General features: G+C 41.5%; 1 protein-coding gene and 2 long non-coding RNA genes across 5 annotated transcripts in view; all 3 read right to left on the reverse strand.

Moving 5' to 3' along the window:
• Nucleotides 1-369: 369 nt before the first annotated feature.
• Nucleotides 370-1,999, reverse strand: LOC311446309. Of its 2 annotated transcripts, none has more exons than XR_014698835.1 (2): nt 1,795-1,999; nt 370-635 (listed from the first exon to the last, which is right to left on the reverse strand). It is a non-coding gene; the product is annotated as an uncharacterized lncRNA (long non-coding RNA). The 2 variants fall into 2 exon arrangements; XR_014698836.1 differs by lacking the exon at nt 1,795-1,999 and adding an exon at nt 723-810.
• Nucleotides 2,000-8,035: 6,036 nt separating this feature from the next.
• On the reverse strand, nt 8,036-40,748 carry LOC311420570 (uncharacterized protein). Of its 2 annotated transcripts, XM_084491617.1 has the most exons (6): nt 40,661-40,748; nt 15,521-15,661; nt 12,670-12,863; nt 10,383-10,612; nt 9,046-9,278; nt 8,036-8,560 (listed from the first exon to the last, which is right to left on the reverse strand). In XM_084491617.1, the coding sequence occupies exons 1-4, from the start codon at nt 40,719-40,721 to the stop codon at nt 10,493-10,495; spliced, it is 516 nt and encodes a 171-aa protein (XP_084347743.1). In that variant the 5' UTR covers nt 40,722-40,748; the 3' UTR covers nt 8,036-8,560; nt 9,046-9,278; nt 10,383-10,492. The 2 variants fall into 2 exon arrangements, 1 of the variants encoding a protein (XP_084347743.1); XR_014684371.1 differs by lacking the exons at nt 15,521-15,661; nt 40,661-40,748 and adding an exon at nt 21,955-22,110.
• Nucleotides 40,749-68,403: 27,655 nt separating this feature from the next.
• Nucleotides 68,404-72,089, reverse strand: part of LOC311420571 — a 13,021-nt gene continuing 9,335 nt past the window's right edge. The window contains exons 3-4 of the long non-coding RNA XR_014684372.1: nt 69,715-69,819; nt 68,404-69,233 (exon numbers count right to left, since the gene is read on the reverse strand). This is a non-coding gene — a long non-coding RNA (uncharacterized lncRNA). The remainder of the gene's footprint in view (nt 69,234-69,714; nt 69,820-72,089) is intronic.

The following is a 72,089-nucleotide window of genomic DNA, read 5'->3' on the forward strand; positions in this document are numbered from 1 at the left end:
CCCCAAAAAAAAAAAACAACAACAAAAAACAAAAAAAAAAAAAAAAAAAAAAAAAAAACAAAAAAACCCACAACCAAACAATAAATAAAAAAACAAATAAAAACAAACCTCAAAACGAAGTGAGAGGTTTGGCCAGATATGAAGGCATTAAAACACTCAGTCCAGATGAAAGGTTGAACACAAGTTTACAAAAATTTCAAGGGCATTTTTTTAGATGCTGTTGCTTCGTATGATATTTTTTGGTCAGATCTGGAAACTTTGATCAAAAATATACTGTAAAAGGAAAACTTTTGAATGGTATTTCATCCACCACCAAAAAAAAAAAAAAAAAAAGAAAAACATACATAACACAAGCTTCATAAAATAACCTGGTTTTATGTCAACACATTTATTTTTTTTTCCTCAAAGGCTGTATTTCCATGTGCTAGGTAAAAGCATTCCATTGCTGAGATTTTCTCTGAACCCTTGACTTTTGTTACCAGTATCTGAATCTCCAGGTCTATTTCCAGCTCAGTGCAGCTGAAGGATTCTCCAGCCGCACGTCAGTGGCCCCCTTTCAGCAGAGGCCATTGTAGCGTACACCAGTCAGTTCCTCAGCAGACTCTCCATTCACAAAGGTGTTGTCACAAAACCCACTGAAACACGAAATACAGTGAGATCACTACCTCATTGCTAGAGACCTTATGTTTGGTATTTAACGTGCTTTTAGCCTTATAACGCACTTCTTTGGCTAAGCTGTGTGCAATCAAGTTTAAAATACCACTGCAGCAGCATGGTGAGCGATACCGAAGCGACTGATCAAGCTGCTAAAACCAGACGTGTTCTGCTGCTGCTTAACTACAAAATTCAGCTAGGAGGAGGTTGGTTTTTTTTCCTTCCCTCTTCCCAGATTTTAAGCATGTTGATTGCAAAGACTGTGTAAGGAACATGCACTTCTAGAAACCTGACTTCGACTTTATGTTTTCTGAACATCCATGGCCTGTCGCAGCCCCAGTCTGTTATGTGCCAAAAGCTCTGGTGATGACACAGTCACTGGTATAGCTAATTTGGCTCCTAAATGTTTTCTTTGTAGATTGAAACAACATCTTTGAGCAGTTTCTTAAATGTCATTCCTTGCATTATACAGAGCAGGCAATAAACAATAAAATTATTCACCTTGAAGAAACCATCTGCTGTCATTAAGGACATCATCAGGTCTTTTTTGTTGCTTTGAATGGTCCTCTGGGATGCTGTAAGTGTCATTAAAATGCTATGTTCCCCATTGTCTGTGTGCCAGACTCATTTTGCTTTAGAAACAAAAACGATGATGGGTAAAATAAGCACAATTTTCATTCTCTATTAGTTTCTATATTTCATTTATTTTGTAAATGTCTTTTAAAATGCTTGGTATTTGGAATTATTATTCGGAAGCTGTGTCAGAACCATTTATCCCTTGGTTGCGTGATGCTCCGAGCACGCTGCTCTGTCCCATTTGCAGGCTCTGCAGAGCCTCGATGCTTGCTCTCTGCCAGCTCAGCGCCTCCCCACGCATGCAATTTCTCAGCGCCAAGAGAACTGACCCATGTGACGCACTGCGCAGAACAGCCTGTGATGCTGAACTGCAGCAAGGCATGGTTAAAGCTAACCCCAGGACCATCTGTCTCCATTTTTTCTCCTCTACTCAATCATGGACAGAGTGGACGTTGCCATTTGCAATGAAAGTTCAACTCCCTTCCTCCTCCCTTCTCCTCCCAAGCCTGCAATATATATTCTCCCTTCTTTTCTTGGGTCTGTTCCTTTATAACAATGATATACCTGACAATGGTAGCATGTCCCTGTGCACCGGGAGATCCATCATGGCCTAAAGAAGACTTGTCTCTTGTTCCCTGGGAGAGCAGTGCAGCCCGAGTGCTGTGAGCCTTAGGCAAAGGCAGGCAGAGGTGGTCCCACTCCCCTTTGCTACAGCTGGGTGATTGCTGGCCTCTTCTGCCTGCTCACCCCTCACTCTTCTCCCAGCCTTTGTGGTTTCTTTCACTGAGTTTAAAATAAAAAGCTCCGCACCCCCCCCCCCCCGCGCCCCCCAAACACCATCCCCACTTCATAGAAATAACTTGAGGCTCCAGACAGAAATATAGAAAATAGTTCAGGAACATCCATCTCAAAACTGGCTCTTGCTGTACAGGTCAACAGTTTAGGGGGCAATGAAAGTACTGCTCATCAACCTGAAGGACTTGGCTGCAGCAGAAAGCTCGCCTGGCACAGGGCTTGGCACATGCAGGCTCAGAAGGTGCAGGTACTGCTGGCCTGGGGGAAGGATCCAAATAAAGATCAGTCTGAAAAAAAGGTCAGATAAAATGCTGTTTTATCAAGAGAACAAAGGTTGAGAGCTGCATTGAGAACAGGCTGGGAAAAGTAATAGGTTTTAAAAATAAAGCTCTCTTGTTTTAAACAGTACATTGTCTGGGACACGTTAGTTCCTTCCTAATGAAAGCCTGGAAGAGAAGATCATTGGGCAATAGTCTGTGCCTTGAAGGATTCAACCTTAGTTTCAAGTCTGCGAGGTTTATTTCTGGAAGCTAAATTTACTATAAAAAACTTCCCTAAACCCAGCTAATACAATGAAAATGTGATCAAATATTAAGAAAGAGCAATCACATTAGAGACAACCCACCATTATTAATCTAGTTAAAACAAAGGTAAGGTCTGTCAGTCTTAAAAAAAAAAATAATCTTTTTTATCTCTACTGCCTTTAATTGTTCTTTTCACCAAATGATGAGTCACAAAAATACAAAGAAAAATTTCAAGCCAAACCAAAGCTCCTCTTAGCGTGACAATATGCAGTATTGTTATGTTATGCAATAAAAACACAATCAGAGCAGCTCAGGGTTCTAGTGACATCATTTGTGCTGTTGCAGTTTCTGATGTCACGGCATCTTTTGATGGGATTATTTCCACGTGTTTCATGACCCATTCATTATTGTACCCATATTGCAGACTTCACGTTACAGTCAACAATAAAAAATACCTTTGGCAACCCACATTACATTCTGCAGTTAATTTGTGTTCTTGCAAAGTGCTTATATTTACTATGAGTGATAATCATACATATGCATGAGACCTTAAGTGAGGGAGAATGGGCTTAGGAGTTAGCACAGCGGGAGTTTTGCCTAGAAGAGATGTCAAAATCAGTTCACTTTTGTTATATATGAGTAATTTAATTTCCTCTACAGTGTTATTAGGGCAAGAATGAAGTAACATTCTTTGGCGTAATTGAAGCAAATCCCAGCAAGACAAGAGGATAACAAAGCCTTCCCATCTTGTCATGTCAAATTCTTACCTACTATACAGTGCACACAGACACATGCTTTGTGTTGAATTAAATTATCCAGTTGAGTTTATTATCTTGTTATGTCCCATGACCTTCAGTATATTTACTGTTGGATCTTTAAACTTCCCTTTTTCTTTAATTTACTCCCTCACAATTGACCTCATTTTTGTGTCAGATGAGAAATACCGGTGGCATTCAATCCTTTTTTGGGTCTCATTTTTCATCAGAAGCTTCTCTTGTTAAATCCTGAAATCCGTTCTCCACTTCCGACACACTCTAACAGATTATAAAACAGACAACCGAGGAGTTCCTCCACAGAAAGAGCTGTGGGAGGCTGGCTCTCTCCTTTTCCCTACAGCCCCAGTGGTAGCAGAAGGTGATGCTCAAAGGCATCAGAGGCTGCAGCCATGCCAGCCCCATGGGACACAAACCCAGCAGCCAGGGAGCCTGGAGCAACGGAGGCCAGCCCCTGCGAGCTGCAGGACAAACCTGCTGCTGCTGCCTCTCGGGGTGGGCTACGAAAGTCAAATGGAATCAACATAAACCTGTACTGTCCTCTGAAGGGGAAACTGGAACTTTTTTCATGTAACATCCAATTCAGAGGAAAAATAGTTACTTGGAGGTTAGCCAGGCTATAATGGCTAAGTCACGCAAAACTTTGTTGTTGTTTCTGACACTGCAGTATTTGTAATGCAACTCAGAGCAAAACTTTTGTTGAGTCAGTAGCTTTTTGTGTCTTGTAATAGAGTCTGTTTCGCAGCCTTGTAATGAAAGTACTGCCAGATGGCCATCAGGCAGTTTCTTAGTGAGCAAGCCCTTGTAAACCTTGCAGGTCCGAGTTCACTTGGATGCACCTCATCATTTACAACTCTGGACTTACTGTCTTTGGCTCCAGTGGGAACTGGAGTTGACCAATGACCATCTCCTATTTGAACCCAAGAAAGGTAAATTTTGTCTATGGAGAGTGATTCATTTTAGGCATGACGGACAGATGAATGCTCATAATTATCCCTCCTGTGTGCTTTATAAGCAAATCCCTCGGTAGCAGAGAGTGTAGGTTAGCATACTGGGTAGCTTTGTGCTACCCAGTGTGCTGTATTTAAACACAGGAAGAAAGGAGGGAAAAACACATGGGAACACAGCACTGAGGGAAATTATTAACTTGAGGAAAAATCATCTCCTGATGCCCTTCTTCAGTGCCAAAGAAACCACTGTAGAAGATACTTAACTCAGGGTCTTTAACACCTTGTGACATTCTACGACTAACAGGAGATGACTGACATATTTAAGCTCTCAGCTTTTTTGTGTCTATATATGGGGAAGTGGAGAGGCTGCAGAGGCAGGGAGTGTTTCTTTCTTGCACAGTGAATATAGCTGTTCTCCACCTGCCTCCGGGTCCTTCAAAGGGACAGATATACAGGTCCATACATACAGCCTGATGCAAGAATTGGCTTTGGTATATGTTTGATACTTACCAAACTCTAAGAAAATACTGCTTGGAATGCTCCAGCATGACAAACGCACATTTAAATGCTTAGACTCTCACTACCCTTACTTGAGACTCAGCTGTGCTCTTCTGGTACTGCCATCCCTCTTAGCTCATCTGCAAAACAGGAACAAACACTATGCACCTGTGGAAAGCACTCGAGAGCATCATAGGAGAGATACCATGCATGTGGATATATCATTGGCTCTATTTATATGAAGAAAAGTAAAATGACAACACATAAGCAATTTGCAACAACTCATTTTTTTTTACTGCTTAGCCTGGGGAGGTCATTATGCACAGTTGCTCCAGAGAGAGAAAGCTTCAGTGCTCTGAGCAGAGCATGCCCGAAGGAAGAATCCTCCAAACACCAGGCTCAGGGAAGCCTCAGCTTACAAATCAGCTTATCTTGGCCATGCACAAGTTAGCCTTTTAAACATGGTATTTAAACAGTCTTCAACTTGTGAATTCCTGAATCTGTGAGATAAGAACAAGCCATTGTAGGGGGAACTTCAGCTCCCTAGAACTGCCTAACTGGAATGGAAATGAAAGAAGCAAAAAAGGGGATGTTTCCCAGGTATACCAGGTGGATCCACAGATTTCTTCCAGATGCTGTATGTTTCCGTTATCATATTCTTCCATTTTTGAGTTGTTTTTAATTGTTCTCTTGAAATGTTACTCCTACATATCTGAATTGTGTGGCTGCTTAATTAAGAAAAGTGGGAAATAGCAGTCATTTCTAAAGGAAAGCAGTACATAAAGTTGAGAAAAAAAAATCAATTCTCAGCAATTGAAGTAAATTTTGTTGAAATTTCCTGAGGTGGTAAATCAAAGTCCTCCATTCCCAAAGAAGGGCAAGGTATGGAAATTAGTACTACCTTTTCTTGGAGTTAACAGATGATCCACCTTTAGGGATTAGATATTATGCAGGTGTTCAGGATCCCTCAGTCCTTTAGCCTTTCTGCAGAGAGCCTGCTGGCCTGTCTCTCCCAAGCACAGAGATGGGTACCACCATTTACCTACAGGATACTGAACTGAGCCAGGGAGCTCACTCTGCAGCTACCAAAGGACAGCCATGAGCTGGTTGGAGCCTCTACACCTGGGTCCATCAAGAACATCTCAGTTTGAAATATACCTGGCAAATTTAAATAAATAAATTAATTAAATGCAGAGACATTCTACCCACTTTGCTGTGCCCTTGATCAATGCCAGCACTGCTGTGTCCTTATTGTACTCCTCACACTAAAGCCAAAACACTGCTCCATCAAAATGAAGGCCTATACATGTACTTAAAGCACAGCCAGGTCTTTTAGGATTTAGCTGAGATGGAAAACACTGCACTGTGCTTTTATGACTTGCATATAAGTTGATGCAGAAATTCTGGGATTTTTAAGGCCCAAAGAAAATATAATCACCTAATCTGATCTTCTGAATCACACAAGAACACCCACAGGTAATGACCAGTGTTATCTGATGCTGGAGGAATGCAGCAAAGACATAATCGGTGATTTTACCCTGTGGTAGATCACAGTTGGCGAAGCAGAAATGGGAACTCTTGAACTCTTTCTCTGCCAGATATGGGACAGAAAAATTGCCTGCTGGCTGGTCTAGGCGAAGCTGCATTAAGCTAAGCTGTAGATGAAATTATTGTTATATTCATTGCAAGGGCTGCTATGACAACAGATGAATGCTGCAGGTAATTTAATTACATTTCTGTCAGCCCCTCTGCCTTTCAGGAGACAATGCAGAAGCCAATAGCATTTTCTTTTAATCTTGCAGGTGGCACGGAAAATGTCAAATTCTCCTCCAGAGGGCCTAACAAGAGCATTTCACTTGAGTCATGAAACATTATTTAAGTATCTTGAAGGATTGCTTGTGTTTCCTCCCAGCATCTCCAAGTCAGCATGCATTCACCCCACAGTTTCAGGAGCTGCACCACACGGGGACGCTTTCAGTGTCTCTACTTGCTCACAGGCTGTACAACACTCCTGTGGGCTGAACCCTGGCAGAAGCATCCCAGTTTGCACACTGAAAACATAAACGCTTTCACTGAAATCAAACAAACAAAGCACAGCTCCGCCCAAAGCCAACAAAATCCCATTTCTCCTGAGCTCCTCGTGGCTTCCCCAGGAGCTGAACGCTGCCACGTTCCCTGAGAGTGGAGGCACCTTCACGTCCCATTACCTCCGTGCCAGAGGACACCTGGATGCAGAAGTGGGTGGGTGCCAGCCTCCTTCTTCACAGCACAGGTGACAGTGTGGGATAAATGGGAGTTTTTACTATGCTATGGCATTTTTAATTAATTATGTTAGCTCTTGGAGGCATTCCTCCAGCAGCAGCAGGAGAGGAAGGACAGTTAATGCTCTGTGCTGAGCCTCGAACCATGCTCCAACAAAACACTCTCTTGCCTTGCTCACTCCTAGGCATCATGAGGAGGTTACAAATTTGTGAAAATCATTGTTGTTCATCTCACAGAAGAGAGTGCTGAGAGAGCTGCATGGCTGGAAGTCTGTCTCTTTCCTGCACTTGTCTTCCATGTCTCAGGTGTGGTTTGGAAATCAACACCACTTGACCATATTAATGGGGAAAAGCATTGGGGAAAGGAGGTGAGGAAAGGTCCTTTTTCCCTGCAATCATGAACTGTGCAGCTGAGAGAGGAAAACAACAGCGTTAAGTTCAAAGTATTGACTGACAGAACAGTGAGAAGGTGATGGGAATTGGCTCTCACTTGCTGTAAGTAGGTCACGCAGTGCAGGAGCATGTTGCACATTCTTCTCTGAGGCACGGGGACAGGCAATGAGTACCGCAATAAGCAAGTATTTAAATGTTATGTACATGTCATTCCCCACTACCGAGGGACTATTTTCAGGAGTAAAATCGCTGATGTTTGCAGCTGGATGAAACCCATCTCTGCTGGACAGCACTGACTCCAAGGGGCACGGTAGGAGCACAGCACGGCTGGAGCAGTGATCTGCACCTCACCAAGCATGGACACAAGACCATTCAAATAGTGCTATAATTTACATTAATTAAAGCAGGAACATGGTAATTATCTATTGTTTATCTGAGGAAACTGTCTGAGGAGCAATCCTTCCGTACCAGGGTATAAATTCAGTTGCCATGTAATTAAGTCATAGTTACATAAGCACAGAACAAATGTGCAACAAGATTCAGCTAATACATAAAGGTGATAAGAAGGACCCAGGCAGCTCACTGGTGTTGAGGAAATTAGCCACACCAAATTAGATATGAATGAACTCAATTTACTACCATGTCAGTTATTATTCTAAGTATAAATTGGAAATTAATTATTTTTACAGAGTTCTAACATAAAGTCATATTAGGAATTAAAAAAATAAATCCCATTATTTTCTAATGCCATGTCTGCTGTGCATTTTGTGACACTGAAGAAGATACAGCATCACTGCCCTCTCCCCAGTACTCTTCAACTGAAGAGGGCAAGGAAGAATAACAGCAAAGACACAGGTTCGGGGCAGCAGTGAAGACAGTTGACGAAGCACTGAAGCGAGGTTCTGTGAGACCTGGATGCTTTTTTGATCTCCTGAGCAGCTTTGTGCCTTGATTTCTCCTCTGGCATACAGAGATAATGATAATTCCATTGTGAGGGGCTTTCAAATGACTCCGATGAAAAGCTCTATAAAATGACAAGTTATTACTCATACTCATCCATCAGGCTTGCTGGAGTCCTGTGCAGCTAGCAGGGGGACATCAGCCTAGCTGCAAAAGAAACATCTCTGAATATTCTTCTGGAAAAAAAAAAAGAATAAAATTCTGATCACTAGCTCAAGATTAAAATGCAGAAAATAGTTAAATGTGTGAGCACCTAGAATATTCAGTGAGCATGGGAGATGCTGATAGTTCATAAATTCAGATTCATGCTGGATTCTTCTCAAAGGAATAACAAAATAGATGGTGATCTGATGAACAGACAAATAAAGGTGGAATGTAATTTATGAATTCAATAAAGGAGACACATCTGAACTACTATCTGACAGAATTCATAAGATGAGAAGAAAAGCATGAAGAACAAAGAGTTATTGCACCTTCTGCACATCCCATCCCCAGAGTTCCAGGAAGGAATAAAAATTGGGATGGTGTAGTCCACAGTTTGGGAGGCAAAGGAATGATGTCATTTTATGTAAGGGAGAATTAACCAAGAAAAAAATAATGAGTACAGAAATGTATATATATATATATGTATGTGTATATATATATATATAAATACATATACCTGGAAAGAGAAGGTACATGATAAAGCTGTCAGAATAACACAAGTTTTGTACGGAGGCACTGCAAGTTATTCAGGTCTTTCCAAGAGAATTCCAATAAAACTTGCACGTCCATCACACCGTCCCTCTACTCTGAGTACTTGAGAAGTAAATTGCGGTTCATTAGCACTATTTTTCATACCTTCCCACCAATACTGCCAAGTTCCCTTGGCAACGTAAGTCAAAATGCACAGACCTAGCAAAAGAATAAAATATAATTAATGTATTTTAGAACCACTAAAATTGACCTAAAATAGCTTTATTTTTAAGTTTTAACATCATGGGACTTTCAGAAGCTGCAGCCAGTTCTCTGCTTCTCACTGTGATATCACTTCTCAGTGATATTCAACTCCTGGTCCAGATCCTCCAATGAAATAAAGTGGTTTTGCTTTATTGCCAGGGGATCTATGACCAGCACAAGACCTCCCCATTGCTATGGACACAAGACCGACTGTTTCTGACTCCAGCTATGTCTAAGTCTCCATTTTCCACTATCTACCTTGCCTGCCTGGCTCTGGCCTTGAGCTGCCAGCTCTCTTTGTGGGGAAGCACCAAATTCTGCCCCTTGCAGCTATGCACAGGCTGGAAGTCCTTGCAGATCAGCTACAGGTACCTCAGGGTCTGACCAGCCTCTTGTCATTTCCCCTCCACCTCAAGAAACAGCAATGGTACTTGCCAGAAAGCCAAGTGCCAGGCATTAGAACAAAAACAACTCGGGGACTGCTGTTCCTGGCCGTAGGAAGTCTCAGCAGTCTCAGATTCACGTGCTAAACGTCTGGCTATCCTGCCACAAGAGCTGCTCATACCAGAGCCTCTTCTCCCAGAGCTTTTTCCCTTCTTCAGAATTATTAAAGATCTTTACAGTAGTCGATATGGCAAAGCAGGGCTGGTAAATTGTTTTAAAAATGCTGTGTGGGCCTTTAAGTTAACAGGTCATCCTGTCATATTTCAGGGATGCACCCAGAGGTGTTTACCTAGGTCTTGCCATGTTACCTTTGTCCCAGCACACTTAATCAAGGAAGAATTTTCTGGAACCTCTAGTAGTGACCCTTGTTGCCCAGTGTCTCTCTCCCTCCCAAGGCAAGGAGAGGACTCTCCTAAAGGCTTTACTTTGGTATTGGTAAATTATTTTCCATGTCTGTTTCAGTCCTTTACAATTACAGACAAGCATCCAAAAAATAGATTCTCCACATGCATTCTTCCCCAAACGCAGTGTACTCCATTGCCATATGAATTCTCTTAGCATCCTTCAAAGATCAGGACCCCTTTCTGACAAATTTCTCAAAAATGCAAAAATTACCTATTAATGTCTTACTGCTAGCTGCCTTTCCATGAGCTGTGTGGAGGAAGGTGCAGCCTCTCCCTCTGCCATCCCTCCTATTACTTCTTACACGATTATTCAGAGTGCTTTTATTTGTCCTCAGAGCGAGGTGTCTGGCATCCTCCAACTGCCAATTTCTTTAAGGATTTGTCTTTTTCTCCGATGAGGTGGAGACATTTTGCTGTGTGCACCCAGCCTCGCTGTTTGGACTGTTTAATGAAAACATCAATAAGGCACAGACTGGAGAAGGAGAGGGAAGTACACAATCATTAAGATGTTATTAGCATTTTGCACAATACCACAAGCTTCTGTACATGTGCAATTAATACAGCAATGAATACCACAATGAGCTGGGGAAAGCTCATTGAAACTGGGAAGTATAAACACTGCCCTCCACTTAAAGTAATTGTCAGAAGCAGTTCAGCAGCTTCACAGAAAGAAAAAGCTGAAGCTTTTCACAAATGTCTGTCCTCAGCCATGATAGAGAAACCTTCAACCATCTTAAAAATATCATGGTCATGAGAACTACTGCTGGCTCAATCATCCATCCAGATCTGAACGCTCCCAGCACACCTAGCTGTAAATACTAGGATTAAAGACAGGTAAGCGTGGCACTTACTCTTGCTGATAGAGCCAGCGTGCAGGAAATAGAACTCAGATCAGCTTCACACTGGCTGCACAAAGGAGGACAGACAATACCAGATCTACTGGCACTCTATTTGTTTGTCAAACATTCTTGAGCATGCTTGAGTGATGGGTTGAGTTTATAGAAGGGTAACAATTCTCTTTGCATTTTTGACAGGCATTTCAAACCCTAGTGCTGGATTTACTGTAAGGTAAGACCACAGCTGGGGATAAGGGCTGGTAGAAACATGGGAATGTGCTGTATGGCCAGAGATAGAGCCTGACTCCTCAGGACCCCAGCTGTAACCATGCGGGACTGGATTCCTTGCACCTGCTTTAAACCTTTACCCCCAGATACAATTCTTCATCTACTCATTTAAAACTTTTCACAAAGTTGTGTTTCCCCAAGAAAAGCACAGCTTGCACGATTTCTCCTACTATTTGCTTGTACATGGCAGTTACCGGCAACTTTGCTAATAACTCATTGCTCATGCAAATTAATTCAGCTTAGAGAAACAAGAGAAACAAGTCTTGATGATTATAAAACGCTGCAATCACAGTATTGCTTCCGGCCAGCTGAGAGTAAATTCATCAAGCATTTGATATTTAAAGCTGCTGTGGTGATGAATGTGTGCCTTCATTTCTGACTGTACACCAAGACAGAGAGAAGACAGAATACAGAAAAATGACTGCATGATGGGAATCCCAACAGAAACCACCAGAGACAAAGGCAGAGATATGAAATCTCTTTCACACTCAGCTGAACCTATCTGATATGCGGCAGCTTGTCCTCTCTTATTTAACAAGGACCTATTAAAACAAAAGCAACAGCAAATACTGGTTTTACTCATGCAGAAGCACTGCGTGGCATTCCTGTTGACTGTATCTGATAAGTTTTATTATGCCAAGGTCAAGGACAGCTGTACAGTAGTAGGCGTCTCTTCTGCCCCAAAATACACGTGCAGCCAACTGTTATGATTACGGATGCTCACTCCATGTGTGCAGAGCATGCAGAGGGGAGGATAAACTCCTCTGAGGTTTTGGTAACAGCCTTGCTGTTGCTGTGTATCTTTGTTCTGTATGTGACATTACAGTAAAAACAAAACACAAATGAATTGAACGCTAAATACCCATGATTATACTGTACTAAGTGCATTCACCATTTCCCATGGAGTCAAAGTTACAGGCAATGCTGAACAATGTGGAGGAAATCACTGATTCCGTTGGTATGTTCCATTATCAGTGGCATTAATCACAATGAACTCTTCTAGTAACAAACATAGTGAGAGTATTGCAAGTTGGTGAGAGGCAAGTTACACAGGGCTCGCATCTCTTCCAGAGCATCTGAGCTTCTCTGCTGAAAGTGGGGGCATTTCAAGCACCCCAAGGAGATGTTCAGAGCCATATGGTTGTGCCTACTTCAAAGGCGTTGTACGGACTGTCACTAGTCTGAGCTGCTTTTTTTTAAGAAAATGTGAAATTAACAGAATTTTCCTTACAGCCCTGTTTCTAAATCTTGAAGAGAGAACATAAGGAACTAGGGAAAATCCAAACAGAAACTTTTCATTCCATCCCAAAGAGAGAAGCAGGATATTGGGCAGATCAGAGAGGCTTTTTCTCAGAATTGCTCTTTACAACTTACTTGTTCCTTGCTGCAGTCACAGGATATCTTACCGCATGCCCCTGAGAGCAGCAGCACTGACCTGTGGCTGTTTTGCTCTGGGAGAGTCTTTCTCAATGGATGAGACAGCAGACGTGTCCTTCTGCAAAGTGTGGCTGTAAAGCACCCCGTAACAGATCCCCTGCACAATGGTTTATAAATAGCATCTGCACCACCTGTGGACAGAGCGAAAATATTAGCCTGGCATATCAAAAAGATCTAGTCCCAGACGGAGTGAAAAGGAAGGTCTAGGGACAAGAGGAAGCAGAAGATCCTTGGACTTAAACCTCTTGGCAATCTGTGTTTGGCAGACCTCAATTGTCATTTATCCTAGGAAAACATCTTAGAAAAAGGAGCCAAATTCCCATCTACTGCTCTGTAAGGAAATTATAAAGCAGCTATCTATTTTTTCATTAAAATTAAATAATTGAATCTGTCCGGATTCATGTACTTTTTCCCCATGAGATATCCAGGAGAATTAAGTTTCAATTGACTTTCCAGACCTTGGTTATCATAGGAAGCTTTTCAAAAATTGGGACATTTGGCAATTTGAAATTCAAATAGGTTTCAGTCAATATGTTTACTATTGCCAGACAGGAGTCTTTGTCCCCTGGGTGTTTAATGCTTCAATAAGTAATTGGTCCTTTCATCTTTTATATGCACAGAGTGAAGAGTTTATGTCTCATACAGTGAATTGTCAATACAAAGGATCTTTGTGCAAGTCTTAAATAACCCAGCTCCATTAAATCCTGTTAGAAATCTCCCCTCCCTCCACACGCCCACAACTAGCCTTTGAAGATTCTTTCCCCTCCCCTGATTTTCAATGGCATCTTTAAAAGGTAGCTCTGCTTGACTCACCAAGCCTAGATACAGACAAAAACACAGAGGTAAATGCAAGGAACAAAAATAACCCCCCAACAAACTGAAAAATCCATGAATTTCAAGGAAAACTCATTATGCATTTATCTATTAAGTCAGAAATTCAAAGTATTCAATGCACCTGCATCCAGACCTGCAGATTGTTAAAGACAAGAATGCAACATCACTATTGCAAGAGTATTTCTCATACGAAACCATCACCCTAAGCTATATATAAATGGGCAGTGTTGTCTGTAAAGCTGAGCAGAAAACAGATTTTATGTTTTACATAAAACTGCCATTTTTTCTCTCTTCCTCTACTCTAAGGTTTTTAAAGAAACATATTTTCCACAAGGTTTTTTTTTTTTTTTTTTTAATGCTAAGCTTCTGGTGAAGTTAGATTCAAAAAGGTTTGGAAAGCCTGATTTCTTGATAACTCCAAAACGAAGGGCTACACCATGGCTGTTCTTGTTGACACCAAGTCTTTTCACAATGGATCTACAGTGTTACTCTGATCCCAGCACTGCATCCCTCCAGCATTATTTAGCACTCACCCCATGACCTGCAGTGTGGGGCGTGCTGGAACCCTGGGTAGCTGCTAGTGACTGGTTGTACAGATTATCAAATTTCCTGTAAGTGTTCATTATACTTGCACTGCAACCTTTTATATTTAGTAGGTGTGTTCTCCATGTGACACACAGCATTTTGTCAGTATCTGAAGGTGAATCGGTACGCTAGACATTTACGCTGAGGTCTATAGACAGGGGAGAAAGCAGCGTATAATCAAGGACAAACACCAGTAAACAGAATTTACCCACTTGCAATAGCGCAATATGGAGCTTTCTCTTTCTATACATGTCAGAGTTGAGATTACACACTCTTTTTATTTCTCACTGTACAAATAGGGATGAAGAAAGTATTCACAGATTCAGATCAGAACTCTTCACTGCTGCTAATTGTTCATTTTTATTGCATATGTCTTTATTGAATTTAATTAAACTTGGCTCACAAGCTTTGCATATGTAATCATGAATAACAGTTAATAGTCCATTCCTCATTATGGTACTTTTCAGTCAAAGGATGCCCTAATGCTCTACAAAACAGACTACATATGTTTCAGATTTTTTACCCAGCAATAACACAGTGTTCTCTCATGATGCCTTGTAGCAATTCTTCAGCAGTGCACAGAACCCCTTCCCCCCCCTCAGATTAGACTAGAGTAGACTAGACAAATACCAAGTGCAAACAAAATGGCCCTTGACTGGGGATAAGTAAAGAGGTTAAATTGATTTATATCAGAATCTGGCAAACAGCTTGCAAAAATTGGATTTGTGTTCTGTGAATGAAGAAATAACTTGGCATAACTTTTCCTTATCAGAATGGCAGCACGTCATTGCCTTTTGGCAATGTTATACCAGTTTGCAGTTATACCAGCATGGTGTCCAGGTACTCATGGCCAACAGCCCACAGCAGAGGAAGAACTGCAAGGTTTTTGTATAAAAGAGGCTTCTAATAGTGAGTTAATTCTGACCTTCCCAAAGCACATTGTGTGTCAGTTCAAGTTGCAAGATACAGGCAGAGGAAGAATGTTAAATCTCCCTCGCTGAGGATGAATCCCCTGCTTATGGAAAGAAGACGAACTAACATGTTATCACTCTGAGAGACAGTCTTAGGTTTTGACAGCCTTGGACGATGCTGGGCAACTCACTGCTGTCAGGACTGAACTAGGTAATTCACACAGAGAAAAAAGGGCCATGGTGAATTCAAGCCCTGGCAGAGCAGACCAGAGGTGTATCTTAAGCACGTGCCATCTGCTGTGATCTCATGATTTGTGAAGGCCAAATGTTCTTCTTCTGCAAAAGTCAGTCCTGGGGAAGAGATAAAGCTACTCCTCTCACAAGATTTAACAGAATGGGGAGTAAGAGTAAACTCAGCTGAAAATAAGCTGCTTACTCAAGACACGTAAAGAAATCACCTGGAAATGTGCTGGTGCTGTGGCCTGAGCTGGTCACAAAGAGCCCATTTGCCTCCATCTTATGACTGCACCCCAGTAACATCTGCTGTTCTTGCATTTCAGCATCAACTTCCTGTAGCTCAGTGTGTGAAATATCTTCTCCTAGGATAAGGAAAGGAAAAAGTAATTAATAGATAAGGGCCTTCCCAGTGGAGGCTGATTTGCTTTCTGATCCACAAAGCACTACAGATTAAAAACTGGAACTAAACAATTCATAGAAAACTGAAACTGCTGGAGAAGCGGGTGCTTTTTGCTTCACAGATTAGGGAGACTGGTACCCTCATCTGCAATCAGGTCTGCAAAACTCCCCCGTCCAGCATGCCGACTAATAGCTCCATTTGCTTCATTAAAAGAAGGGTGAAATGAAATTTCCTGCACTGATTAGAAATGTGGAGAAGGCAATCACTGTCATTTGCATTCAATCAGATGTTTGTTCCCCCTGATAGGAGAGCATCAGGATTATTTGAAAAGCACCAAACAAGTGCTATGCCATTTCACTAATTAAACCCACCCTCCTGCTCTAAAATTGATGAATAATGGGTGAACTTGACTCACAATCCCTTTGTCTTCTATTATTTACTCTTTTTAACAGTGATTTATGGCAAGGTAGTGCTTTCATTATTCTTGTTAATTACCTCTGTTCTCTACATCAGCTTGTAAAATGTAATTGCCTGAAACATAAATCTAGTCTTGCCACCTATGTTCACACGTCATTAATATTATTCAGACCATTCTTATAAAATCTTTATAAAACATAATTACATATGTGCCATTGAGTGCTACGTTGTGCTGCAGATGCACTAAGCCTTTTCTAAGGACTAGTTAGTCTGGAGATTAATCCTTCCGGGTCGTGTCAAGATGTTTGTGCTCCCCTAGGAAAGAAACCACTAACTGGTCAATGAATGTTGTAGATCTGGCTAACACACTTCCTTGAGCCTGCAGGCCCTGCTAAGTGGCTACTAACACTTCTGCCACAGGGGAGCAGAAACACTTTAGCTCTCCTTCCTTTCCCCACCCTTGGAAAGAATAATTTCACTGAGCGGAGTCAAGAGCACCAGGAAAAAGTGCAGCAAACAAAAGCCGCAGCTACTCACTCGAGTGATTATCGAGTTTCTTTCTGTGTGCAGATAATCCCCAAACAAATTATATCCATCCTCGCTGTCCCTGATATTTCAAATCAAAAGAACTGCATATCAGAGAACACTCTTCCACTGCCTTTTTTTTTTTCTATTGTAATTTTTAGTATTGCTTATGATTATACGTAAGAAGAAAATCTATTAGAAGGAGAGGAAATGCATTATCCCCAGCTGATTGTTGACATGATATTAGCTCAGCGTTTGTCAGGTTGCTGGTAATGAACAAGTTTATACGCAGTACTTCATCTCCCCGACAAAACACTTGGCTATATGAACAGCGGTAATATCCCATCTGAGCCTAGTGAGAGAGAAACATGTTTATTATTTCTCAAAAAAAAAATCTCATTCCTCCCCTGATTCATCTATGGCATTATTACCTAAGTGCGCATTTGGAGGTACTAGACCAGCTAATGTAAGCCCTTCAGCCAGCAAGTATCATCAAGTGTATTTCCATTAACTTCCATTCTCCACAGCCGTAGGAAGGAGAGCCCATAACATATTGTGACTGCATTTACAGTTGTTAATTACTGTAAATTCGGTGCATGAGATAAAAGCATTTGCTCTCTGCAGGTCTGGCACCTGATGTATCATGACTATTACTGCTTTTAGCTGGTGAGGTCCCATCTGGGGGGTTTCTCCTGCCTTGCACCAGGGCGTGAGACCTGAATCTGCTCCTCCTGGCTTCCATTGCTCAAAAAGGAGGAGAAATCAAGATTCTTTTGCCAACTTTTCCTAGGGATATGGTTTAGTGGAGGGCTGTTAGCGTTAGGTTGGAGGTTGGACTCGATGACCTTGAGGTCTCTTCCAACCTAGAAAATTCTGTGATTCTGTGATTCTGTGACTGCAAGGAAAAATTCCTCCTGCCTGACCTGACATGTGGTTTATTCTGTAATCGCATTCTCCATAATGCATTTTGCCTGAGGAAAGTGTTGTAACTTGGTTATGCTGGGGGAGAGTATGGAAATGGGATGAGAAAGCTGAGTCTTCAAACCAGTTTTGTAAATCTGTGCCAGACTGGAGTAGGCAGGATGAAAGACACAGGTCAGAGGGCACGTTCACCATCAAGTGCAGTTCCCAGAATTAGACAGATTCATTCTTTTCTTTTCAGGGCAAAGTTATTTCTCAAAATCAAATCTATCCAATATAAGCCATAAAGCAACCCCAAGTTCTGGAACCTGGCTTCCTTCCTTCTCAATGCAGACCTGCTGCAGAAGTTTACACGCCTTCTGGAGATTTGTCTCAAGAAAAGTGGAAAAATCCCCCTCCTATCCTAATTTAAACAGCTGGCAGTAACTCCCCAGCCCAAAGTAGTCATTCCATAGGCTCCCCCTAGGCACGAGGCAGTTGATGGATTTAGTTTTGCCTTCCTCACAACCAGGAAAGCTGTTGTGTGAATGGCTTCCTGAGGGGCCTGCACACTGCCATAGGGTGGCCACCAGTGATGTGGATAGAAATGCTCACAGTGGCCCGGTGTGCATCTCACTGGGAAGACAGCACGAAAAAGGGTGGTGACTTCATATGAACCACCAGCAGACAAACCTCCCAGCCATGAGCTGCTGTGGGATTAAACAGCTGCGGTGTCATTAGGAACACAAACCAGCTGACAGAACAAAGCCATTTTTAGCATCAGCATGAAGGAGGGATTGAGCTGGGGACAGAGGTTTATGTCCCTCCCACAAGCATGCCCTCACTCATTTTTCTGCCTTGGGGAACAGCAGTGCATTCTGCTGAAAATTCAAATTTCACACCTATGTGTCGCTCGCCCCTTTGTCTCCCCTCTGGGAGATGCAGGTCTGGGTGCAGGGAGCGCTGCCCTGTGCACAACCATCCTGGAGTCCCCTGCTTCCCACTGCCTTGCCAGGGCCAGCTGGGAATACAGACAGCCAAAGAAATGCTCAGCACAGATGGCTGTGCCACTGTGTGCTTCTTGTAAGCAGGCATTAAGAGAAAGTAGTTTTGTGTTAAGTGGCCTTTAAAACTTACGAATTATCCTCTCCTAGTAGCCAGGGTGATAAATGTAGCATAGAATTTCTCTTCAGCATAAGAAAGCAAACCTAAAGAGCAAGGAGGAGCGGGAACAAACAGTTGTACTCTAAGAGCTGCTTTTGCTGTTGGTACATCATCATAATGACTTTCAGGCAGCTGTTATGTGTATCCCAAGGAAGGAAGAAAACATGAATCGAAGAGCATACGTTAGAAATACTCGAATCAACTTTGAAGACTAAAAACACAGGTGTAAGAGGAAAAAAAAACGAGACCTGGTATTGCTCAGGTATTCCGACAGACCAGAAGAGCTCACGAGGAGTCAGAGGAGACTCTATGAGATGTGTTCCCATTTCTCAGCAGAGCAGTGGAACAGATTACCTAAAATCCTCTTCTGTTTTTATCTTTTTGACTCCAGGAAGAAAAATCTTAAACACAGAAATCCCCGAGCATGGCAGATACTGAGATCTGGATCACAAGGTACCAGGCTTGTCTTTATTTCTGAATGCATCACACACCACTAAGTGCTTTTTTTTTTTTTCCTTTTTTTTTTTTTTTGTTTTTGTTTTTTGCTTTTTTTTTTTTTCCTTTTTTCTTTTTTTCTTTTTTTTCCTTTCTGTAAAGTTTTCTGTTGTTTAGTAGTTTTTCCTAAGTTTTACAATTTACCATTTACCTAACACAATTGTATCTCCTTCACAGCTGGGGGTTCCCAAAGCTAGTTTTCTAAAGAAAATGTATTTTCCATCCACTGACTCCATGAGCCTCCCTGCTGAGACGAGTTTATGCTTAGCTACACTCAGGACATAATAAATGCGAAGGAAAAGGAGGTAAAGTGGGGATTTAAAGAGTTGTATCAAATTTTATCACTGGAAAGTCTGGTGATGAACACGATCCTATTTGGTTCTGCTTAGCGCATTTTGGAGTTCATTTTTCACCGAAACCTCTGCATTCACCTCAGGGAATTTTTTTTTTTTTTTTTTTAAGTACCTAAATTGCTGAACTGGTCAGACTCTAATTGTGTCTGAAAGGCTACAGTTGACACACACTGGAGACTTAATTATGTAGTGTGCGGCTCCATCTGTCAGCTGCAATATCTTTTGTTACCAAGAATTAGACTTCCATAGAAGATGACGTGACAGGCTCAATTTGCTTTCACAAGGATAACTGTTATGTGGGCATTTAAATGATGCTGGAAATTAGGACAACATTTACATTTCTTGTGTAGACAGTGAAAGACTATTTACAGCAAGGTTTGTGCAAAATATAAGACTAAGATTGAATGCGTGGCTGCCAATACAATGTTGAGAACCAGGAAACAATTAATTAAAGTATCATGAAATGGAGGATGGTCTGACACAGCACTGTCTGAGCAATGAGGCACCCTTATACATATAGAAAACATCTGAAGTGTTTATTTTTGTGTGAACGTAAGGGAAACAGTATTTGCATTCAAGAGCTTTAATGGCAAATCTGACAGCAAAATTTAAAGACCGTAAGATCCCAGTCTGGGAGACTGAGAGGTTATAGTTTTTTCCTAAGCCAGAGATTTTTCATCACTGTGATGGAAGGAGCCAAATGACTTCCAGACCAGGACTTTTTACATCTTCATGAATCCATGGCTGCAAAAAGGCAGCTCGACTGCAGGTGTTAAATACCTTTAGGGGTCTGATTTGTTCTTTCTAGAATTTACTCTGTACGTGGTGTTGGGTAAATCCACCTGAGGGTTACTTTGGCCTTGCTGCCCCCTAGACACTCATTTAGCTGAGCTAATCTGATCACTTATGGCTAATGGCCTGGAGCCTTCAGGGGACACCAGTACCAATGTATCACACGGCAGCATAAAAGGAGAAAAAAAATGTTATTTTCAGAAACTACACGTGAACTGTAAATTTTCCTCCAAGATTTCACAGTCGTGTTTTCTTACTTTTTCTTAACACACACCATCTCTGTCCCATTTCAGTTTGTGAAGCACACACAGACTATGTGAGAAGCCAAGCAACTGATGCAAAGGTACTGGCATGTTTACAGAGTGAACAAAGAGAAGAGGGAAAAATGCACTACGAGGGATTTTGCTATTTGTTCTAAAATTAACAGTGTTTTTCATTATAAAATGCTTTTATGACTGATTTAATTTGAATAGGGGGGAGAGGGGATGACGACGACTCCTTTCATTTGCTTGCAGGCTGTGCCATATTTCAAGCAATGAACAACAACATTATTTTTAGCAAGCTATACATTCATCGTATAGCGATGCATCTGGAAGTCTAACCTGCCATTATGCCAGCATGCAATATAGAGTTCTGAAAAACTCCCTATATTTATCAGCTTTCGAATTTAACGGTTGTCCAATTAGCTCTAAAATTGTTATAATCTGAGTTTTAGATGAAAAGCTTTTATTGAAAATCTACTAGCAATCTTCTGTAAATGTTAGTCATAAACAATACTGCTAAATCATAAAAATATAACTGCTTGTGATTAATCTGGAGAGAGACTTACATTAACATATTCAGTTCTAAATGGTTTCTCATCCCAGCATTTGATAAGTACTGATAAATTGAATTAGCTTACTTAGCGTGAGGTTTGCTGGGAGCTGGCTTGCAAACCTCCCCTGAAATTCTATTTTTTGCATCCTGGCAAAAACATGAAAAATCCAACCACAGATTGGGTTTTGAAAATGGCACCAGCCTGTGAGGATCTAACTAAATCCCATATCCGTGCTCTTCTGAAAGCATCTCTAACATTCATTTTACACTCAGTGCCTACGCAGATTTTACTCTCCAAAGTATTGAGCGATCTGAGTCCAAGCAACCCATAATTTCTCCATAGTTGCATCCCATTGCAAGCCTACAGGCTCTGCTCAAATGGAACTGCTTCATGCCTGCTTGCCATGTTTCCCCTACTTTGCACACTTGGTGTATTTATTTAGATTTGCAACGTGATCTGCAGCCCTGAAACAAATCAGGGACACAAGTAGGGAAGGCTAATGAACGAACATCCCCGAAGCCTCGAGGCCATCCACAGGGGCATGCACAACTGTGGCCTGGCGGCGGGGCTGCTCAGGACCACCAGTGCTTATAGTGTCTGTGCTCCCACTGCTGTTTTGGCAGATGAGGGTTGTGACAGAAAGTCTCACAGCAGTGCTGGTCCCTTCAGAGGGGCTGGCTAAATGGCAGGGTGCCCATGGCTAGGCCTGGGTAGGCCTATGCTGTGCTGGGCCAGAGGCCTGCTCCCTGCAGAGACCCACCAGCAAATGGAGTTGTCCTCTGAAATGAATACCTGTGAAGTTCCTGTGACGCTGGGGTGGAGATGTCCTTAACTCCAGTAGTTATATCTTATCCTCCCCTTCCCTTGCTAGAGGAACCACGAGGAGAGAATAGCGTGCAGGGACCGCTGCAGTAGCCAGGCGCTGCCCGATTGGCGGCCATGTGGGCCCCGGAATACCTTTCTCATAGAGATTACGCTCCTCTCTTCCCAAATGCACAGATCAAGCAGAAAAACCTCCAAATGGCTCCATTAAATGCTGTCTAACTGACCCCATGGGAGAGTTTTGACCAAAACAGAAAGCTAAGATATGTTTTACTTCAGTAAAATGAGTGAAAAGCTTCTCCAGCACACCAGAAAAAGGTAGAAAACGCAAATTTTAAACCACCATTTGGTGTTAAATACTTGTAAAAGCTTTTTTTCCTTAGATTAATATCTCACATTTATCTGCTCTATACATTTTGGAGACATAGTGAAAATTGCTTATTTCTAATAAAATGTAGCAACTGTACCCTGAGGAAAAATTACTATGTTATGAAATATTTTTCCCCTTTACCACAGCCAATTTAGTTTTCATTTAAAATTCAATAACTGCATCATACTCAGAATCTTCTACCGCCTGTCATAATGACTTTGAACAAAAACTGTGCTGTAAACAAGGAAGATTAGAAAGACATTATTGAGGTAATTTCTCCCCAAATTTCTCTCACATGGACAGAAGTGCAGGAAAGAGATGCAACTGCTAGTGCGAATATGATTCAGAAATAAACAGGAGGAAGGAAGCACTTTGTTCCACGTGCTTTGGTGATAAAAGCATTACTTTCCCTACTTCATTTGAGGTATCTTTCACCACTTGGTGAAAGGAAACACATCGTTGTTTCTCCTTTGGGCAGAGCAGGGCTCAATTCCTTAGCTAATCTCTCCACTAAGCACTGCTGCGCATGTCTGGCTACATCACCTGGTGCCATTCCCTATGCAAAGTGTCTTCACACTCACGAGGATCATTTTATCATTATTATTTTAACTAAAAACAATCCCAACAGCTGGAAGGGAGCCAGCGCTGTGTGGTGCACCGAAGGATGGGCGCTGTGATGCTGAGTGCCTTGCATGGAAGCTGTGACTAGCAGAAAGCAGTAGGGAACTAAACAGTTCTGAGGTTTCTTTTAGAAAAAAAGCAACAGATATAGCTGCCTTTTTTTTTTTTTTTTTTTTTTTCTCCTCCCCTCCCCCCCCAAGGTCAACTGAAAACCGTTCCCTTTACAAAGATTTCTGGCTTTTTTTTTTTTTTTCTTTCTTTTTTTTTCCCCCCCCCCATCTGAAAATGCCACAAAGTTCATCTTTGCCTGGGTGAAATTTCCCACCCTCCCTGAGCCCATAGGCTCCAGCTGCATGGAAATTCTCTCAGTTTTCACAGAAGCCAGACACAAAACCCACTAGAAACTTTTCTGTCTCAGTAAATTGCATTAATCCATAATTGAAGCAAGGCCGAGGCCCTGACCCTGCAGTTGCTCTGGGTGCTCTGCCTGCAGGCTCCCATTTCCCCAGGATCCTCTGTCATTTCTAGCTGCTAACAGCTGACCTTGGGGGGCTTGTAACTCTGTGTGAGTTTAGCAGAAAGATGATAGCATCTACAGTTGTGCTAAAAAAATGGGAAATGCTCGTTTCCAGTAAAGCTGAAAATCATATTGTTACCATAAAACAGCAAAGTTTATTTTATGATCCTCTATTTTTTCCACCCCAATGACCAGGGGAAACCCAGATGCATTTCATAAGGAAACGCAGTGTAACACAGAGCAGCTTTCTGTGCTATTTCTTCTTTAACTGCTGGAGTTAAAATAATTAATTACCGGTCTTCTATCAAGTCCCACTCCCCATGCCAGCATTCCTCCCATTACCAGTGAGGGATGCAGCCCAGGGTGTCGCACTCCAATTATTTCCCGAGGGCTGGTCTCAGCACACCTTAGACGCCTTTGGCTACTGCCAGGTGCGTGCTCTTGTGCAGCAGTGACATAACTGGTGTTTCACACTATTATGGTGTGATGGGAAAAGCAGAGAACAATTTCTGGGAAGAAGGTGAGAATTCATAATGTTGCTATACTTTGCTACACCCAGCTTGCCGTAAATGTCAGGTGGTAAGCACACAAAAAGCGAGGGCTGAATTAATCACAGCAGAAGACGTGCTCGCAACCTGTTCAGCGCCTGCAGGGGAGCCATTTCTGGGAAAGGAGAGAATGAACTGGAAGTGACTGGGTCAAAATGGGGACAGAAAATAGGCCTCGCTAATGGATGTTACCTCATTTGGGACATATAAAAGAAGGGATTAAGATGGGGTCTAACACGCGGTGTATTTCACCTCTGCCCCTCCGTCCATGCCCATGGCCCCTCCATTGTAGCACCTGAATTTCAGCATGCACACAGCAAGCCCCAGGGTTCCAGTCAGTCAGAAAAACTATATTTCCTGCTCCCTCAGATGTTAGACTGGCCATTAAAGTCAACTTAAATGTTAACAAAAAAAGCCTTTCTTCCCTTCTATCTCCAGGGCTGCACAACAGAACCAACCCGAGCAGCTGCCTTCTCCCCGAAGTAGGTCTGTATTCTCCTATTTAACAAAAAAGTGCAAAATCAATTTAATAAAATCCTGTTTTGTTTCTTCTCCGCTTTAATCAATGTACTATAAAATGTTGATAGTCATTTTCTAGGGTTTTGCTAGGTGATTAAGGCAGCCAAGGTCTCTGTATGCCAGACCCTGATAATTTTTATGCTAGACAGTCTCACCAGTGCTCTACGGACACAAGATCATGTTAACACCATTGACTTTCTGCCTTGTGTCATCTGAAATAAACATTTATATCCCAGGAATTGATAGGCCATCTGCAAGCTGAGGTAGCAGGGCATGCCCTTTTTACAAAGCTATGGCATAGGTGTTGGCACAGACTATGGGAATCTTTTGGACAAATGGGCTATGAATTGCAAACAGAGATTTCAATGAATAAATCAAACTCCTGCAAGTGAACAAGAAAGTACCGGTCTGTTCTCTGACACATACAGAGTAAGAACAAGTCTCACACTGCCAAGGACTCTGTCCTCAGTAAATGAACCCTCAACACAGATTTTCTACATCTGGTGTGCCACCAGACAAAGCACATTTGCAAAGGTACAGAAAAACTGCAAAGCTTGGAAAGGTGTAGTTATGTTCCTACTTTCTGTAGGTATTAGCATATACGTGAACTGCAAGATGAGATTGATGGTCTCTGCCACTTACAAAGAATTAAATGTTGAGGTCCAGTATCTAAAAACTAAACTTATTAAGTGAATGCTCCCAAAGCAATTTTAAATTTGGCTAAAAAATGTATATGCTTAATTTAACAATTCTAATAGAGGTTGCTTACCTCTTAAAAAGATTAAGGCTCTTAAAGATGGGCCACATAATGGGAAAACACAAGTGAGTAAACTGGATGCTGATTTAGTTTTACCAGTAACGTTTCTCTGTGATCTACCCTCACATACAGAGGGAAAACACATTGCTTAAAAGATCTAACAGCCTGAGTCTTTCTTGATCTCACACAAGGACAATTGTGCTACAGAGCAGCCCTGCCTAGTATAAGAAACATTAATTTATTTGGATACCTGAATCCCATGCAAAGATGTAGGATACATGGGCTGACCCAGCCAAATGCAAGTTTTCACAGAATCACAGAATCACAGAATTTTCTAGGTTGGAAGAGACCTCAAGGTCATCGAGTCCAACCTCCAACCTAACGCTAGCAGCCCTCCACTAAACCATATCCCTAAGCTCTACATCTAAGCGTCTTTTGAAGACTTCCAGGGATGGTGACTCCACCACTTCCCTGGGCAGCCTGTTCCAATGCCTCACAACCCTTTCTGTAAAGAAGTTCTTCCTAACATCTAACCTAAAACTCCCCTGGCTCAACTTAAGCCCATTCCCCCTCGTCCTGTCACCAGGCACGTGGGAGAACAGGCCAACCCCCACCTCTCTACAGCCTCCTTTAAGGTATCTGTAAAGAGCAATAAGGTCACCCCTGAGCCTCCTCTTCTCCAGGCTGAACAAGCCCAGCTCCCTCAGCCGCTCCTCGTAGGACTTGATCTCCAGGCCCCTCACCAGCTTCGTCGCCCTTCTCTGCACCCGCTCAAGCACCTCTATGTCCTTCTTGTAGCGAGGGGCCCAAAACTGAACACAGTACTCGAGGTGCGGCCTCACCAGAGCTGAGTACAGGGGGACGATCACCTCCCTAGCCCTGCTGGTCACGCTGTTCCTAATACAAGCCAGGATGCCGTTGGCCTTCTTGGCCACCTGAGCACACTGCTGGCTCATATTCAGCCGACTGTCCACCATCACTCCCAGGTCCTTCTCTGCCTGGCAGCTTTCCAACCATTCCTCTCCCAGCCTGTAGCTCTGCTTGGGGTTATTGCGCCCCAGGTGCAGGACCCGGCACTTGGCCTTGTTAAACTTCATGCAGTTGACCTCAGCCCATCGGTCCAGCCTATCCAGATCCTCCTGCAGAGCTTTCCTACCCTCAAGCAGATCGACACACGCACCTAACTTGGTGTCATCTGCGAACTTACTGAGGGTGCACTCGATGCCCTCGTCCAGATCATCGATGAAGATATTAAAGAGGACCGGCCCCAGCACCGAGCCCTGGGGGACGCCACTAGTGACTGGCCTCCAACTGGACTTGGCTCCATTCACCACGACTCTTTGGGCCCGGCTATCCAGCCAGTTTCTAACCCAACGAAGCGTGCGCCAGTCCAAGCCAAGAGCAGCCAGTTTCTTGAGGAGAATGCTGTGGGAGACGGTGTCAAAAGCCTTGCTGAAGTCAAGGTAGACCACATCCACAGCCTTTCCCTCATCCACCCAGCGCGTCACTCTGTCATAGAAGGAGATCAGGTTCGTCAGGCATGACCTGCCTTTCATAAAGCCATGCTGACTGGGCCTGATCGCCTGCTTCCCCTTCAAGTGCTGCATGATGACTCTCAGGAGGATCTGCTCCATGAGCTTTCCTGGCACTGAGGTCAAACTGACAGGCCTGTAGTTTCCTGGGTCTGCCCTCCGGCCCTTCTTGTAGATGGGCGTCACGTTTGCTAGCCGCCAGTCGATTGGGACCTCCCCCGATAGCCAGGACTGTTGATAAATGATGGACAGCGGCTTGGCCAGCTCCTCTGCCAGTTCCCTCAGTACCCTTGGGTGGATCCCATCTGGCCCCATCGACTTGTGCACATCTAAGTGCCGTAGTAGGTCACCAACCAGTTCTTCATGGATAATGAGGGCCACATCCTGCTCCCCATCCCCTTCCACCAGCTCAGGGTACTGGGTATCCAGAGAACATCCGGTATTGCCGCTAAAGACTGAGGCAAAGAAGGCATTGAGCACCTCCGCCTTTTCCTCATCTCTTGTAACTAAGTTTCCCCCCGCATCCAGTAAAGGATGGAGATTCTCCTTAGTCCTCCTTTTTGTGTTGATGTATTTATAGAAACGTTTTTTGTTATCTTTAACGGCAGTAGCCAGATTGAGCTCCAGATGAGCTTTGGCCTTCCTAATTTTGTCCCTGCACAGCCTCGCTACTTCTTTAAAGTCCTCCTTAGTGGCCTGCCCACTTTTCCAAAGCTTATAAACCCTCTTTTTCCTCCTAAGATCAAGCCACAATTCTCTGTTGAGCCAGGCTGGTCTTCTTCCCCGCCAGCTCGTCTTTGGGCACGTGGGAACAGACCGTTCCTGCGCCATTAAGACTTCCCTCTTGAAGAGCGCCCAGCCTTCCTGGACCCCTCTGCCCTTCAGAACCGCCTCCCAAGGGACTCCACCAACCAGTGTCCTGAGCAGCTCAAAGTCAGCCCTCCGAAAGTCCAATACAGCGGTTTTACTGGTCCCCTTCCTGGCCTCGCCAAGAATAGTGAACTCCACCATTGCGTGGTCACTCTGCCCTAGACAGCTCCCGACGATCACGTCCTCCACCAGTCCTTCTCTGTTTGTGAAGAGAAGGTCTAGCGGGGCACCTCCCCTGGTAGGCTCACTAACCAGCTGCGTCAGGAAGCTATCTTCCACGCTCTCCAGAAACCTCCTAGACTGCTTTCTCAGGGCTGTGTTGTGCTTCCAGGATATGTCAGGGAAGTTGAAGTCCCCCACGAGTACAAGAGCTGATGATTTTGCAACCTCTGTCAGCTGCCTGTAGAATTCCTCATCCGTCTCCTCATCCTGGTTCGGCGGTCTATAGCAGACCCCGACCAGGACACTAGCCTTGTTGTCCCTGCCGATCCTAACCCAAAGGGACTCGACCTTGTCATTCCCAACCTCGAGTTCTACAGCCTCGAAAGACTCTCTAATATAGAGAGCCACACCACCACCCCTTCTATGCTGCCTGTCCCTTCTATAGAGCTTATAGCCAGGCATTGCAGCACTCCAGTCATGAGACTGGTCCCACCACGTCTCCGTGATGGCAACCAAGTCGTAGCCTGCCTGCCGCACGATGGCTTCCAGCTCCTCCTGTTTGTTACCCATGCTGCGTGCATTGGTGTAGATGCACTTCAGCTGGGCCATTGCCTTATCCTCCGGCCTTGCCATTGTTCCCCCTGGCACAGCCCCAACAATCCTAGCCTCAGCCCCATCCCCCTTCCTACCTAGTTTAAAGCCCTCTCAATGAGCCCTGCCAGTTCCTGGCCCAGGATCCTTTTTCCCCTAAAAGATAGGGACCCGTCTGCGGCCATCAGGCCAGGTGCTGAGTAAAGTGCCCCATGATCAAAAAACCCAAGATTTCTGCGTTGGCACCAGCCCCGGAGCCACGTGTTTAACAGGTGGGCTTTCCGTGTCCTCTCTGAACTCCTCCCATGACTTTTTTTATGGTATGCAAGTTTCATTAGGTTAATTATTGGGTAATAGAGTATAGTGATAGGCACAGAGATGTAGCCAGGAGAGCCATCAGAATAAAATCTGTAAATAATAATTTTCCAGTCTTTTTTTCAATTCAGATATCTGAATAGGGTTGTCATCTAATGGAATCAACTGCAGCTGCTTGCAGTTCATTCTGTTGTTCTTTCAGAACCTGGACCAGGTATTATTCATGTGACATATTGAAAACTGTGAATTATGACTATTTCCCTCTTCAGGAAGTCAGAGAGACAAAGTCAAGGATGCCAACTCCTGGGAAAGCAATTTTATGATGCACAGGTGTATCTCATAACAGTTTTGGAACTACATTCTACTATAAAATAACCTCTGCATCTCTGATGTCATGGCTGTTCAAGAAGATACACAAATACCAGTGGCTGATACACCCTTTCTTTTAGAAATTGCTGCATACTACCAACAATTAATCTATGTTTTGTTATTTTTCTTGTAGCAGTGAACCCCTTCTGTTCAACCATTATGAAGACAGCATTACATTGGAGCCTGGGTTCAAAGAAATCTATTTGTTTCCAGTGATCGTTAGGTAGAGTCCTGAAGCCTGATGTTTTATCACACACAGTCTCAGATATCCATACAGAGAAAACACAATTCTTAGGCATGGTGCCTTGCAACAAGTTCAACACTTTTATGCTAAAATATCCTGATATCACCAGTAAATTCCACAGCAGTTAAATTTTGCCCCCTACTTCTCCCTATCTTCCTTACTTCTAAACTCTGAAAAAGATGGTGGTTAACATTTCTTCTGTGTCAACATTTGGGAAATATGGAAGGATATACTGAAAAAAGGTAAGGATGAAAACCCAATTCAGCTGCAAAATATTTAATATACACAAAAGATTGCACAAATTATGGCCAGAGAAAATTTCACAGCAAGAGTCAAAGAAAGGGAACATTGAAGTATCTCCAGACAAAGCTCCCCTCATGCCCTCCCATGGGGAATGGGGAATAAGGTCTGTGAAAGTCTTGGCAATTCTGCGAAGATTTGGCACCTGCTAGATTCATGCAGTTGACTCCTCTACAATTCAGCACTTGTCACTAGCCAGTCGTCGATCTCTAAAATGTCACCTTATTATCTTGTTCTAGGGCAAGAAAAAAACAACTACCTCCTCGTGACCAGCAATGTGACCACCAGAAAATACCAGCTTTAAATTTCATGACAGCCTTTTGCTGTTTCCACCCAGGATCTGCTATTTGGCTTATAAGCTTGTTCCTAATCTTCAGTTTTGGGAAAGATAAGAAACAAAAGGTTGGATTCTGCTTGGTCTTAATGTCATACCTTTGTGCAAGAGAAAAATAAAATAATTGCAAAAGTACTTTCTTAAAACCTGATCACACCATGCTGAATCAACAGGCAGTTGGTATTATGAGATAAAAGGATGCTGTTCAGTCTGATTAATCAAACCTGCTTATGCTTGCCAAAGCCTAATTATTCTTTGATCTACATTAATGACTTCAGAAAGTATAGTACACCTGGTGGGAGTACTCAATGGGGAGCATTTTAGACTAAAAGGAAAACTCCTCCCTGTGTCACAAAAACCTAATTTGCTTATGTCAGTAGAATCAATTGTTTTCTGCAGAACTGTGGTCTCCCACAGGTATTGCTGGCTGTATGGAAAGATAATTCATGAAGTTTTTACCAGTATCAAAAAGCTATCATTTGACAAACAGCAAACTCAGTCTCAGGGTGACTTTAAAAAACACATCACTATTGCTATGGGTAGCTTTTTATTGAACAGCCTGGCTGTAACTCACATGAGCACAGACACACGTATCCCAGTTCTCTGCATTCTGAGTGAGATGAATAAGCTGCTCATATCCCAATTTAAAATTCATCAGGAGCTTAATTTACAATCCAGATCCACATTCGCATGGATAAGAATGACACGGCATTACAAAAGAAAGCCTATGAATAAAGCAATCCATCCGGGCTTTACTTGACTGAAAAATGCTATCATAAAAATACAGTAAACCACTGAAAGCATAAGGTCCCTGCTTGTGTGACGGGAACTCATATCAGGATTTTACTACATCAGGTGGTACTTTATGGTCATCAAATGGTGGAGACATCCAGGGCCAACTGACATGCAGAGAAATATGATAGAATTATTTCCAGAAAATCTTCCTGGGACTGCAGCAATTTATCACATAAATTTTAAGATTTCCATGAGGAACATACAAATGCAGATGTGTGTGTGAGCACCAGACAAAACAGTAGGACGAAGATTTAAAGAACGTCCTGCATTTATAACAAGATCAAGCTACAGTAAACTAATAAGTCTCACAGCAGTCTTTTTTTGGTCTTCATGCTGTTGGGAATAATCTAGGGAAGAAGGTACCCTTTGCTTTAAATGGAATATTTGCTCAAATCCCAAAGCCAGATATGCAACTTCCCATGCATTCATAGATGAGGCCACATTGACAACCCTTTAAATTTTGAGGAACCAATACAATTTACTCAAGAATCTCTGCATACAGCACCATGCAGCGTGCAAAGTGCTAAACTGTGGGAGCGTGTAGGTGCGGTCATGAGAAGCAATAGCAAAAGACTTTGTGGAATGCAACTGGAGAGAGTCTCCTGCTATCGACTACTTCAAGAATTCAGCTCATCAACCAACGCAAGAGAGGACAAGTCTTAAATAAAGCACGAGAGAAATGATTTAAGAATTTGATGGCAAGATCAGTGATGACAACACTTTGCTTCTTTCTTAACGTTTTATGAGTATGTAGTATTTTCTCTTGCAGCAGAATTAATTAGTTTGAGGTGAAATGCTGTGGGAGGGGAAAACAATCATGAATTTATAAGAAAGACATGTTTGTCTCAGATAGTACTGCCCAGATTTTTTTTTCTTTTTTCTTCGTCTTATTTTTATTATTTTCTCCATTTGAATACAGATTTCTGCCTACATTTAATTCTTATTCCCTGAGTAGACTTCACTTTAGGCCTTTTGAATTTTAATACCTTGGGCATAACTTGTTTAATATATTGATGGGTCAAACACCATGGCTGTGCTAGAATATGTTGCCATGAGACAGCACAGCATCTGGAAGAAAGGTGCAATCCTGCTTACAGAGAGACAATGAGGAGTGTGTTGAGCACACCATCAGGCACTGCCAGCGCACAGGACGCATTTCATTTGGCACTATTTCAGGACAAACACACGGGGTGTCCAGAGGCTTTAGTTGATATCAATCTATCAATGGGACTTCACTCATTTATAGCAGCAGACATTCTTGCTCTGTTTTGTTTGCTTTGCACCATCATTTCCTTCTCATCAAGAAACAAACTCAATTATACTTTTTGCTGCTCCAGGCATAACTAATCAGCGGGCAACTCCCTCAGTAAGCCCAGCCATTTCAAATACCTCCTCTCACCAGCAGATACCTCCAAAAAAAAAAGTGTTACTTCTATACCCCTCAAGGGGTGCACACACCGTCATTAATCTTTCTTTCATCTCACAGAATGCTAATAAAACAATCACCTCCCTATCCCCGAATTGGGTAGGTCCTAATTAACATGCTAATTGGGCAGATCTTCCCTAATGACTCCCAAACCTCAGCAGTAATATGTTATTTAGATAGAAAAGAGTTATCTAAAAGATAGGCAGAATTAAAAAACTGGCAAGTCATAGCACAGTTTGGATAGGCAAAATGTTGAAACATCCCTTTCTACTGCAAGAATTAAAATTCTCCACCAGCCTGTGCTACAGATCATATGTTTACAGATCCATCACCTTGCAAGCTTCAGAGCAAAAGGCATTTTGAAGGTAATATACAACTGTAATAAAGAATAGCATTCAAGCAGAGAGAAACAACATATGAGTAACAATGAAGTTTTAAAATATATTATTAAATCTGTTTATTTTAATATGTCTCCAAATAAAGCTGCTTTTTATTATCTGACACAAAAACGTACAAGTTGTTTTGCAAACTCAGTAATGCCAGCAGCTCTGGCAGTTTGCATTCATGAGCAACTTCAGGATGGATAGTTCAGGTGTTAATGGAATTAGTCCATTGGGGCTAGTATTGTGTTTATGCAGTTAGAGATTCAGTATAATCAAATTCCTGTGCACTTGCTCTCTTTAGAAAATAGGATACAATAATAATTTAAATCCTCCATTAAGCTAAAATGAAAATATTGGCACATGCCATAAAAGTCATCGCTCTGAAATTTTCTTTCATGCACACCTCACAGATAAAAGCAGAGTATTTTTACTGAGAAATTTGAATCTTATACAGCAAACTGTTTAATGTGTCTCTCTTGAAACTTCTACTGCGGAAGTCCCCGCAAGCACGGCCTTATCCCACTACAGCTGCACAGGTAGTTGATAAGCACACTGGAGTGCGTTGCCTTGAAATCACCATTTCTGTAAAAAACATGCATGCAGCCAGTCAGCACTGCCTCAAACCTCACAGTCATATTAGGGAGGATGAAGTCAGTGCCAGGACTACATCGCAGCAACTAACACTGGACCAGGCAACCAAGTCAAACCTAAGGCACTGCTTTGGTCCCAAGCTGGAAAACTGCAGAGGAAAACCAAATGATTCTTCTGCTTTGTTTTTGGAGCACAGCAGAAAGAGAAATACTAGCATGGGGATGCCACAGTATTTTGTGCAATTTTTTGGACTCCATTTAACTCTATTAAAAGAGCCACAAAGAGAAGTCAAAACATTTCACTGTAATATTTTGTTTTCTGTGGCAGAATGATTTTTCATTAAAAGTTTTTTTTTTTTTTTTTTCTTACCAAGATGCCAAAAGCAAAAATAAAATGTTTTTGTCTCAATTTCTGCTATTCTTTCCAGTTTTAGTTTTTATGACCCTTGTTCCTAAAACCATTCTTTCTTCTCCCTCCCCCTCATTTTGCAATGCCTGAAAATAATAATAAAAAAACCTTTCCACCTATTCATATGTTTTTCCTTGCATACGAAGGATGTAGAAACAACAAAACAATCATTATTTATGGCTGTGACAGACCAAGAAAAAATGAAAAAATGAGTACAGCTCAGCTTCGGACAGTCTGGATCCTTGCTTTTCATCATTGCACATACCCATGCAAACTCCCCTTACTTCTGAAGTACTTGATAAACAATCTGCTGGCTTTGTTTGCTGGTAACTACAATACAAACACTGGCTTTAGATGCACCATCAGAAGTCATGTTAGGGATCACATCTTACTTCGGCTAAGTCAGTGAGGCATTGATTTAGCAAAGCCCTTTAGCTCTTTCAGTACCATGCTGATACTCGTGCCTACATACGAGGAACAGTTTATAACATACGCCTACTTAAATCTACAATACAACAGACATCAGTCTGTTCAGACAGGATAAAATAATATATAGTTTAAACAAACAAAAAAGTGAGCTGTCCTTTTTTTTTTTTTTTTTGATATTTGATACTAAAGTGCAAGGAATCACAGAGATATGTCCCCTCCCCACTTTCCATATGCTTAGTTTTGAACAGCATAATTTATTTGTACAAGTTGTTGATAGAAAATTAAATTACAACGAAAATACTGTAGCACACATTAGGCTGGCCTGTGTTTCTTGTTGGTATTCTGTTCTACAGTAGACGAGGGCTAAAAAGCCCTTGGATCGAAACTGCTGCATTACAGACAGAACATTTATTTTATAGCAGGTTCTTATGGAGCAACCTTTGCTCATCCCTGGCTGGCAAACGGGCAGCTGCCCTTGAGCATGCAGATCTTTATAACGCTGTTAAAAAGTACCTGTTTATGGTGGCTTCATGCACCAAAGGATGAACGGTCTGCCAACAGGGGGAAGCCTGGCTAGGTAAGGCTAACCCATGTTCCACCCACACATCGGACGTGGCAAGTTCTGGCTTCTGCAGAATAACTGCAAGATAACAGCACATGGCAGGGCTCCACCTTGCCCTGGAGACACAGATGAAAAGCATTTCTGAAGCCCCCAGCAGAGATGCAGCTTCTGGTCCAGCATCCATGTTGTTACCCCCTACTTGAGGTGGATCAAGCCCTTGCACCAATCTGGTGGTTCAAGGATGGTTTTGTGCGTGTGAGGATCTGCACGGAAGAAACTCTACTATCCCAGATGCCTAATGGGGCCTCCTGGGATCTGCAGCTCTCCCAAACAGTGTCAGGAAATTTGATTTCTGCTCTGTGATCCTCTGGCTAGAAACCAATTGCTCACTTGCTCTTATCTGCCGGTCCCTGTCTCTCAACCTGTGCTTCGTTAGCAGAGTTACCCTGGTGTGCTGTGCTTAGTGAGAGGGCAGGATGCCACTCTGACAGATGGAGCCAGAGCTAGGCCTGCCAAAGAGCCAGCATGTGGATCACATTAAAGACCGAGGGGAGCCAGTTCCCATCCAGAGCCATCGCCACGGCTGCCTGGAGAGGGCCTGGGAGGCCTCACTTTGATTTGGAAGCTGCAAAGGAGCTAATGGCCTTGTCTAATTGCTAACCACTTGATCTGAGCTATTCGTTACCTCATGTGCAGGCCTCTCTCCCCTCCCGCAGGGCTTTTAAAGGCCTTTAAAAATGATGACTTGCAGAGTCCTCACCAAAAACAGTCTATTCCTACATTAAAGCTTGGAAACCTCTGAAACTGATTCTGAGCTGGTGATATTTTATACCTTTTGCTTTTGGTACCTTCCTTGAGCTCTGTATCAGGAGGAAGTGGCATCAGTTTACCAGTATTTACCGAGGAGCTTTGGTTGCCTTAGGATGCTGGTAACCTGGGGCTCCCATTTGCCCATTGACTTTGCAAATATGATTTCATCATGAAGAATGGTTTTAGAATTAAATTTTGCCAGTAAAATTGGATTTGAAATGGAAGTCAGATCACACGTTATCATTTCTGTGAAGGAGCCAACTCTAGTTAATGTGTAAGGCCAGAAGCCAAGTTGCCTGTAAATGCTAAAGAAAACAAATAACCTTGCAATTTCTTTCCTTCCTCCAGTCTCCAGAGAACTTCAAGTAGAAAAACACTTACCTGAACACAAATGAGCAGTATGTGAAGCCCTCATTTCTGAGGGCCCTATCTCTGTCATGGAGCTAGGGAAAACCCACAATTACCTCCTTCTTCCATACATTGCTTGTATGGGAGTAAGGAGAAGCATTGATCAGCAATTTGAAGAAGCCAGCTTGCGACAAAACCTCTTTAAAACACTGGAAAGAGAGAAAAGGAGAAGCCTTTCTAAGGCCCAGGTTGATATTTTGGCACCTGTTTGCCTTTGATAAGAGTTAGTGCCTAAAGAACTGAAAGAACCTCAGGGTAGTCATCTGCAAGGATGCAGGCAGTTCTGCCTGTGGTGCCTTGCAGCAGGGAGCAGCACCCCAGGAGAGGGCAGCACCCCCCAAATCCACAACACAACACCTTCCTGTACTCCAGCTAGTTCAATATCCCTGTGAGAAACAGGCTTTATGCAGGCAAATTACTCAGCTACTTTCCTCCTGGTAGCACCTCTAGGGTGCTGCAGTGTGTGCGTGCTGAGACAGGGTGAGAAGATTTTTTCCAGTGCAGCTGCACTCCTCAGCTTATTCTTGTATCTGCAAGAGACAGCAACCGTTAGGGGAAGCGGGGAAGAAAAAAACTTGTCTCCTTGGAAGGACAGCCAGGATAATGCAACAGCTAGATGCTGTGGACACGAAGGGGGCTCTTGGGAAAGAAACCACCAGAGCTCTGTGTATCTCCACTAATACAATATTTGTTTTTGTGATGTAACTCTCCTTATAGAAAGCACTGACGTTTCTGTGTACAACGGCATGGCAATGTGCTGTGGAAGCAGAGCTCAAAGGGCAGTCATGGAACAAAGCTCTCAGACAGGCTGAGAAGCAACACAGCCTGAGACAAACAGCGTCAGGGTGAGGTATCTGAAGGGGCGTGTTTTTCTGACAGAAATACAGCTCCGGGAGCTGTATTTACATCTTCTGCACACTTGCATCATGGCTCAGTGATAACAATAAATCCAGCTTAGATCAAAACTACTGCAACTGTGAGACACAAAGCACTGATCCAGTATAAATTTGCTGCACTGGTTCAGATTTGTTAAAAAAAAAAAAAAATGTTGACAGGTTGACTTTTCACTGGCAGGCTTTGCTGGGTCACATACCATCTGTCTGCAGCACTACAACATTCTCCAAGATCCAAAACTCTCTTCAGCTACCAGAAAATACACACACACTCCTTATCTTATTTTTTTGGCTAATTCAGTAGAGATGAAATTGTGTGTCCATGCCTGATTTCGTTCAAGCCTGTGTTGCTGGATGGTCCTGTAAGTGCATGGATCTGATATGATGACCCAAGAGTTGCTCCTTCAGCCTTTGCTGGAACAGCCCCAGAATGCAGTGCCCCAGAGCACCATTTTGCTCTTCTTCTCAAAAACATACTGCATTTTGCTCATCATTTTACAATTGATTTTCTCTTTTGTCTTTTTTTTTTTTTTTTCAGTGATTTTCTGAGATCAATTTTAACAGATAGAAGTTTTAGCTGCCTGCAAAGAACAAAGTAGAGAGGAAACTTTAACTTTTGATTTGTCACATTTTCTAAACAACAAAAAAGTGTGTAGAACATACACGCTCCTGGTGAAATCTGGGTCATCATCCTCTACAAGCGACCCCTGCTCAACTGAAGGTGAAATGGCTCTAGGCGAACTCAAAAAGAGCTCAAAAGACAAGAGCCTAGCCAAGCCCAGCAGAGGGTCAGACCTTGGTCTTTTTGAGATGACCTGCTCATTGAAGCTGTCATGTGGAGTGTAATAGATCAATGGGTTTTAAAAACACACTGAAGGATTTGTAGGCTGAAAGCATTAAGGCTATGTAAATGGAAATTTTGTTTCTAAGGAGTGAAATATGCAGATTTTTCTCATTGCTTCCACATAAACGAGTGACCAAATGAAGAGAAAACTGATCAAGAAAAATGTATGCATAATAAAAATGTGTACATGCTTCATCTAAAATTCATTGCCTCCAAAGGTTCATCAAATAATTACTTAATCTTGAACAGCTGCATGCACAATAAAATTTGCTTGCACTAGGTCTGAATAGAATTAATTTTTCTTGAGATTTGTAACAACCAATACCCTCCAAATGTTCAGCAAGTGGCAGCTCCAACTGAAAACAACACTAAAGTAACTCCTATTTGAAAGGACCTACACAAAGCTGATTGATTCTGAGCTGACACTTGCTGGTTTTAATCATGTAGTTCATTATATAGTAGCAAAAGCCTGCAGAAATAACAGGCCCATTGCATACAAGAAATTATTAATGAGTCAAATCCAATCCATGTATTGCTCTGCTCAACAAACATGGAAAGCTTTATGTCATAGGTGAAATATTTCACTCCTGCTATGAACTAAGGAGAAGATGTGCAGGAGATTTAACACATTGAGCTCACTGTAACGTCACAGTGTGCTTTGCTTCCTCAAACCTCTGCAGGTAGGTCAGAGGGCTAGGGTCTTGGGCAGAGCTTGGGAGTTTTGCTCCTGGTGTGGAAGGAAAGGGAGAACCTCTGACACCTTTTTGGAGCAGAACTTTAAAAGACAGATTCACTCCACCCTGTTGTTTCTGTAAAATCACTTCTGTGCTGACAGAAGGATTTGTTCCAATACGCTTTATTATTTAAATACCTCTTGCCATCAAATTTCCTTGGATAATGTTTATTACTGAGTCACCTGGCTTGAAATGGGAGCTGCAGATGAGGTATTAAACGGACTGAACTCGTGTTCTGGTGTCTTGTAACCTCTGCAATCTTTCCTGCAAAGCTGTCACTGTGAGAACTTCCTAACTGCCTGTAATTATACTGTCTCCTCTCTGTTTCCCACTTGTACAAACCATACAGCAGGAGATTTTCTTTGTTGTGCTGAAGTTAGTAGGAAGACTCTCATTGACTTCACTTCAGTAACAATTGGATCAACCCCCAGGTAGCTGCATCACAAATTCACAAAAGTGCCAGTTTGGAAGCACTTTGCAGTGTCATCATTTACTCTGGTAAGAGGAGCTGCTTGCCAAAGATTCAACTCCCATTGTGAAGAAAGGGAAGAGGGATGTTCTGGTTTTACCACGGATAGCTATTCCTTACAGCACCAGCCTGCCTGTTTCTGTGCTCAGCTACGAAATACAAGTTGTTCTACAATAGTCACAGGCCCGAAGACTCCTCTCCCCAAAGCTGTTGAGCTCAAAATACTTGGGATGACAGATGACCATGTCCATAGTCAGACAAGATGGGTAGCAGCCCGTGTAGTTTTGTAATTAAGCTAAGTTTGCAAGGCTTTTATTTTGGAGAAAAACAACAGGATCTCTTATAATTGGAAATTAAACTAGATGAATGCCACTGCCTTTATTTTGGCAGCTGAATTCCAGTAATGCTTAGCAATCATTGTGTTTGTAATGTAAATATACTTCTGTCGCGGCACTGAAATAGATTTCTTCTTTTCCCCTACTCATCAAAGTCAAAAAATTTTCTCCAGCTGCTGCTGATCAAGAGTTTGTCGAACATTACCCAGACTATTAGTATTCTGCACACACTGCCAGGTGCACATATAACTCAATAGCATCTCTCTCTCAATCCAGTTAATTGAATCATGGCTTGATTGAGTTCAACAGACAATAAAAAATATTTTCCCAGTTTGAAAAGTTCTGACTTACTTCACTGGATAAAGGAGCGATAAGGAGCAACTCCACAAGGAAAATTGTGTTTGTTAGTCTCGTCTGAATCAGTGCTCAATTCTGTGAGCTCTCAGCTCTTCTTTTGCTTCCTTACTCATATTTCTGTTAGCACTGCAAGACAAATGAGCTAGCAGGTACCACAAAAGGTCAAAAGACAGATAACAAAAGAAATTTTAGTATTTCTCCAATGCGACCAGCACAGCCACACTTCACAGGGGAGGCACCACTGAAGAGCAGCTGAGCACCGCTGCCCCTCAGGTCCATCTCGTGGGGTGTCCCACCTCTGACAGAAGCCAGCAGAGACCATTCCCCTTCTACAGGCTGCAGCATTAAAAATCAGTTATGTTTTTAACACTGGGTGAAGCACTAAGACCTCCAAAGACAGGGAGAGGATTTCTTGCCCATTAAATTCAGCTATAAAGGAACTAAGTGTTAGGGAAACAAAGGACATTTTGATTTAAGTGGACATGGGATGATGAAGGTTACAACTAACAGCTCTGCTCACAGTGAGACAAATGCTGTCCCAGCCATCAGGTGTGGATCTTCTACTTGACAATGGAGTTGGCACTTTTAACAGTACCAAGGGCCAGGGGAAGAAGAAACTGCAAATGGTTTTGGAGAGAACAGGTGGGAAGAACAGTGCCATTTGGTGATGACACGGCTCAGATCTGAAGAAAATACTATTATGGGCATTAATATTTAGAGTCTGCAAGTCCCCAGGAGCACCTGAAGGTCAGGCAGGCTACGCTGCTGAGATGTGCTGTGCAGCTGAGCAAACATCCCTGCCACACTGAACTGCCAGACCTTTTTTCCCCCCCTTTTTATGGGAGCACTGTGACAAAGCACCCCAGTGCATCCCCACTGTCCAAAGTGGTTCTGCATCTGCCAGAGGAACAACAAAAATCAATGACAAGTGTCCAAAGCAGGCATACATACCCCCCAGCTGTGTACTCAGCTTGTTTCTCTCCTTCCCCAGCTGACTCCTTCCTAAACTGTGCTGCCTGCATCTGTAACATTAACAACTCTGCAATTTCTGAGTGACCTTGTGCAAAACCAGTTGGGATGGAGGCAGCTGGAGGCCCACCGGAGGGCTGGCATGGGCCCCATGCCTGCATTTTCAGTCAGGTCTGAACCTCCAGCCTACCACCACTGTACACTTCCCACTTACCTCCCCTTGCCTTGCCTGCAGCAGCACCAGACTCAGCACACCTCCACCCAAGCTGCAGCATCCTGCACAACTGATCTCTCACCCAGAAGGATCCATGGATCTTACTATTTCTTAAAGTATTGGGCATAACACAGCAGGGATGAATTCGACTAATTCTGACAGAGTGAAAACCAGTATTTCCTAAACACTGAGGTCTTTCCATTGTTGTTTCTTAAGAGACAACAGCGTCAAATAATTGTCAATCCACTCAAATTCTCTATTTAACAAGCTCTTGAGTAGAGCCTGCTCTTCCAACTTGTTTTTCTGTTTTGGGCAAACTTCAGTGCAGGACAGGCAGGCTCTTTGCATCTAGCTTTGCTGTGCTAACTACCATGTGTTAAAAACAAACAAACAACAACAAAACACCCAAAACCTCCAGAACTAAGGGCTTTCAGCTGTGTTCAGTTGTTAAACAGGCTGTGGAGCACTAACAGTTGCAGACAGCATGTATTATGGGGTGATTAATACAGAGAAGGCAGATTGATGATGCAGAGTTAAGCACCAGATTCTGAATTAAAGCTTGTTTTTATGTGCTTGACTGAGGTGTGTTTTATTATAGCATGACACCCACCAGCACAGATAGAGTTCAGGGTCTGTCAGCATTTTCCAATCTAAGTCAGCTGTGTTCTCCAGAGCAGGAAGGAGAGCTGGGCTGTAACTCAGCTGCGCCCATCCTCTTGAGTCAGGAGCTTGGCAGACAAGGTCTCCTCTGAGGACAGCGATGTTTGTTCTGCTAATTATTGTTCCAATTGCTTTGACCTTTTTAAAATTAAAGGAGGATTTGAAAGAGAAAAATATGTGCAAGCCAAGATTTCCACAACTTGAGATAGTTTCCTTACTTTTACAACTTCAGGTACTGCTTTTTATAACCGTGAGAGCAGAATGTGGATGAAATGCTAAGAATATAGTGAAAATTAAGAATACACCTCTTTATGTATGAAGAGAATAATAAAATAGTTATCTAATTAATAATTGAAATAAGATGAAATCTGTTTAACTCATGAGATTAAGTAAAATACAAAGATTTCAAGAAAACTCAGCTGATGGCAGGACATAGAGATCTTAAAAAAGTCTCTCTTCATTGTGGATTCTAGTATGTGATACGTGTGAATCTGGTATTCAACATATGTCACAAATTTGATATGTACAAAAAGAAAGTAAGGATGTAGCTACAGGACTGAACCATCTAAACCATACATACTGAACTGGCCTTGTTACCTGCGCTTACCAAAGTTAGGCCAGAGCCTGATTATCCCTCAGAAGCAAATACTTCTGGCATGGTACTTATAACATCTAGGAAGTGGCTTGGGCACCTCAGAACCATCAGCAAATAATGTTGTACGTAATAAAATACTGTATGGCCTTCCTGTCGAAAGTGATGCACTTTGGCTAGACCTGTCTCACTGTGGCTCTCCCTAGAGGACTGTGGACCAAGGACCTCAAACTGTAGGCAGATAGATGGATGTTCCTTCCTACAAGTTGGAGGCTTACAAACACTTTGTGTCCTTTCTGTGTAGATGTTCTTTTAAATCTCCTTTGACAGTCAGGAGCTCCTACAATATTTACAGCAACCGTGCAATGTCTTGGTAATTTATCCAGGATTCAGCAAGTTTCCCCATCTGCCACACTTTATACATCTTTAAGAAGTCTCCTAAAGAAAAGACACTTGAATTTTTCTGCTCAGAAAACACAGCGCTAGCACTGACTTAAATACCAAACACACACTGCAAATAAGGCACCGATTGATGTCGTACTTCCAATGATTAAACCATGCAGCTTAGAAGTAAAATTTTATATTTTGCAATTTATATACAATATTCTAAACATTCACTTCAAGCAGGATGCTATTTGAAGAAGCACTTCTAGCTTCAGTCTAGTCTCACAGGAGACTTTATGCTTGTGAAAGGTGTTTCACATGGGGAATCAGACTGCTTCACAAATAAATATTTATGTATTATACCAAGAAAGGGGTCCAGATGGACAAGCTAAGGCACAGGCATGTGCTCAGCAATGCACTTTATGTACTTCAGGCACGTGAATGGACTTACTGACAACTTTTTGACTTAATTTTGTTAAAAAAAAAAAAAAAAAAAAAAAAAAAAGCTGTTTAGAGACCAAACGTGTAAGGAGAAAGGGCTTGGCATTGCTATTTTACTGGTTCAAAGCTGTTAAAAATCTTGTACTTAAAAATGGAATAGAGGATGTATAGAAAAAATAGAACATAAATATTAAAAAATCTCAGTCTAAATTACTTCTGTTATTAAGAAAATTGTTTCAGCTGATACAAACTTCTTTCTTATGCTTTTAACTTTGCTTGTTTGAAAAAATGAGTCTGATTTTTTCTTGACAATTCTCAAGATCTAAGAGTGAGAAACACTTCCTACAGGCTGATATCTAAGTAATCAAAATCAAAACAAGTTGACTTCTAACATCAGGAACATTTATACTAAATTAGATTATGTGAAACAGAAGAGAAACAAAACTGCTTGATTGCTCTTGTAAGGTCATACTTACACCAGAAATTATTTGGACACTGATTTCACATGTGATTATTCTCATCCTTCAAGAACTTTTTTTTTTTTTTTTTAAATTGAATTTTTCTCGATCTGTTTAGAAGACAGGTTTGTTCAGAAAAGGTTTATTCAGAAATTCACTGAGCCCATTAAATGACTTTATGTCCAAACTTTGCATCTCATTTTACACTTCCTTGAGTATAAACATAAATCTTGGTTCACCTTTTACTCCTTCCTTTACTGCTACCCCTTATCCAGGGCCAATCTGGATGGGTAATTTAATGAATGCTGAAATAACATTTGCCTGACTAAAGACACTGCTTATGCCTGCTGCAGAGGCACAGGGAGCTTTCATCCCACCCCTCTCCTACAAGCGTCCTATGCTGTCACAGCTCCTCTGTGAGATGCTGTCACATTGCTAAGGCACAAGAAGTTGGAGCCATCTGCTCGCTTCAACTAATTACAGCTTGCTCCTGAGATTTCTGCTGGGGCTCTCCTTTCAGGCATGCTGAATGAGAGCTGAAAGTATTAGAGGAATCAACCGCATTGTCTCACATTTTAAACAAGAATAAAAAGGGATGCCCTTCCTAAACAAGCAAAGTGATATTATTTCAACTCCCTCAGAAGTGAGTGGCAATGGCTTTCTTTGCAAATGGCTCTTTACTACACATACAAACAACGCTAGGAGAGGTTGAAGTGTCAGGAGAAGTTGAACTTTCAGCTCCTTTCTCTTTAATAAATAATGACAAGCCTCACTTGAGTTCAGCAAAGTGCCTCTCCTGCCTTTCTGCTGCCAGGGCATCTTTACGCATTATAGGATCAGACACAAAGTTTCCTGACACAGCAAAGTTGCTTCAGTCATGCACTTGGAAAGACGACCCAGTAAATTTCAGGCTCAACAATTAATAAGTATTAAACTGCTCGTGTGTTATATCCTTGCTTTGTGAGCTCCTCTATCTGCACGTTTAGTGGAGATGTCCCATCGCAGTGGCTCTGGGGCCTCATCGCAAAAGAGAACTGTGCATAACACCGATAGTGAGGTTTTGTTTAAGTAACTGAAGTGAACGCATAGTAACATCAATTATTTGCCAATTAGAAGCAGAACTGCTGACTCACAGCCTAAGAAAACCCACCTTGCATCTGATTAACTTCTCCTCCCAGATAAGCACGACTAACATCATTCCAGATAAAGCCAGAACACGGGTCAAGCTGGGTGGGGGTGTGACAAAGTGACATATATCTACGTTATGGTCCAGATGGGGCTTCTCCTTCGCGATAAGCAGAGCCATTCAGGGAATAATCGAAATAATCCACACACATGGGGGGATTCTACTGGCTGACAGCTGCTCTGTGAGGGAAGGTTTTTTCTCCTCATATCTTCAACATTATTTCTCATTTACCCACGTTAACCTACCCTGTTTTGCAGAGCCCCCTGTTTTGCTACTGCAGGGCTCTGCCTAAAGCTAAAGTAGTATTTTAGACTGTAAGGAAGGCCATGAAGAAAAAACCACAACCCTCACCATTATACGAATGCTCATGTAAGCATATGAGGCTATGGTTTCTGTCACCAAAATATCAAGAGCCATCTGCCTAATTATTTCCAAATCATTGAAGTAAAATTTTCTTCATTTTCTAGTTCCTCCACAGTTCATCTGAGCTAGCTCTGCAATTAGATCCTGGAGCATCATTAGCTTGCCACCAGCCTTATTTATGAGTTACTCCGAGCACAGCTTGACGTTGCAGCACAAAGCACCAACCTGAATTTTGCTGGACTATTCCCAAATTCACTAAAACCCCCTTCTCATCAGCTGCAACATGATGCTGAGCATAAAAGAGCAGGCTAAATCTTACTGTTTCAGTGTTGCTTAGAGTTAGCCAGCCAACCAACTACTCTTGGGGGATCCCAACAAATGGATACATCCACTCCTCCAGGGAGAATTCAATGCACTTGTTTATTTTAAGCTAGCATCTGCTTGCTTGTCCCAGTTACTAAGAGAAATATAAAAGGAAAGTTTTTAGAGTGCTTCAAGCTTTAACTTTCACTCTGGTTTCCAGTCCCTGCCAGGGATGTGAGTGACTGCACCCTGCGCTCACAGCGAGCACAAGGGTTGCAAAGTGAAAGGAGAGCAAGCTTCATTCGTAGCTCAACTGCTGAAAAAGGGACCACAAGTGCAGTATTTCTCTCACTTTAGCCTGCATGGGATAAGGACCAGAAGGGGAATTAGTGTAACCTGGTACTGTCATATGCCTTCAAAAGAGCCACAGCATCCTCCAGCAACAAAACCTTGGAGATATTGCTCTGAAATATAAACAGAGTTAGAAAGTTTGAAGACTTCCATGGAGGATGGATGGAGTTAACTTCCACATTTTGTTTGAAACAAAAGCTTTGAAGTCTAATGCCTGAGATTCATAAAAGTCACTGAACACATAAGCGCTGCTTTAAGAGATCAGCTGCAAACAAAGAAGCATATATTCAACTGGTAAAATGTTGCAGCCTATAAAAGCCAAGAACAGTAACTGTTTATAAGAGCTGTATGTCTGCTACTTCTCTTTGTGTCTTCTGAAGGATGCCCTTCAAGTTCCTTCTTGCAAGGAAAAAAAAAAAAGAAAAAAGGAAGGGGAAAAAAATGAATGTGAATGAAAAGCTTTAAATCAGAAACATGGGTCCTGAACTCCTTTTTGATAGGGAACTCAGAGTGTGACAGTTCACTAGCCTGAAAACTGACTTCTCTCTCCCACTCTCAGCAGAAGACGAAGGAGATGGTAGATTGCAGCGTTAGCACATTAAATTCTCTTATTAATCCATTCCTGCCAAGAAGCTGATTTTGGGTGAACTTGCTGACAGCTCTGTAAGACTTTCTAGATTAATCTCAGCTAGCGAAGGACATTTGCAAGGGTTTTAGATAGCTCAGATTACAACCTTGGGCTGGAATTCATTTAAGGTTTCTCAAATTCAATAACCTCGTACAAACAATTCAATTAGAGAATTAGAAAATTATCACCAGTCACAGTTTAACTAGAAAGTTCTTCACACCAAGCTCTTAAATTCCTTTTTCTCAATAAGTAAAGGCATTTATTCTCCCTGTCATTCATCATCTACTCATTATTTGCGTGGCTTAAATATTTCAGCAAGTGCTTTAAAAATGTTTGCTGTTTAAAAATATAGGTGGCGAATAAATATGTCAGATTCCTATTTCTTAAGCCCCACTGATGCCAGGTAGCAGATATTAATGGGAACACTTTTCTGCTGAGATCTCACCACAAGAATTATAGTCATATTGTTGTCAGAGGGCTTAGCATTGGATTGAATCAGTTCAGTGCTCTTAGCACATTGTTCCTTTAAACATCTGTAAATGAATAAAGTGTATTTGATGAAAATCTGTCATGCACCAGTCATTTGCGATAGCAGATTTTGAAATTTTCATGAGAATTATGTTAGACTTTAATTATAACACCTCCCCCCTTGCTTGCATGGAACATGCACAGGGGTGAAGGGGAAGGATTTTGCACACAGAGTAAGGACTTTTAAGCATATGAACTAGACAGCAGAGCTGACAGCAGTGATGGCCATGGAAGACATACATGGTCTACAAAATATTCATAGGATACAAAACATAAGGATTAAGGAAGGCAAATTAATAAAAAGCCTACATCTCATTTATAGTCCCACACGCCTAGGACTGGCTACACCTGGACATTTGATTAGCACTGGGTTTAGCCAAAATGGAAGTTTAACAATTATTTTTCAGGAAAAAGCAACTCCTCTTTGGACATGTAATTATCCTGGCTTTGGAACTGGGCTTGTTGTACTCTTTCCACAATCTCTCTAAATTTTTATTGATAATGTGGGTCGCTGAAAAATATCTGCCACTAGACAGTGACACACAAATGATCCTGGTTCTGGGGAAAAGAGGAAAACATAACAAAATGAACAAAACAACAACAACAAAATCACAGAAATTTAAATCAAGAGCACAAGGTTGTGATTTCTCCCATCCTCTCTACCCAAACACAAAATTATTTGTGGATCAAAGCAAAGGGTCTAAACAGAACCTCAAATGTCTTTGAAGTCTGTTAAACAGTGGGACATTTTTCATTTTATCCTCTGTTGAGATCAGTCAAACAGAAGTCCACTATTACCAGACAACAATCCTTTGATGAAGTTACACAGCCTGCAAGAGCTTTGCCCAGGACATGCCTCAGCAAAGTACATGTTGGCCATCTTCCGAATTCATGCTTCCATGTACAAAAAGCCATGCTAAAAGGTTTACTTCACTACAGAGCAGATAATGAATTGTAATTTAAGAAGCTGGCTGGTTAAACAAGACCTGCTAGAAATGAAAAATGACATCCCTGATACAAGGCAATTACTGTAGTTCCAGGCACCCAGTCAGGAGCAAGGTTTGAGGGAATGCTTCCTGTGTTTAATTTCCCGCAAAATCACAGGTATTAATTAACTTGACTTTTTTAAAAGGTGCTGTCTTTGACATTTGAACACATGCAGATTTTACAGAGGTTTGTAGCCACCTGGTTTTTGGAAACTTATTCTGGGCTCTGTGACCTGACTGAATAGCCAAGGGGTGCAGCATGGAGCTGCTGAAAGACAAAGTATTTTTTTCTTCCTTCATCCAAGATATTTAACAGCTCTAGTGGGGGAACAAACCAAGGTTCAGACCAAGTCTGCTAACATTTCAACAGCAGTAACAACTGCTGTGGACATTAGCCAGGGGAAGGAAATAAGGATCAGATTAGGAGCTCACGACCATGCTGATTTTCTAATTAGAAAGCAGGGGAGGTAGGTTAGATGATTTAGATGGTTCTTTGCTTGAATAATGAAGCGGTAGCAGAACTGTGATGCACTTCAAGATTAGAAAGCACTATAGATAACATTCTTTTCCCTCAAAACTTTAGACTTTTTCTGAAATGGAAAACTTTCTTAATATGACAATGAGGCCAGTAGGCCTGGCTCAGGGTTTTGCTCTTTGAATGATTTGGAAGAAAATAATTTCTACTAACCTAAAGTTTCTTCTAGTGAAATAAAGTCTTCCATTTCTGTTCATGTCATGTCTCAAATCATTTATCTAGGTATTGCTCATGAAAGCAGTCTGAACTTTCTCAGGTCAAAGCACTATGTCTACTGCATCTCCATAAGCAGCATGTTCTTCCCTCAGCCATTCTCTGAATACAAACACAGCTTCATATATGCATTGACACATGCAGCCCTCACCAGCTGCTGCATGCCTGCTTACATCTTTTTCTTTTCTGTAAGCAGGAAAATGTTTTCATAAGTCCTGTCCTGAGCATCGTTTGACAGGAAGGTAAATTTGTCTGGGCTGTGGTAGCCTCCTTGATGTCACTGGCATGAAGCCTCCACAGGTGCACTGTGATCTCACAGAGCTGCTGCCAGATATTTGTATTAGCATCCATCTACCTGAGAACTGAAAGCCCTTGCTGCTCACACCTGAATATCACCTTGTCTCAGCATTCCTCACAATTCTTGTTTATGATCTTTCCACCATAGTTACACATGCCCAGCTTCTAATAGACACTGTAACCCCAGGTACATGTTTCAGCTAAGTGCATTGCAATAATTAATAGAGGAATAATTTGATTCAAAAGATAGTGGCTTGCCCCAGTACAAAAAATAATTTGACTATCACTGCAAGCTCAACTAGCCTTCCATTAGAATGTAAGTGCCGTTCAAAGGGGGAATCATACAGGAATTCCTCATCAGTAAAATTATATTAATTAGCCCTTAGTTTGGAGATGAAGCTGGTAAACCAACTATCTGCAGGCTGTGGGGTGAAGAGACTTTTGATAACAGCTTTTTAATTAGCATCAGCATGCAGATAAATGAAACCTCATGAATTACCTGTACTTGCAGAAATAGAGCCTTTGTTTTGGAATAACAACACCAACAAAAAGATTTTACCATCAGGAGTACTGGGGACAGGACTGTTTACGAGTAGCAGCACCTGTGTAAATTATAGCAGAAAGAGCTGCAGCAGAGATGAATGTCTGTAAAAATGAGCCTGTTGGAAGAGAAACCCAGTGCCAAGCGACTATTAAACTTCCAGCCAGTTTCCACTTAGATGGACACGAACTACCTCACCCTCACCTTTGCTTATAGGACCTTGATTATAAGACATTTATCCTTGTTAAATATGATTTCTTCCAGAGGAGCTCTTCATTGGCAAGCATGTCTAGTGTATTCCATATGCCAAGCAAGAGGGAAAAACTGCAGGAGAATGGAAAGCTTACATATTTCATACAGTCCCTGGTTGCTCGATTGTGCTTCGGGGGCACTGTGCAAATGATACAAGGTTTGAATAAAGCTACTTCCAAGGAAAAGGAGGGTAAGTTTCTCCTTTTGAACCTGCTAGTCACGTAACTTCTTGGGTGGGAAGAAATTAAGAACCTGAACTCGGCTCTTCCCACAGGAGCACTGAAACTGGACTCCTGGGAAAATCCAGCTTACTCACATCGAGCTTAATTCACATCCAAGGCTTGAGGCTTTCACAGGCTCTGCAGATACAATGCATTCTTTCTTCACTGCTCTTTCTGTGGAAAGTGAAGAAAAAGCAAGCTATGGGCTAAGGAAGATGACTGCAAAAGCACCTATGGGAATAGGACAGGATCTCACACCCTTTCAGAGTATTTTCCACTTAAGAGGTGAGCAGCTGATTTGCCCATTTGAGTGATCCGTCCAGTGCCTACAGAGAATGGAGGCTGGCTGGGGCAAAACTGTTTCTAAAGGGATTAGCGGGAAGACTATACCCTATTCAGCCAGAAAATAAGGCGCTCAAAGCAAAGGACCAGTGTCTTTAGCAGTCTGAGAGAGAAGTTTTTCAGATGAAATTATTTTTACAAAGCTAAACAGTATTGTGTGTGGATTTCCCTTATGGGCATTGAGTGTTTTCTTGGAATGGTATCAAATGGACACGTTAGGGAGGCACCATCTAATCTTCCTCCACAGCCCTCTGTTGCTCTTCTACTCTGAGTTTTGACGGAAGACTGTTTCTACTGATGGCTTTGATTCTCCTATTTGCTAACACATGGAATATTGTAGAGTTTGGACAACCACCAAGAGAACCGGAAAACTGCTGCATTTGTGTATACCTGAAGGTTTTGATAACCACTCAGTTTTTCCTCCAGAGTTAAGTGTACTCACACTGATTCATGAAGCTGATGTGTATTTTCCTCCTGTAGTTACTGTGTGTACTCCAAGCTTCTCTCTAAGTCTCTTCCCACAATCTCCATGCATTACGTGCAGGGATATAATGTGCTTCTGGTGCTGCAGGTCTACCAGCATTGTTACCCTGAAACTGGAATGTAACACTCCTGCTGCAGAGCTCAGAAACTGTAACCTGGCACAAACCCTGTGCCAGAGACTGAAATCCTTCCTGGGTAAACAGTCCTTCACAAGGTCCTAGGGCCCAGTTCTGAAACTTTCTAAAGGGACGGAGTTGGTATCCTGGAAACATAACAGTACAAGTTGGCACCAGCCAACCTAACCTAGAAAGCTGCCCCAGGGTCCTGGACCTGACAGTTGTGCTGATTTCTCCTCACTTCTGTGTAAGAGAGACTAATGCAGCCTGAGGAAAATGCAGAGCCAGATGGTTTCTAAAGGCTCCAGGAACTGCTGGGTTTCTAAGGCCCAGGTGCAACTGGTTCTCAGCCTAAATGCCATTAATTTGAGTTAGAAAGATAAAGCTGAGCTGGCACTGGGCTACCCTTGTGGGGGCTGTGTTGTCCTGGTATTGAGGGACTCATTTTTAAGGCTAGGATGCTGGATAGGAAAATACTCAAGCTGTCTACAGGCTGTCTCCACTCCTAAAGAGAGATGATAAGTGGGATATTTTGGCCCTGATCCTCCACTTGCTGCTCCAAAGTTATACCCCAGACACCTGCTGCAGGAAAAATCAATTATGCTGAATTCCCAAGAGCTCTTTTTTTGCCCCAATGTCAATACTGGGATCCCCTTGTTTCAGCCACCTCCTGACTGCCCTCCTTCCACTGGGGCACATTGCAAGCCCGTGCAGGCAGCTGTGCCCAGGGTGAGATGGAACAGGAGGCATGAGCACGTGTGTGGGAGCCCATGGCTTGGGGTAACTTGTCTGGTCTAGATTTTGGCAATGTAGATCCTTAAATCTGAGGCTCAGGGCTGGCTTTGGGTCCTGCAGACACCATCAACGTTTCAAAACCACTTCCAGCAAACTCTGTCCTTCGCTCCAACTGTTTACTCCCCCCATCATTCTCCTCTCTTTGCCTTCTCCCACCAGGCATGCTGAGACCACTGCTGCTGTATAACACTGCTGGTGTTTGGCAGTGCTCTCCTGATGAGGTTCAGCTACTAGACTTCATTAACATGCTTCTTCCATCTGATACCTCTCACAGAGCACAGTTTTAACTTTCCTCCTGAGGCAGGTGAAGGCAGCTCCCACGTAGCTCTTTGCGGAGGCCATTCGCATTGCTATCAAGTTCCTTTGAAAATCCTGTAATACTCCCCTGCCTGCTCAATACTGAATTTTATGGGAAAAGATCCTGCCTGGGTCTGAAATAATTGCAGGGAGAGAAGAGGCAGCCACACACCTCTTGGAAAAAAAGATAGTTATTTTACATAGTACACAGCACTGCTGTAATTTAAATGATGTCACATGTAGCTTTTAGGATCTATCTGCTCCAAGCAATAAACTTCCAGACAATTTTAATGCCATTCAGTTGTCAAACCAAGTAGTAATTTACATAATAGTATACTACTACATCTTTGAGAGGCCCAATTCTTTCATAAGGCTTCTTGGCATAATGTTTCTGCCTCTAGGAATATTTACATTATTTTATTCAGTGCAATGCAGCTCTGTGGGTCACAGTGGATTGAGCTGTCCCAAATGCATTACCCTTGAAACTACAGAAGTCTTTTGTGCTTTGACAGAAGACATTCCTGGTTTCAAAAAGCTTGCAGCTCACTGCTGGCTTCAGCACATGACAGAACTCAGCCCATAGTTGTGTCCACCAGCTTTGTGACAGAAGCTATCTGCATGTGTTCTCCTGCTTCTCAGAAAATGAGAGGTAATGAGAAGAAAAGGGAATAATTTCATCCTGAATTTGATTCCTATTCTGTACACTAATGCTACTTTTTACTTTGCAATCAAGTACATTTTACTCGTGCCTTCAAATGCACAGATGTTCAAGGGGTTTTTCTTCCAGCACTTACTAGGAAGGTTTGACAGCACTGGACACACCTGTCCTCAGCTGGCATCAGGGCAGTGGTACAACCACTCCTGGCAGCTGGCTTTTGGTACAATATCAGTTCATCTGATTACAGATGTTTGAAATACAGACGTTAAACTCTGCTCAGGCTTTCTTCTTCCCCAGCACAATGCGATGAAAACAACAACAAAGGTGTCTGCAAGAGAGCTGGATTCTCTCCAGTGCCTTGGGAAGCAGGGCTTGCACTCGCTGTTATTGCTATTTCAAGGTTCAAGGGCGGTGTGTGTGGGCCAGGTTACACACAGTGTGAGACCCTCTTTGTCTTTGAACAAGAATGTCTGGGAAAAGTTTGTAACAGATGATGTACAACCCGAGGAACACAGAACAGGTCATACAATCTCCTCTTGCACCTGACTTTCTGAAGGTTACCCATGGTGTGAGCACAAATCTGAAGACCCTCGCCACCCTGGCTTATTCTAAAACCCCAAAGAATTCTGTTCTTTACTCAGAATGGCACTAGTGCACTTTGAGTGAAATTATGTACTGTGACATTGTATACCTGAACTTCCTTATCACACAGAGGCAACTAAGTTCCTATGAGCCTTCTTTGTGAGATGACAAACCTGATTACCTAAAGTTTTATGAAAGCATCTTATATTTTGGTAGATATATGACATACAAACTGCTCTGGACAATGCAATTTCCAGGAACCTCAGCTGAACCTGAGCTTGAAGGACAGGCTGCTGTGCTTGCCACTTTTGCAACACATTAATTCAGTAGGAGTACAGTGACCCTAAACACATTTCTGCTTCACGTCCAGCAGAACAAGGAGGCTATTGAACAGCAGGCTTTCCATGCAGAACTGCTTCTGAGTATATGTACTGAATAGCATACCTATGGCAATAACAACAGTGCTTGATCCCTAGGTCAAAAAAATAAAACATCCTTCTTACTGGAATAGGATACTGTACATACAGTACCATAGCTTTACAGAATACACCGAAGTTCTTTTCTGTGTCAGAGGATTTTTGGAAATACAGTTTCATTCCAGTTCCCCTTACCTCTTATTGAGTACTGTGCATCTTATAGTTAAGCTGCATATATCCCAAAAATACCCTAAGAATGAAGAAGGGGAATCACCCATCCTGGGGAAAGGAAAAAATGAGACAAAGCCTGAAGGCTGGAACACACAGCAGCACAAGTCAGCACACATCTCTATCCCCCCAAAAGCCACATTTCAGTTTGTAAAAAGTCAGCTTGAAGAAAAGTCGTTTGTAAAACAGTGTGTGCACATGATCAGCCAAGAACAGCTCTATTGCAGAATTATGTTTATCTATCTCAGAGTTTACTTTCATGAAAATCTAATCCCTGTTCTCTCAGTAGGGCTGTCTTGGCTTAGTGCTCTGATAACCTTGCTCTGAATCCAAGTAGTCGCAGCTCACTACTTCCAGTACGTATGTTGTTTTGTTAGGTGTATGCTGAGCATTTTAAGAAGTACTGCAGTCATTAACGAACAGAATTTCAATCTGCTGTCATCTAGCCATGTAGATGTGGGTACCTTTTACTTGTCTGCTGTTAAATCCCCACCTCATGTTTCATACTGGCTTCCAGGTATTATAATTACTGGTATTACATATAAGTATACTGTAAAATAACATTCTACATCTTGCTTCAGCCAGTATCCAATTAAAGAAGCTAAAACTGAAGTCCTCAATCAACTAAAGTTAAATAAAACCATGTTTTTCATTTTCTCTGCATAGTGATATTCAGTCACTTAGGCATATATCCAACTTTAAGGAAAGACATCTGAGAATACCCAAAGGTTTTTAAAAGCAGAACAACAAAAAGAAAAAACAAAAACAAACACAAAACAAACAAACAAAAACCATCTTTCACAAGACCTAAACAACCCCAAATACCAGGAATGCTGAAATGGCTCAGCCCCTGTCCCATGAATTCAGCCCTTGCCACTAAAATAGGGCTTTAAATAATGTGTATTTTTTCTCATGTTGATATTTCTTACACATTCCTTTGCATTTAGCACTGAGAAGACACAGATTAAGAGAGAGCATACCTGAAAGACCAACTCGTGTCTTCAGGTTTTAAATCTCTCCTATATCACAGTTTGGATTCCCCATGAAAGTAACCAGTAAGAATCCTCATCAAGGCAAAAATGTCTCACTTTGAATGAAATTCGCACTTTGCCAGGGAAACTGGAGCACTTATTTCAGTGTGATCCAACATTGTTCTTTTCTATCTCTTGCACCATATATTTCTTAGAAAGGCAGGGAATCATGATGTCCTTCTGGTACAAGTTTTCTGGATATACAAACATATGCGAAAAAAAAGAGATTTAAAATTCAGTCTTAGTACATTAGAATGTTGGTGCCAGAATGCAACGTAGCAAAAAAAAACAAAAACCAACCATCTAATTTGACATAAGTTTTTTTGTTTTTTTTTTTTTTGTTTTTTTTTTTTTGCCCTTCCTTACATACCCAGTATATTCAATAGTATTTTTTTTTCCCTTTTCCTCTTACTGTTTGTGGAGATGGCAAAGGTGAAACTGATGCAATTATTAAATACAGATTGTGTTTTAGATATTTTGCAAGGTTGCCTAAACCTTGCAATAGCTGATGATTTGGTAGACAGAAATAGATGAATCAACATGCAGTCATTTTTCAGAATGTTCAGCTACGAATTGGTGATTAACCTTTGAAGCATACTATGAAGAAAAGTGGCTGATTCTGTCTCATTGCCTTCAAATCAAACCTGCTCATCCTTCTGTGTGACATGCTATAGCCAAGACCAAGTTATTGTATTCAGCACGGAACTATCAGCCTGAAATGCTTTATCCTATTCTTCATAATAGAAGAGACCACATATGCGTATAATCTGTTTCAGCTGAGCATATATAACGTTTCTAGCACCTACAAGCTGATAATTTAGTGTCCAATTCACAGCCTTCTGATGCATTTTAAGAAAAATCAAACGCTGCTTAACACTGTGTGGAAAAATTACAGTTTGTTAGTATTGCCATATTCCAGGCCTCTAGAATCTGTGCATTGATCTCTAACGTTGATTTTTTTTCTATGCTTCATGTCAAATTCAGTAGATATCAACTTCTCCTAGGCAGGAATCATTCTAATTGGCAGCCAAAGCAGTTGTACTGACAGTCCTGGACACTGATGATTAGGCATTGAACAGAACAGTGGGAACATCATCAAGTATTGGCAAAAAGCACCATCGCATCCTTTGTAAAGGGAGAAAACGCTATTTCATGAATAGTAAACTGATGATATTCTTCATTGGTACATGCTGCTTTTTTATTTCCTCAAAGCCTAAGTAAAGCAAACAAATGATCAGGATTTGTAACAAAGTTTTAGGACTTGTTCTTTATATGGTGAGTTTTATAAAAGGAAAAAGTGATCTCAGTGTCAAAACGTCTTCAAAGTTGGTGAAAGGGACACTGTCAACTCCATCTCTAAGTTTGTTCACTGTTTTCAAACCGCTGTAATGCCACAAAACAAGTGAGAAGTACTCTTAAAATCCTATAAGCCCAGGTTTCCACCCTATCAAGTGTATATCTGAGTCTCTAGGTCTGCAGAACTCAGCCAGCTGAAAAGATTCACGTAGCTGTATAATACAAAAACAAGGAGAGCATCAGTTTTCTGGAAAATATTTTCCTTTTTGAAACTAGGAATGTCTACTACATCCAGAGGTTGTTGCTAATTACTCGGAATTAAGAAGAGGATGTGATCTGATTGAATGAAAGCATAGTTGGGAATGAAGAAGCCTCTGAGAGCAGGCAGATAAAACAGATCCGTGAAGCTTGAAAACAAAATCAGTCCAAAACTTCTGCAGAATTAAAAATACCTGGATGCTTATATCCCACTCTAGGACCATGCTTGATGAATAACAACTAGCTCATACTGCCTGCCTCCAAAGATCCAATAAATACATTCAGTTACGTGCAGCTTTTAGTGTGGCTTCTGAAGTTACTGATGAGCATGGGCAGAAGCCTTTTATTATGCATCTGACACCAAAGAAAATTTTTAGCCCTTTTTTTGATCCACATCTTTCTGAAACAATTTATTTAGAGGCTTTAAAAATGTGGCAAATATAACAAAGGTTATAACTAAGAGTTCTTTGCTAGATGACTAACCCTGGTATGTAGTGATAAAGAGTAGAAGTGAATCTGGCAATAGGCATACTGAAATGGTGTTCTAGGCTTTTCTGTTGCTCATTTTGAAAAACAGAGATATGTGGCAGACACCCTTGATGTACTTGCTACGTCAAACTCAGTCTTCTGGGACAGAAGCAAGGGTGATGGATTTGCTTTCTACTTGACCTTGAAGAAGTCACTTGACCTTTGAGTAACCAAAATAGAAAAACAGGTTAATAGAAGAACTTTAATGAGAACCAGATGCTGTATCAGAACTGAATTTTCATGAGTTCATAAATTATAGAAGCCCTACCCTAGCAGCAGACGTGGCATCAAACTCTTATAATTCAACTTCAGTTGATGTTTCAGAATCCTGTTCCAGCATACAGAGACCCACTGGGAATCTGAACAACTTCTATATATATATATATATTTTTTTTTTTTTTTTGTTACATTTGAATATCAAATAATTCACTGATTTGCTTCATACTTCAGATAAGGTCACTAGGTCTGATTTTTCTTTGTCTGTCCCAGTGGGTGGTGTTATACCCAAATATCCTTATTATGGCTAGGTACCACGTTTCACCCAGTGTGTATGTGGCTGAAGTACAGGACAGCTGAAAACCAGGCTGCCTTTCAAATCATATCCAGCCTTGCTTGAAGCATTTATTCCACCTGCTTGCTGCTTTAAAAAGCACAATCAACCTATCAAATATTAAAGGCAACCACTATATGGCCTTGTCATGCATTTGGTGAAAGATTTTCAAAAACACCCCACCCTTCCATTCTCTTTAACAGCTGTTAGCAACTATAGCATGTGCAAAATACTTTTAACTTCAAAAAGTATGTTTTTAAATTTGCTTCCCTAAAATATGAGTGAGCACATGCACAAAAGCACATAAATAAAGAAGTATCAAATTTTTTAGTCTATTTGCCTTTCTTCTTGGCTAGCTTATACTGAAAGTGAATTGCTTGCTTCTTTAATGTGCAGGCATTGAGGTCTTTTACCTAGGAACCACCCAGGCAGTATAGATACCCAGGGCCCTTTCTGATAGCACCATATTTATTTTTCTCTTCTCTCTCCCGCATTGCCTGTCTGGGAAGAAAGAAAAAAAAGGCAGCCATGGGTAGCAGATGGCCCGATGCACTCCAATACACTCACGTCACAAGCAATGCTGTGCATAGGAACAAAGCCTGTCCTTCCAACCCATGACCTCGCAAGCCCAGCACGGCCTTCTAAATTATTTAATTCTCAGATCAAGCTTAATAATGATGTGGAGGAGAATTTAGTTTTCTGGTGAAGGCTTAAGTAACAGACCTTGCAGTACACCTACAAGTTTTGTTGAGGCTATTCAGCAGAGAGGTGAACACTGCTGCTCTGTTAATGGTTATGGGTAGTTAGTCATCAGGCATTAAGCAGCTGTCATGAATAAAATCTCTGCAATCTACCAAGTTCTAAATGCACAGCAAAGTAGTCTGTACTATGGACAAAAATACTGCCTTCTGGACCTTCTGGATAGGAGCACAAGATGTTTCAGTTTACTTTCATTTTATTTTCCCGAGAAACTGGCATTCTTGCTGTTTGGATCAACCCTTATGAAACACCTGCTAGGTTTTAATTAAAATAAAATGGAATGCAGTTGCAAGAACAGGTGGAAGGAGAAGATGATATACCATACAGCTCAAATCCCTCCATGTGTTTGGAGACTTTGCAAATTCCCAGCTATCACATCCATAAAGTAGCTATGGAATGTGTCAAGGCCATTTTGATTGTGCACGCGAGTCTGGTTAAAAAGGCATCTACTTAGCTGGGGAACAGCAGAATGAAAATATCCATGCAGGCCTTACATTGCATGCAGGTAATGACTGGTGTAATGGATTCTCGCTCCCGATGTACTACATGGTGATATTTTCCAGTTGTGAGAAGCTGATTCAAATCACTCACAGTAAAATGTTAGACGTCAAAACAAGAGGCAGACATTAAATTATATGAAGCATATGAGTGTGATCTTCAAACTAGTAATTCCTGACTACAATTCCTATCCTGTCCTGAGCTGTCTCCCCATCATTTTTTGCAAAGAGCAGTCCACAAGATGCATGATGCTGTACACCTCTAGCCAACAGAGAAACACAACAGGCCAGGATTAGCAGCTTCATTGCAAATTTTGTTTAGGCACAGAAGATCTCTACCTCTTGAACTAGGCATAAAACTAATTGCCATCTGTATGTTGCAAAAAAATGGAAGGCAATGAAGTGTCTGGGGTCAGGTTCCACACAGTCCAGGCCTTGGCATAAGAGAAAAAAGTAATTGTGAAACATGCATAGCAAGCAGCTAGTGTATTTTCTGAAATACAATGCTCAAAGCCTGATTTTTTGCTTTCAACACAGTAAGAGTTCTTTAAGGACTAAAGATTTTTTTTTTTTTTTTTTAAATTAAGTTCAGTGCCAAAGACTATGGGAAGAAGGTGTACCATGCTACATTCAGAAGAGCTCATTTCAAGTAACTCCAAGAATTGTTTTGTGTACAGTATAACATAAGAGATGGAGGTAGAAGTTTGAGCCACAGAACTAGCCACCTGCTAGTTCTGTTTCCTGAATGCTTTGTACAGGAGGTTGATTACTGGTTGTCACCTGTAAAACCAATTGTATTTTGAAATGCTAGACTCTAATTTGGATGGAAAAATGACTGCAGTTTGTGTTTTGGTTTAGAAAATCAAACAGTGCTCTTTTAAACAAGAACTCCAGAGAAAAGCACACAGAACTTCAAGCAAGTTTCCCTTTCCAAGGGTTGCAAGCCAGAGCACTGGCAATGTGTTGAGAGGCCTGATAAGGCAACAAACCCATCAAATCTGGGCCCATAATTGAGATGACTTCAGAATTTTAGAAACATTTTGAAGACAGCAGAGGGCGAGGATGGAAGGACAATCTTGGTATAAGCCAGATGCCAACCTAACCCAAACATGTGCTGTTCCACCTAAGGGCAGGGAAGTCACTGGCTCCAATTACTTACAACAGGTAATTCAGCATGTTTACAAGCACGGCTGTGCAGTTTCAGTCCCATGATATAATCCAGAAGCAAAGCAACTCAGAATGGTTGATTCTGACCTCCCATATTGAGGTCTATTTCCATAACTTTTTCTCATATCTATTTCAATGTGGAGTTTTCGCTTAACTCATGCTTTTGGGGTAGTTTTTTTTTTCTTTCCTTTTTTTGATAGGTTTCGCATGACAAGGCAGGTTGTACCAGCAAAAGGGGCCTTTGTACAGTTGCAGTCATGTTTCCTTTCACTCTCACTGCAGTCTACATCTGTAAATCACTTTTTCCCTGGCAGCTAGTGATTGATTTTCTACTGGTTCAAATGCAAAGAAGTAACGTTTGATCTGGAAAATCCATTTAACAAGTTTTTTAATCAGCTTATGCTGTCAGAAAATGTGAGTAATGCACATTTTTACATGACATGGCAGCAGGTTTATTTTAAAATGTGAATCACCTCCAACATTAAATGAGAGAAGTTTCTCTCTTAAGAAACCTTAAAAACAGTGAAGAAATATCAAGCGCTACAGCCTGGTAGGAGTTCAGCTCCAAGATAAACATCTTTAAAGATCTGGGACTGTTTTAACCAGGTTCTTTAATGTGCTGACCTGTCTGCATCTGCTATACTCGCATAAGCCTTTTGTTCCTTTGCAGTCATTGGCCATGATCTGCAAAGCCAGGTGTTCAAGAACAGAGAAAAACAGTTAAAATAATGGTTGTGGAGCAAGAAAGTCCAGCCCCAAGTTTCTACATAATGTAATTACACTTCTCGTCATGTGTTGCATCTGGTACTAACGCAGAATTTCAGTTACTGTTGTCCATGTTTCTCTTGGCTAGTGCTGGTAGCCTAGGCACTCCACTGTCATTTTCATCAAGCTTCCTGTGGTTCTGAGGAGCAGAAAACTAACACTTTTGCTTAGTAATGAAAAGCTGTCCTGTGAAACAAAACAGCAGCATGAATAGGTGCAACAGAGTTCCTAAATGTGGTTGCAAGATGTTGTTTTCATGATACTACAGTTTCTACACACGTACATAAGAACTTTAGGTACTTATATTAAAAAATAAATAAAAATAGAACCTAATTTTTTAAAAAATTCTGGATGTACGTGATTTCCATTCTGTAATTCAGCCCCCTGATTACTTTAAGCTTATGGTCTGACCAGATTAAAACAAAAAATAGTGCTAAGATCTATTGACTCTTTAATGTTGGAAAAATATATTTTTGGACTATTCGAATGCACAGTGTTTCTTAGTGGGCAAGTTCTGGGACTGGAAGAACACAAAGGGTTGCAAACCTTACACAGGTCAGAAACTAACTAGTACAACTGAAGTTACTTAGGATACTTTGCCAGAGAAGATTTTATTTCCTTCTCTCACCCTATCAGAGAAGTTTAGCAAGCTTTCCTCTCAAATACTTTATTGCATAGGCCTGGAGACATTGTTTCCTGTTTATAACCTGTCTCAGCCTGGGCTAAACCCTCCCATGCACTGCCTGTGCTCCTCTTCCAGTCCCGTTCTCTTCCTGGAGACAAGCCTGGAACCTGGAACATAGCATGCTGGTAGCTCCTGCCTTCCCCAGCGAGCTCAGCATGAGCTTTACTTACACCACCGCTTCCCAACTGCAAAGAAATGTCTTCAACAGCTTCAGTTCCCAAACCTAACACTTCTTTTTACTAAATCAGAACAGATTGCCCTACTTTTTACATCCTAGTAATTGTCCATTAATAAATCCTGCTCCCACTCAGCCTTATCCTTCAGTTATCCAGCAGCATCGCAGGTACCAGCAAGATTCAACTCAAAATTGCTCCCAGGAGGGCAATAAGAAGCAGGCAAGCAGATGAAGCTTTTGCCCTTGGCCAGCATCAGTGATAATAGTAAGTGGTAACATACTGACCTACATCCATCTCCTCAAGTGTGATCTAAACAAAGCCTTGAATGTCAGCGCTCCAGTCTGTCTTTCAGCCCCAGTCTGTTCAACACTTATCAAAATATTTGGAATTAGTGGTGTCATCCCATCCCCCCCCCCCCCCCCCCCACGAGCCACTGGGGTTGGGATCCAGGAAAACCATATGAGGTAAGTAAAAAAGCCAACAGTTTCTGGGCTAACGAAAAGATTACTTTTTTTTTTTCTTCTGCTGAGTAGCTGCCTTACTTATCTGCTTCGCTAATTATCTTCTTGCTTACCAATTAAAATTGCTGATGTTGAAGCGGCCTCAAGTAAGAACCAGTTTAACATTTCACCCCCAATTTGTACCAAACATAAGAAGCACCACACTTTGAGGCCTGGATTTACACTTCTGCTCAACTTAAGCTATTCTTTGTCCTGTGGAAATTACAACTGAAACAAAGGGAACTTCACTTTAGCTATGACTTAGAGCTGTTCTCAAGCCCTCTCGTGGTGCTCGCTGTCACCTACACTTCAGAAGCATCAAGTCACTGCAGAGGTGCAGAAGGCAAGCTCTGCCTGTGAAACGTGCTCAGGGAGAGAGAGAGAGTTCCATGTTTGGGCAAGCATCGATGGAATCCAGCCTCTCTGTGCCTCCAGTGCTTCACCTGTATTGCAGAGAATGTAAAAGATACAGAAAGGGCTTTTAAAAAAAATACCCCCCCCCCCCCCCCCCCCCTTCTAAATACAAATACCTTTCTCTCCAAAGGATTTTTCCTTTTTTTTTTTTTTTTTTTTTTTTAAAAAAAAAAAAAAGGAAATGAAGATTTTTCAGCTGTTTAAATATTTACATTGCTCTTCTTGTCACCCCCTTGGGCTGACAGTGCCTCTCTCCATGAGGTTGTAGCAGCATTCAAAAGAAAAACCTTAGCATACTAAGGCCTATACATTTGTGCTGGTTTCCTCAAATCTGTCTGTCCCAACCAATAGAGGGACACATGATGACAAATCAATTTTAGTTAAAAGACAACTTCATTTGAGACTGTATTTATCTAAAGGACTCAGAATAATCTGAATTTATAACCCCCCCCCCCCCAAGTGATAAATAACTTATATGAAAAATGGTAAATATTGCATGTTCACAAAAATCAGAGAGTCTGTTCCATTCTCAGACTGCCACTAGATTTTTTTATTTAAATTGTTGAGAATCCAGAAAAGTCACAAACTGAGTACTGAAACTGGGAATTTTTATTTTATTTTAAGCAGAGGGATGATAATAAGGAGATATTTTGTTCAGGGAAAAAGCTTTGTAACAAGTGTCACCCATTTGATCAGCATGCTGCTTTGTTCAACTCTACTCCTTTAAAAAGGCTAACAGAAATAATTTCTTTAGAGAGTGCACACAAAGATAAACGCAACAGAGTTTTAGATCTCCAGCGACTGTGCTTATCAGCCACTTTCAAAGGGCATGGAAATGAACTAACTCATTCTACTTCATCAGCAGATTTGGAACAATTCAAACGCTTTGGCCCTGCACGCATCAGATTAGCACATCCATCGTAAAAGGAAGGGTTACAGCAGCATGCATTTGGATTTCTTTTCATAGAGTTTCAGCAGGGCTTGCAACTTGTTTTCTATCTGCTTTACAGCATCTCATAGAGAGGATTCTTCTTGAAAAAAAGATGTTGAAAACCCAGATTCATGACCAACGCATTTGTCTACCTGACTGGTGCTAAATTACCACTATTTCAAACCGTGATATTTAGAAGAAAGTGACAGAAATAACCCATGAAGAATTTATAAAACATTATTGTGAACAGGATTGCATTTATTGTAGAAATGCCTTACTCTTGGAGAAGATGAGGGGACACAATTTTCTCTCAGACTGAGCACGGCAGGTATTGTAGGTACGACTAGAGTTAAATGTATGGCTGTAGATTTCTTTGAACTAGTGCTACACTAGCTGGTCCAAGTACAGAAATGGAGTACAGTAACAGTTTATATACTTAATTCACTTAAGCTGCAAGCAGATTTTTGCAGCAAAAACAGCTTTCTTCCTGCTTTTGACAAGAGGTTTGTGATAAGAGGTTTGCCCCCCTAGGATACTAGCCCTCTTCTTCTAGCCCACTGCTGCCCTGTGTTCACCACTACTTGCCCCGGTTTGTGGCACTTAATTCTATCACCTACTCTTCCATCAGCCTGCGTTAAGAGGACTGCATGCATTCAGTGGCATTCCAGACAAGCTGACTGTGATTATCCGGCTAATTTAATTTTTCCAGACAATTTCTGCAATTTTACCCCAGAGCATTCACAATCGTTTTCGCATGTATTTGTATCCAGAGAAGAGATTAAGAACCCATGAAAAATTCAAGTGTTTGATGCTCCCAAAGATGATCTCAAATTGCAAAGCTTTCCCAGTGAAACTACTGTACTGGCTTTGGCACAGAAGCTCACAAGACTTACTACAGCAAGTATCACCCTATATATTTGTTTAAACTAAAGGTCATGCTGAACCAAGCAAAAAAGAGATGACAATCAGTGGGAAAGAGGTACAGAGACCACTCCACCACAGAGAGGACCATTCTGCCAAAGACTGCTGTATTTATGTGATTTTCTCACTATTGAATACCACCGTTCATTCTCTTCACATATTTCCCCCAAAGACAGAGCTCTGCTCACCATTTGTGTTTAAGTACCAAGCCCTATTTACCTTAGTTGATTCCTGGCAAGATCTTATGATCAAAGAATAGTTAGGATAGGACTTGGAGAATAGGTTTATAGTTTATTAACCACTGCTTGTACCCTCTTCAGCTTCACTGCTAGCATGTCACTACTCCAAAAACTTGGCTTTTGCTCCATGGTGTCAGTAAGAACACTTCTGAAGGGCTTTATGAAGGAGAATGACACTTTGCATTTCAAAGTGTTAAATGAAAATATGTAGAAGCAACAGACAGCTATTAGACAGGCTCTGTTTGCCACTCATTAGCACAATGCTCTGGCAGGAATCCTCTCCATGCATTTTAGCCCACTGTAACCCTTGTAATGCTGTGGTCTTCTCTAGGCCACAGTGAAACAAGAAAACCTAGCAAGCAGAAGCTATAGCCACACACCTCCACTGCAAAACTGAATGTTCCTCCACCTAAACTCAAACCTAGCCAGTAAAATTGTCCCCATTCTGGAAGCTAAAAACACAACTAACTGCTTAACTTGTAGTTACCTGCATTTTAACAACTCATGCTTTTTCTCTTATAAAAAGAAAAGAAGTTGGTCCTCTGCCTCTCAGCTACTTGAAATAGGGCAGGCTCCATGGAAAGTGCTTTGGTGAGGTGACCACAACCAGGCTCTAGCCAGGGCAGGGAGCTGTGCATGTCTGGAAATAATGTTTTATTGGTCAGTGCTAAATATCAGCCTTGCTGAGTCTGGTATTCCATAGCTGCTTGCAGTATTCCTGTGATGCAGCAACCTATAGCTATGTTACTGCTTTCAGCACCTTCCTCAGTGTGTAAGCTAGACTTATTTTACTAAAAATTGAACTGTCAGACAAGATGATGTGCCATTATACTCTGCCTTTGGGATGCTACAGAGCTTTTTTTTTTTTTTTTTTTTTTTTTTTTAAGATCTATCAGAAGAACATAGTGCATCAGCAGACATGAATTCCTGCATGCAATGGTTCTGAATGGAAACAGTGCTGCTTTATGGATGTGGTTGCATAAATATTTCAGATCAACTCCTATTATTCTTTGCTACCCAGTTCTCCACAGACAAGTTATACCTGCTACTCAAGTATCATGTTTTGGAAATGTTGCTCTATTATAGGGACCTGATTAAGGCGTACTGAAACTAATGCAGAAGTTTTCACTGAGAGCTTCCTTTTTTTCCTCGGTCAATTTCAAGCACTTTAGCAAGAAACCCACCCATTTATATAGCCTACTGTCTAATCTTGGAAGAATATTTTTGTGACAAGCAATAATCAGCCAATCTCAATACCTCACAATACCCAGTGAATGAAACTTGTAGTTAATACCTTTACAAAAAGCCCTTAGTACCATTTATTTCTTACAACAGTATTTTTTTTTTCTTTCCTGGCAATGAAAAACAGAAGAAAAAATATCTTACAAGTTTATAATCAGAAATAGAAAATGCATCCTTGTAGGAGAGTTGCAAAGGAGACAGTTTTTCAGGCAGTGAATATAAGCACAAGTTCAGAATGCAGGCAGTCACAAGAAAAATCAATGTAAAGGCTGAACACTTCTCTTGACACTTTTCCTTTTCTGAATAGCTCTCATAAATTAGTTTTTAGCTTCTTGGAGTGCTTTGCTTCACAGAAGATTTAGAAGTGCCTGGATCCAACATTCCAGTCACTCCACAGAAGATAATATACTTGCTCACCCACAGAAGAATTATATAGAAAGCAAATTTAAAAATGCAAGATCATATCAAATCAAGGAGAGTCAGTCTTAAATATTAATGTCTTATGTCATAAAGGTACAAAATGATAAAAAAAAAAAACACTCCCTATAGGCAATTGAAAAAGCAGCAACTTGGCAAGCAATCAAGAAAACTACAGCCTTGGTTTATAGGTCTGCTCAAAGTGGTTCATCAGAGCGTTGAGGCTTCTGTTCCATTGAGTATGTAAACGTGTGCCCAGATCCCATGGTTTCTAACTGGATACAGTCCTCACTTATATGTCCTATGTCACAAGGGTGCCAGGAAGGTAAACAGATGGATTAGCTTTATAGATCATTAATGTGGACAGTCCTGAGAAGCAAGAGTGGTCTTTGTTCCCTCTTTGCAGGCACCAGCAGCTTGTAATAGTGATCATGGACTGAAAGCAACACATTTGTTTAGTAAGGCTCCCTAAAGTCCCTTTGCCATACTGGAGTCCTTCCAGGGCAAGTCCTCCTAATTGTCTGCTAGTCAGTGCCACACCAACATTGACTTCAGACTAAATTTGCTTCTTATCACTTCAGTCAACAGCACTGGATAAGAACTGATCACTGCAGGGGACTCTAGCTTACACAGCCAGCCATCGCTGGACCTGTCCATCTCATTAATGCAAAGCAGGAACTTCATTTTACCAAAAGGCTGAGCTGCGGCCACTCTTCCTTTCTCTTATTTTCACTTTATCATGGTTGAAGTTTCTTTGTCTTACCACAAATGATTCTTTGCTTTTACAAGAATCTCTGATTACAAAAGATTTCCCCCCCTCCTTCAGGCACATTCATTATTAGGTAGTTAAAACATAACCCAAGTGCAGCATGCCAGTCAATAGTGAAATTATGAGAATTGTAATCTACTCTCCCCACCCTAATGAGCTGATGAGTAAATAACTGTCAGGCCATTGCACTGAGCTATTGATTGTGGCTTCCCAGAGCTGATATGCTGCATAGGTCCCTGCTGCTAAACAGGAGGGATCAATATGGGAAACTTCTAAAAACACTACAGAAAGATTTCAGGTTTTTTAGATGCTTTCTCACATATGCTGGGGCAGCACATCCTCAGTGCTGGATCAATCTTTACTCAGTCTTGGTTGTTAGATCACACTTCCCACCCTGCTTTCTGTGTTTCACCTTGGAAAGGTTAAACATGCTATGTAACCAGGTAGACCCCTGGGACAGAAAAGGCTATTTAGCAAGAAGTGCAGTTTACAGCAGGTATTAAAGCAGGTGGCTGAGAAAATTTCACCTGCAATGGGTACCCCAGAGAAAATTTTCTAAAGGATTTAAGCCTTACTTTCTTCCTCCTACACAACACAGCCATCATGTCACACACATTGGCTTTCCACTTTGCCAAGAGTCACATTCAAAATTGCTTTACTTCCAAAAGCTTTGAAGGGTCTTCTTCACCGAATGTCATGCTGTGTCACTCCTTCTCTGTTCTCCACTCTATCATCCTTCATTTAGTAACAACCATTCAGGGCAAGACCCTTATCTTCTGCTGCAAAAAAAAATTTTTTTATACCTTTCAAGTCTCAGTTGAAAAATTCTTTCCCCTTCTAGACCTCAGCTTATTTTTTTGTCCTTTTATTATTTTGTCTTATTATTTTGTCCCCAATGCTAATATTTACTTGGATAGTCCAGTTTTCTCAAGACCTCTCATTGCTTTTGCCCTCAGATTCTTGAAGCTAGGTACAGAAAGCTATCAGCCTTGAATGTCAATTCTGAAGTTTCTGGCACAGAACCTTTCATTAATTTTATGAAGTTACTTTTCATTTGAACTCCTGTATTTTTACTTTTTTTTTTTTTTAAAGCCCACTTACAGTCATTAAAATCAGAATGAAACATTTCACTTTTACTGAAAAAATAGTTTGCCTTTTAAAAATTTCCAAGGTGTGAAAAATTGCAAGAATCTTACTTCATCTGGAGATCAAGAAAATTCAAGTTCAAGGAAGTTCTCGAGAGATGTTAAATCCAATTCTTTCACTGCTTTACTGTAAAGATAAGACTTAAATGCTATGTAATTATCATGTGATGGACTCACAAGTAGGTATACCTGAAGCTCCAAGTGGAGAGCACACATCTTCAGATAATTAGCTAGTGACTCAAGTCCCTCTTTGATATTATGCCTAAATCAACACCATATGGAACCATGCTGTTCTCCTTCCTGCAGAGCTGACATTCTGTAAGCACAAGCCATAGGAGTTCTCTTATATTTATGTATTGTATTTCAGGATTCCTTTCTGTGAGATAAGAGGACTATCATCTCTATGGGTAGTAACACCAGTGCACTTAGGTTGACCACAAGTTTTCCATCAGAAATGGAATTTTTTTTTTTTTTAAAGGAATGAACAACTTGGATAGAATTTTTCAAATGGAAGAATCCAAGAAAATTTCTAGGGCTTGTCAAACAGACAACATTGTAGTTTTGAAACACTAAAACCTTTTGCTTGCATGGAGAGCCATGATACACTACACTTATTTTCAAGATAAATTTGTTACAAAGTTAGAGTCAGTGCAAGTTTCCACTTTGACGTTTAGATCTATAACAAAAACACTTTCAGAACAGAGTTTTCTTGAGGACAGAATTTATATTTTCTATATTTGCTGTAACAGTTCTTTTAGGCAGGTACATATCTTCACAACTAACATCATGGCTTTTTTGATTTTCTTACATGTTATGGATATTTGGCTTTGTCACATACTTCAGAAGTCTGTCACTGCAAGGGTTATTTTCAATAATGTCAACCTTTTCCTGTTCAAACACAATGCTTTAAGATTAGAAAGGGAAGTGGATTAGACAAGACATTCTATCCCTTCCTTTTACACTGCCTCAAATTGGTTTATCACACAGAAGATCTTTTCAGCAGATAGGTACTTGTCTCCATTAACATGCAGCAGAGGAAATTTAAAAAGTGATCAAGGGGATATGCGGAGCTCTTCACTTTAAACAAACAACAAGAGAGCTCTACATTCAGTTCAGAAAACAGGGAATAAAAAGAAAGCTTAGTCAAGGTAAAAGGGATAACAGCATACAGAGGATAAGTTATCAGGAAAGAAGACCTTGAAGCAAAGCATATTTTGTTCATTTCAATAAAAAACATGAGATTCTACACAAGATGGAAGATTACTCTTTTCTTCTCTGACAGATTCATGTCTATAGCTTTTTTTTTTTTTAATTTATTTTTATCTAGCTGTACTATAATCAATTCCCTTTTTCAGTCTTTACTCCTAACCTATAGATCTCAAGCCCCAGAAGCTAACATTGAAGGTACTCAGGAGATGCTGTCAGCTCTGAAATAAAGAAAAAAATGGAAGCTGTAAGGTATCTATGAAATGAACAATAGACTACACAACAGAATGACCCTAAAGCTATTTCACAGAGCCAGAGTCCAGGCTGTTAAACTTGATATAAACAGCTAGATCAGAAAACAAAAAGTCTTGGTTCTTAAGGGACAGTTTATTGCAGTCAAGGCTCCCCAGTGTATTACTCGAGCCATGGATCAAAAATTTAGAAAATAAAACACTCTAAGGCCTAGTAACATTCAGTGCTTGCAGTAAGGACACATTATTAAGACTTCGGTGCATGAATTAAGCAGATAGATCTAATCATGCAAAGTATGATCCCAGCATCTACTAATCTAGGAGGGATACACCCACATTTTCTCAAGGAAAAAGAAAATGGTATATGATCACAGAGAACAGGAGGAACCCACTAAAAATGACAACCTCCCCTTGCTAAAAATCTTAAAAAAAATAATAATAAAAAATGCACCTAGTCAGAGACCAGGACCTTCCTCAGCATTAGAATCGCACCAGGTTTTTCTTCATGTTTCTTTTTGTGGGTCACCTTCCACATGAGGCAAATCTCAGAGAGTGCCTGTGAAAGTGACAATCAATAACATGAGGAGGAAAGGTTAAAGAACTGATATAATACCCCCTGTCCCCCTCTCACCTTGGGACACAGTGCTGATAGACAAAGAAGCACAAAAGAATAATCCCCCAGACCAAAAATTGGATATGCAGGGGAGAACAAAAAAGACTCCTCTGTATTTGAGATGTCAGCTGGCATACACCAATGCTATAGCTAGTGGTCATAGCCAACATTAATCAGAGCTGCAAGATGGCAGATTAAAAATGCTTAAAAACCTACAAAGTGCCTACATGAAGGTACTTTGACAGCATATAATTATGCTGAGAAACTCATTGGCCACTGGACGCTCATTAAGGCTGAAACCATCAATCACAGTTGAAGAAGGAGTGGACATCTGACAGTTATATAATAGTGCAGATGACCCCAACACTTGAAAGGGCCATTAAATCTCCACTTTCTGGTCTTAAGCCAACTGTTCATGACTAGACATTAGGATGAAAGCTTTAAGGCACAGAAGTAGCAGCACAGGTTATTTCTCTTCCTAGTGCGTGAAGGAATTTTCTTCTCGAGTTCTTTGTTATCCGACTAGAATTCTTACCTATAATCAGGATATACTAACTAGATGGAGGCACTAGCCTCCAATTATTGCATCTGTGAACAATTTCTACAGATTCTTTGTAATCCATTATGATGTTATTCCTAGTGTGTACTAGCTACTGTTCAAACAGTCATAGAAACTGTATTCTGCATCCCCTTGTATGGTAGGCAGGTAGGTAAGTACAGTTTCTGCCTTATTATACACACTACAAGAGCCCCTAGTGTCTTCTGCAGACTTCCACAACCCCATTCTAGGGGTGCAAGTTCTGATGGCTTGTGCTAAAGTGAAGTTGTGAATCATGGTAATGAGGTCTCTCCCCTCCTTTCCCCCAGGAACTCTTGTAGACTCCTTTCCAACTGGAAAGATCACAAGAGAGGAAAGGTTAGTGGGCCTCTTTCTTGCAGGACTGGCTGCAATCCAGGCCCAAGCATCTGCTGGAGAGCTCTCTATTGCTCTTTTCATATCAGATTTGGCTGGAAAATCTGGTAACAGCTGCATAAGCTATGTTTGTGATCCATACAATTAATTGGCAACTGGCAAATCTGTCATTGCTCATCACTAGGTGACAGCAATGCACTTCTGTGCATGCCTTGGACTGTTACCAAGGTCTTGACTCTGAGCAGCCTCGCGTGGTTCCTGTTTCCCTGCCATAATCATAGCCATATGGGAAAGCAGGGGAAATAAGATGCACTTGGGGAGATAACTGCGCATGGATGAGGTGCCACAGTCCCAAATTGGAGAGAAGGTACCAGCTCAGTAAACCATGAAGTAAAAACAGTGGCAGGGGATTAGGATTGACCCCAAAGCATACGTTGAAATATTGGCTCCCTTCTCACCATGGGGAGCACATTCAGAAGAACTCAAAACAACTGCATTATATATATGGCTCTCCTACATGCTACAGCTCAGGTGCTGATGATGTTGCAATATAAGGCATAGACACCAACAGCAGAGCAGCTTCTGTGTGATACCATACATCTTACAACCAGGAACGTACATGCTGTGTTGCAGGGAAGGGGTACCACAGCAGGAATGAAGTCAATTGTAGCATCTCCTGCCTCCCCTCCTGGATGCAGCACAGTGTCCATCATTTGCACTGGCAAGACCATTTGGGTACTGCACTGTGAACAAGCTGGTCAGTGGGCTCAGCTGGCCTTGGTCCCATTGGGTCCCTGCCCCCCATTTCTTCTTGCAGCCAGGCAGATCCTGGTGCAACACCCCCAGGTGTTATTGCAGCAATGCAGAGAGCTGGGGAGAGCAACAGCAGAAGGCAAGGATATTTTATCCTGTCCTCCAGTAAGCAACTTGGTCAATTTATGTTTTCTGAAGAGGTTACAATTTAAAATAAAGAGTAGGTAGAAGTGAGCCCACAGGTGGAGATGGGGGTGAGGAGGGAGGGAAGCAAGACCAATATCTAAACCAAAGCAAACAGACTGGATGCATGACCGATTCAGAGCCAAACACTACTTCAGCGAGAGCAACTATAATTTAATCCTCCAATTTCTACAGGAATCTAGTCTAAATTTAGCAGCGTGCATGCATATGTATGTCCACATTCACATAAATCTTTGGGTAAGAACAAGGAACATGAATATCTTCAGCTTCACTGAGTCTCCACCCTGCTGAACATGGGGGGAAGAATAATTTCTTATTTATAACTGATAGGTCATTTATTTAT

This window comes from Aythya ferina (genome assembly GCF_964211825.1).
Source record: "Aythya ferina genome assembly, chromosome: 17".
In the NCBI taxonomy this organism is placed as follows: domain Eukaryota; kingdom Metazoa; phylum Chordata; class Aves; order Anseriformes; family Anatidae; genus Aythya; species Aythya ferina.

What these genes read in the sequence shown, in the direction of transcription:
- LOC311420570 (XM_084491617.1), bottom strand. Translation starts at nt 40,721, where the DNA reads ATGCTGCAGCTTGGGTGGAGGTGTGCTGAGTCTGGTGCTGCTGCAGGC. An exon ending in TGCAGGCAAGGCAAGGGGAG is followed by an intron (nt 15,662 to 40,660) that starts GTAAGTGGGAAG and finishes TCCTTATCCTAG; the next exon opens with GAGAAGATATTTCACACACT. An exon ending in CAGCACCAGCACATTTCCAG is followed by an intron (nt 12,864 to 15,520) that starts GTGATTTCTTTA and finishes CTCTGTCCACAG; the next exon opens with GTGGTGCAGATGCTATTTAT.